Source organism: Balaenoptera ricei, chromosome 17, assembly GCF_028023285.1.
Source record: "Balaenoptera ricei isolate mBalRic1 chromosome 17, mBalRic1.hap2, whole genome shotgun sequence".
Taxonomy (NCBI): domain Eukaryota; kingdom Metazoa; phylum Chordata; class Mammalia; order Artiodactyla; family Balaenopteridae; genus Balaenoptera; species Balaenoptera ricei.
Window position 1 is genome coordinate 17,793,276 of NC_082655.1, and position 72,089 is coordinate 17,865,364.

General features: G+C 39.0%; 1 protein-coding gene and 1 pseudogene across 1 annotated transcript; both read left to right on the forward strand.

Annotated features, from left to right (window-relative positions):
* The first annotated feature begins 14,185 nt into the window (after positions 1-14,185).
* Positions 14,186-42,119, forward strand: HAS2 (hyaluronan synthase 2). Its single transcript, XM_059901354.1, has 4 exons — positions 14,186-14,421; positions 26,764-27,390; positions 38,620-38,721; positions 40,673-42,119. The coding sequence occupies exons 2-4, from the start codon at positions 26,764-26,766 to the stop codon at positions 41,600-41,602; spliced, it is 1,659 nt and encodes a 552-aa protein (XP_059757337.1). The 5' UTR covers positions 14,186-14,421; the 3' UTR covers positions 41,603-42,119.
* Positions 42,120-67,885: 25,766 nt separating this feature from the next.
* Positions 67,886-72,089, forward strand: part of LOC132351621 (hyaluronan synthase 2-like) — a 22,691-nt pseudogene continuing 18,487 nt past the window's right edge.

The window sequence follows — 72,089 nt, forward strand, 5'->3', positions numbered from 1 at the left end:
AGCTTTGTCCCTCTTACTTGTTTAGGCCAATGAACAATGAGCAGAAAGGTGATGTGCCCTTCCTGAGCAGAAGCTTCCTGAATTCAGCCCAGTTTGCCATCTTCTCTTCCTTCTTTAATCTGAGATAAGCCATGTCCCAAACTGTTTTCTCAGCCTGGATTCTGAAGTAGAGTCATGAACCAGAGTCTCAGTCAATCACATGAAACACAGTGAGAAATAAACCTTTGCTTTCATAAGACACTATGATTTGGGCTTGTTTTTTGTGCTGTAGTATAATTTAGCCTCAGCTGACTGATACACGTCAATAACTTTCACTATTGTCCTATCGGAACACATTATTTACATTAGCTGTAGGTATTGACACCACTTTTTTCTCCTAAACTCAAGACTTGCATGAATGGTATGATATATATTAAGTGAATAAGTGTTTATAATATTTGAAATTGGAACTGCCTAGTAAATCCTCGCTATGGGATCAATTTACTTAAAAAAATATGTGTGGATGGGAGGATGAACGTATAATTATTTCAACTTATTAATAAAATCTTTTAACAATAGAAAACATTTTTAAGTTTGTCTCTACAAAGGAAAGGAATATTTGTAAAAGTTAGACTAAGCACAATTTATGTCAATTTGTTTAAACAATTATTTTTAAACCACAATTATTTTCTCACTGACCTTAATGTTGCCATTTCAAAACAAACAAACAAACAAACAAAAAACCTTTTAGCCTTTTAGATTGGGTCTCATATTTGAAAATATGAATAGGACCCTTTGGAGAGAGACAAAAGAACAAAGAACCTTTGAAGGCTGATTTAATCTTAACTGTGTCAGTCACTTGCAGAGGTTTTGGGATGATTAAAATTTCATCTATCGAAACAAAAATAAGCCAAATGACAGTCATCGTTGAAGAATAATATTTGTGCAAGGTATTAGACTCCCTCTCTCCCTTCCTCCTCCTCTCTTTGTATATAAATATATGTATTTTTTGATTCTCCCATGGTCCAGGCAGTATGCTTGGTGCTAAGGATTAATCCAAAAATGCGGTAGACTCTGTCCCTACCTACAGTGAACTACATGTGTTTAAACAGGCAGGACACACATTCCTTCCTCATCTAAACAAGGTGTAAGTGTTTCAGCAATCTTGCCGTCTTCAGCAACTGGAAAAAGGCAAAGCAGCTTTCTTAGTAAAAATGTCTAGTCATGCTCAGGTGTAGCTGGTCAGTTAGAGGTCACTGAAGAAAGAGAGGTTGTTAGTCTTCTCCAGTTTATGTTTTCTGGTAAAGGGAGGATCCTCCTGTACAAACAGCTATTTTAAGAAAACCAGTTCCTGACGCAGAGTTCTTTATTAAGATGAAATGGTGGAAAACTGTTATTTAGCTTCAAGGCAGAGTGGCACGTTTAAGAAAACACTGGACTTGTGGTAAGACAAAGTGGGGCTCCTCCTATAAGTCACCTGGCCGAAGGCAAGTAATTTGTCCTGATGGTAAGATTCTTCATCTGCACAATGGATGCAGTGGTAGCAGTTTTTTTTTTTTTGTGTGTGTGTGGTAGCAGTTTTATCGTCTCAGCATTGCTAGAAAGGAAGAACAAATAAACACACATCATGTTCACTGCAAATGTCTCTTACTCCGTTTATTTCATGCCTTACTATTTCCTTTTTTTTTTTTTTTTTTTTTTTGAAATTTCTGTCTGTGTAAAAAAGTAGCATAGATCTGGATTGGCTCCCCCCAGAACATCCAACCACAGTACTGCATTAGGTCAGTTATATAAAGAGATACAAAGTAAGCAGCCGCGACTTTACTCTTGAATTTATCCATTCAGTCACTATTTATGAAATATCTGTTATTTTCAAGGTTTTGTGTCAGGTGCTCCAAGAGATACAGAAGTGAATGACACAATTCCTTTGATATTACAGAAATCCTAGTTTTAAGACTTTATCTCAAGGGGACAATTGTACATACCTGAAAATATTTTAAATGAAGGTCATGTCTTCAGCACTTTTATAATAGATAAGAAAGAACAAAATGAACTATCAAGCAAGAGAGATTGGTTAGATACATTCTTGAAGTATTACTAGTATAGAATCATATACAGTCATTAAAAGGATTATGTAGCTCTCTAGATCATTAACTGAAAATATACAAAATATTCAGTTAAACAAAGAAAAATTTACAAAAAGTAAATGTTCCTCTTGTAACTTCTGTACATCGATCCATGTGTCTATATGGAAAATCTGGCACCATTTCTGAGTTTTTATTCTTCTTGTACTCTTTTGTGGAGTTGCTTATTTACAATGAATAAAGATTTCTACAGAAACAATAAAGCTATTTTCAAAGAATTGAAAATAAATAAATGGCACAGGACTAGTCTGCAAAGATTCTACAACCAAAACTAGGAGAGATTACGTATATAAACATAACGATAAAATTAGAAAGGGATAAGTATGATGTGAAAGATAGGCATGGAGCATCAAAAGAGATAAGAAGAGGGAGAGATAATAAGAATACTGATGCAGGCAGAGATGGGAAAAGAGTATTTTAGGCAGAAAGGACAAATGGACTAAGGTTTTGAGATGGAAATGTGCTCTAAGTTGTTTAACCTAGTGTGCTTCACATGGAAAGGTTTGCTATCAGACTGGAATGTTTAAGGCAAGATCAAACTAAAGAGTTGGGCCTTTGCTGAGTTAACAGTGGAGAGTGGTGATATTCTAGAATAGAATAACGATACGTTCAGATTACACAGTGGAACGATTTCGCCTTATACGGATGCCCTGGCACGTTGACTGGCAGTACAATCCTTAGACCCAGGCATGAAGGCCCCCAGTTCTGAGCCTATTTTCAGGGCCAGCATAAGATTCTACCCTGGATTTGGAAGTCAGGGGTCCAAAGAATTGTGCAGTGGTTGCCTGATTTGGGGAACTATGGATGTGCTTGGAAGTGTAAGCTGGTATATTCAATGCACGTCTGCAAGGCCCATCACATTATGGCATATAGTCAGGAGTGGGGAAAAAAAACATGGATGGTCTCAGGACCAGGGGCAGGAGACTGGTGCCAGGTGGCTGATGGCTGGTAGTGTGTTTTTTCACTGCTGTTCCGGCACAGAATGCTAAGGTTTTTGAGAACTCTAACTTTGAAGACTTGCAAGTTTATACAAAGGTATATTTTTCAAGGTAGGAAGAGGAACTAATTTCATTGAATACTTTGCCAGCTTGATTTATAAATATCAAGCATTTAGACACATGGCATGTGAGCCGCTATTAATACTCCTGTGCTGAGTTCTGCGCGTGTTAGCGGTAAGCCTGTAGATGGCCCACTGTAGATGCTCAGTCAACTTTTGGTGAATGAATACTTGGCAACAATGAACACAAGGACTCCAAAGGAGGAGAGATGACAGAGAGTAGACCATATTGGCCAGAATTTCTAAGAGGGAAACTTTTCTGCTATACTTCCAATTCCATATCGTCAAACAGCCTAAATTCAGTTATTTGGAAGAGAGTTGGGAAGTCATGTTCAGGTTGTTATATTTAGAAGTATCTTTTATTTTATTTAGGAATTTAAATTAAATAAAGACATGAAAAATAGCAAACATATCCCTTCTTTTTGCTCTAAACACAGAGGTGTGAAGATTTATTTTCAGTTAACCATTTATTTTTGGACACTCCTACCAAAGAAACTTGCCAGAAGCCCTGGCAAAAAAATCCTTGATTCAATCTGGCCTGAATCACTGACTCATTGCGTGTGATGTGGGGCAATTCATTTGACCTCTTTTCACCCCAGAGTTTTTCAGCTGGAAGCATAGGTGTAAAGCAAGAATGTGCTGAAAACCAAATGCTCCATCTAAGTTAGCTTCCTTGGGTAAATACATTATGCAAAAAAAAAAAAAAAAAAGAACATTCAACTCTTTCAAAGAAGTATTTTAACTTTGGCTTTTAATTCTTAAACACGGGACTTTTTATAATTTAGGTAAACTCAGTGAATACTCATATCAAATACCTTCTGAACTATATATTTACTGCTGGTGCTCAGTAAGTATTTTAAAAGGATTTTCTTTAGGAATTGAAAGCCAAATCTGTAGCTTTTACATCTTCAAAAAGATCTGACCAGCTTCTTAAATTTTTGAATTCTGATTATAGTCTAGAAGTACAGTAGCAGGAAGCCTAACCGGAACAGGAGAAATTGAACATCTCCATGACAAGGGAGGAACAAGTTCTTAGGCACTTTCTTTTCAACAACACCAGTAATTATGGTTAACATTTATTGCACACGTATCAGAGCTTTACATGGATAATGTTATTTACTTCCAACATGAACTTCTAAGGGAAAGTTTGACTACTTTCCACATTTTACATAGAAAGAAACTGAGACCTAGAGAGATCAGGTAATTTGCCCAAGACCACACAGGTAGCAACTGTATGGGGACCCAAAACAAGTAGTTTGAGTCCAGAGCCCTCAGGTGTACACTTGATACTGCCTCACTTGTAGTTGACATCAGTAGATTAATATGCCAGCTGATAACCTATTGATGATACAAACCTCATCACGTTCCAGACAATCATACTGTCGTTGAACAGAGAAATTCTTTGGAATTCACAATTCAACTGTATTTTGCAAAAGAAGAGTCTTTGCTCTATTGTTTTCCAAGTAAAGACCAAAAATCTAATTTTAAAGAGTTATGTGTAGAAAGCCCAAGAAACCAATGTCTTCATCTACAATATTCTTAAAGCAGAAGTTCCCAAGCTTCAGGGTGCATAAGAATTACCTGAGGAAGCTTTCCAAGTAGGTGTATTCTCAGGACTCACCACTATAAATTCTGGTGAACTAGGTCTGTGGTTTAGACACAGAATCTGTATTTTTAAAAGCAGCCAGGTGATCGTGAGGCAGGGGATAGATGGGCCCCAGGCTGAAAGTTTCTCCCCTGTGGACAGAAACTCCATAAAAGCAGGATGATGGAGGAGGCTGCGCCCTGCCCAGATAGAAGATAAGAGACCACATATTCCTCATTCTCGAAGTCAGGGAGACCTCCCTAACCACACATGCGCAGAAAGGCTCCCTGGAGGTCAAAAAGGGAGGGGGCGCCACCCCATAGTAACTGATGCCAACTACCCATAAGCCTCTTCACTAGAATCCATCTTGGCTAAGAGATGCGCACGCACACAGGGGAGGACCCTGAGATAAACCAAATACGGACTCAGAACCAGGCAAAGCAAGATGATTGGTCAAAGGAAACCCAGAAGAAACGCCCCATAAAAGTGATTCAAACTACCATGGGGGGCGACTCTCTCTCTGAGCCCCCCCATGTGTCTATCCACACATACTGTACCCTTTTTCCTCCTAATGAACACTTTACTTGCTTCACTACTTTCCATCTCTATGTGGAAATTCATTTCTTCATAGCTGATGGGCCAGGGTCTTGTCACTGGACACTCATCCCTGGTGGTCTGGTGGCTAGGATTCAACGCTCTCACTGCCACTGCCCGACTCTAATATCTGGTTGGGAACCGAAATCCTGCTTCAAGCCACTGCAGGCCGAGGCCACCCGAGATCAATTGCGCTGGAGGCTGCCCTCAGTCCACACTTTGAGACGTCTTTAAGTTTCTTTTCACCTCTGATTCTTGGAGCCACCTGGCTTTTCAAAATAAACAACATGGCAACTTCCCCATTTGCTTAATTAGAAGTCTTGAGAAATTCAGTGTGAACAAACAACAGGTGTTGTCTGCAAGAAGTGAATCGGGAACAAAATCAAAGTACGTTCCAGTTCTTCGCTTAAGCATAGTATATAGATGGCACCACTGCATACTAAGTTCTCAGACCCACACAGATCTGGGTTGAACTTTGAAACTTTAAAATACTGGAAAGCAATGCTATGGCAGAGAACATGAGAATGTCATTCCTTTGACTAGCATGACAATACTTTGCTTTCATCTTCAAATTATCCTGAAGTCTAAGGTAGGCAGGATGTGACTAAGGCAATGCATGCAGTCACACTTCTTAATGGCATTTTTAGGGCTGAGAACAGCAGTACCAGCCCTCGGTGCCTTTGGAATGGTAATTCTGCTAATTGGGTTTTGGAGCTAACACCTCGCTTGGACAAAGGTAGGAAGTCTCACTTTACTGAGTTGGTTCAGGATTTTCCTCTGAGGATTTCAGCCACCTGTATTTGAAGGCAGGCTTCTTACCCCAAAAGCTTGAAGTAGAATTTAGATCTTCTTGTTCTCCTAAAAGTATAAAATCAGGTTTCAATGCCCGAGGAAAGGGAAATGAATGGATTCTTTAAAAATCTTATATTCCCCGATTTCCTATTCCCCTTGGATGGCTTCCTCCCAAATGCCTGATTCCCTTAATTTGAGATTTTACCTCCCCCAAACTGGGGCATGAAAAAAAATTAGTGTGAATCATTAGAGAAAATAAAAGGTTTGCTTAGTTCCCCCTCCGCCCTTGTGTTTTACAAAAACTTTAAAGTATATGATATGGTTTCTAAAGAACTAAAAGATTTAGAGTTTCATAGTATTTCCAAAGACTGAACAATATTTCTCTTGGACAATGAAAATTTTAATTTGTCCATGAACAGATTTGAGGGAAAGCAATCTGTGAACCCCCTGAAATTGTATGGACATTTTTGAGCATATATTCACAGTCATTTTTTTTTTCTTAATTATCAAAAAAAAAAAAAAAAAAAAAAAGGTTCCTCTACCTCTACCTAGAAAACTTTTCAGGAAAAAGGCAAAATGCCACTTAATCTCCAAAGAAGATGATTTAAATTATGTATTTCTATTTCCACAATTACAACTATTAGCAATTGCTTGTGGGCACTTCCATTTCAAAACCTTCTCCTTAGTCATTATAATTAAGACTATTAAAATATCAAAGGACAGTTAGATTTCAGACTTCCCCTCAAGTAGTACTCTCTACTTTTATTGATTTGTCATGTAAAATATAAACTCTTGCTGACAGAAATTGTTGGTATTTAAATCGAGAATAAACAGTTTTGTCCTCTTCTGTAATCTGGATCAGAAAATGCAAGTGATAAAAATGTCATTTAGGCTGTGTGAAATAACTTTATCCCTCTCTAATCTGAAACACATATGACCCAGGGGATAATTCTTAAAATTTAAATAGTCCAATAACATGAAAGGAAAACTCCCACATATTCAATGCTTTAAGGTAAAGTTTTAAAATACAAGGTTTTCTCTTCTTTTCTTTTTTTAAATAATTCATTCAGATGGTTGTATTTGGGTATTTTGATGTCAATCAAATCACAATCATAAGTCTCAGGTACTTTTGAGTGTTCATCTTTTAGGGTTTAGACTAAGTCATATAATATTTTAAAGCTAGCTTCCTCACCCATGGAAAGAGATGTTGAAAGACGATTATAAAGAGTGTATATGATGAGGAAAGGGAGTTTTTGTCCCTTTTCTTTCATTTGGGGAATCTTTAAAGCACAGCTCTAATAATACTCAGAATCTAATTGAAAATAATCAACAATTGACAAATTATTCTATCTGATATAGTGAGATCTTCAAAAACTACGATGAGAAATAAAATCATCCTCTTCTACCTATATAAGTGTATCAATAAGTATTTTGATCTCTTCCAACCTGTTCATTCTAATTTCCTGGGTGTCTGATATATGCTTCAATATCTCCCTCTACCCACAGTGAAAAACACAGCCATAGCTTCTTCAAAATTTGGTCTGAATTAATCCTAGAGCCTCAAGAGTTCAGCCTTGGAATTAACATTAAAAGTAAGCAGTCCAATTTCTATGAACTACTAGGAACTTCTTCACATCATCCAATTTAGAAAACTAAATTCCAGAGCAATCTCTTTCCATCTTTGCACAACTCGGATTCTAACAAAATTCTACCTTTTATGAAGCTGAGATATATTGTGTTTTAATCCCCATTGGCGTACCATCTTAGGCTCATAGAGAATATCTTAAATCTCACATGTATATGCCAGCACTGTAAAAGTTTTCCAGTGTCTGTTAGGTTCTCTGAATCTTTTCTGTCAATCTAGGCATTTCTATTTCCTATAGTCATGTTTCATATGACAGGATTACTATTAAGATTCATCTTCCCACTGCTAGATCTCTACTCAATGTGAAACAGTTTGCCTATGTTCTTAAAGTAAGACACTCAGATTTATACACTACTGCATCTGGTATGCTTAATATAATAGAGCATTTTCCAAAGCATAGTTTGTAGATGCTTGGGAACCCCAAGACCCTTTCAGGGGACCACCAAGATTAACACTATTTTTATAATAATAAGACTAAGAAATTATTTTCATCTTTCAATATGTTGACATTTACACTGATGGTGCAAAAATAATGGTAAATAAAGCTGCTTATACCGTAGCATGAAACAAGGCAGTGCATCAAACTGTACTATCAGTCTTTGTATATTTTACCCCCATACATTTACAGGAAGTAAAAAGCAAATTTCATTTAAGAAAGTTCTTGATAAAGCAGTAAAAAATTATTAATTTCATTAAATGTGAATTCTTGAGTGTATGCTTTTTAACGTTCTGTGTGAAGAAACACCAAGCTATCATGTTTTCTGGAGGAAAATCTTTCATGTGATTGAGTTGTGAGCTGAGCCAGCCGCTTTTATCCTGGAATACAAGAGCAACTCATAGACAAACTACTATTATCCAGACTTAGGTATTTTGGAAGACATTTTATTTTTTAAAAAAATAAGTGAAGTGAACTTGTCATTACAATGAAAACTACAGTTACTGACATTATTTGATGCTAGTGAAAATATCTGAGCGTTCAAGAGAAAATTAGAATTTCAGTAAACTTTATTTGCCACCATGACCATGACAGTTTCCCAATATTGGAAGACTTTTTTGGATGAGATTGGTGGTGATTCAATGATTGTGATTTTTTAAAATATGAAATAATGAAATATACCAACAATTGGAAAATCTACATAACTTAGTGAACTGATATTTTATAAATGATTGATACATGTCACAAATTCATTAATGGTTGTAAAAGATGCAATTAAAGTGTAAGATAAACCAGCAGATTTTAATGTGACAGAGTACACAAAGTTCATTCCTATTGTTTTAGATTCAACATTGCAATTTACCTTTAAAAAATTACTATTTGTCAAGTTTTGACATAGCATCAAAGAACAATAACTAAAAAGGATATTAAAATACTTCTCCATTTCCTAATTACATATCTGTTTGAAGCCAGATTTATTTTTAATATACGTCAATCAAAACGATTGAATGATGAGGCAGATATGAGAATCCTCCTATCATTAAGCCAGATAGTAGAGATTTGAAAACATGGAAAACAGTCACATTTCAAAAAAATATTTTATTAAGTTGACAAGTCATTGTGTGTATTATTTTTAATGAATTAATAAATATTTTTAAATTGAGACACAGATGTAGAGAACAAATGTATGGACACCAAGGGCGGAAAGTGGCGGGGGGTGGTGGTGGTGGTGGGATGAATTGGGCGATTGGGATTGACATGTATAAACTGATGTGTATAAAATGGATGACTAATAAGAACCTGCTGTATAAAAAAATAAATCAAAAAAAAAGAAGGAAAAAAATATTTTTAAACTTTTCTAGTCAGCTTTTAAAAAAATTTATTTGATTCAAGTATAGTTGATTTACAATGTTGCGTCAGCTTTTATTTCTAACGTGCTAAATATTGATGCCTATAACCCATATGCACAAGTTTGTTGAAGTCCTCAATAAGTTTTAAGAGTGTACAGAGGTATTTTACACCAAAATGTTTGAGAACCACTTATGCAGAGAATTATGAAGGTACTAAATCCTTGCTCTGGGGAACTTCCCTGGTGCTGCAGTGATTAGGACTCTGTGCTTTCAGTGCCAGGGGTGCGAGGTCAATCCCTGGTTGGAGAACTAAAATCCTGCAAGCCACGCAACGCGGCCAAAATAAAAAGAAGAAGAAAATAAATCCTTAAATCCTTGTTCTGGAAACCTTGTCTCTCAGACACATAAACACTTGCTCTGTGTTGTGGGAGGGACGAGATCAGTAACAGGTCACATCAACTCCAGCAAATCTCCTACTTCTGCAGTTCCTTGCTACATTGTCTTGTACAGTTGAAAATGTAATAGATACAGGTTGGATACCGTTAGGTCTTAGAATGTCAGAACCTGAAACACCTGTCATCTTCTGATCCAAGCAGCTCATGTTCAAAATGGTAAAATTATTTTTACTATAATAAATAAAATTTATTTATTATTAACTATTTACAATAGTTAAATTGTAAATTAATCATCGAATGTTATTCAATTGGTCGGTGCCATAGCTTGTTTGTGAACTGGATCTCACGTCTCTTAATATGTTGCTTATGAGTCAGTACTAGATGGCTGGTAGCCATAAGTCAGACCAGGACTCAGAAAGGAATTTCAGTTAAATGTGAAGGTTTGGGGTGTATCTGTGGGCACACAGAAGAATTTAACCTATGAGAGTCAGTGAGGGGGCAGAAGAAAGCTGAAGTAGGTCCAATAAGTGAGCATAGGGTAAAACTTTAGTTAATGCTTATCAAGAATAACATAAAGAATAGAAAGCCAGGAGAAGGGTACTATTATTTTTTTGAATACCCGCAGTGGTTATATTAGGAACCATTGGGTTACATTAGGAAGCTCTACCTAAAGGAGAGGCACCACATTAATCTCTTAATATAATTTAACACATTCTATCATCGTAACAACTCTGTAAAGCAGGTATTCTCCATTTATCAACTAGGAAATAGAGTTCTAGAGAGGTGAAATATGATTTCAGGATTTCACAAATGGATCATGCAATCTTGCATCAAAAGTGGGATTTGAAGTTAAGGTCTTTCTTATTCTGGATCCCCTCCCTAAGAAAATCTGGTAGATACAATATTCTGCCTTCAGGGAACTTTCACCTCTGGCTTTAAATTGTGCTATCCTCTTCCCTCTTCTTTTGGGGGTGGAGGAGGCATTGGTGGCCGGAGGGGGAAGAGACTGATAGAAATGCATGAATGTGTAATTAGCTTTTATATTCATCTATAATTAGGGGACATTTTACTTTTGCTTTATGAATCATGAATTACAAGTAGAAGGGGATAAACAACAAGTGTGTTTTTAAGAAAAGAAACCCAATTTTACTGAACGTTCTCATTGCTTGAACTCCTAGCACAGAAACAGTTAAATGCTACCAAGAAATAATGAACAATCTTGCATTACATATAATATTCATGGAAATTTAGAGCTGAGGTTGTGTTCCTTTGTGGGGACCTACAGCTAGACACTTGACATCCCACAATTTCCACCCTACTCCTAAGTCAGTTTAATTCACATTACATGTAAGAGTACATACGTTAGATAATATATTTTAAATTATAACTTAGCGTGTAAAAACCACCATACAACTAAAAATCACAAAGCCAGAGTCTGATTCAGTGAGACGAACTTGGGCTCTGAAATTTAAACCAGTTTCTCAAGAGTTGACCACCTAAGGCAGGGTCCAAACAAAGCCTGAAGGCTTCAAGGTTTGCAGGAGAAAATTAGTAAGTGAGTTTCCCCACAGAGGTGTGAAGTCATCAGGCCAAGGTAATACTTCTCAGAGGTGTAACTGCTGTGTGTGGGGGTAAGGTGGAGGTGAGGGGGTGGAGGTAGGGTGGAGGTAGGGTGGAGGTGAGGGGGTGGAGGCAGGGTGGAGGTGAGGGGGTGGAGGTAGGGTGGAGGTAGGGTGGAGGTAGGGTGGAGGCAGGGTGGAGGTGAGGGGGTGGAGGTAGGGTGGAGGCAGGGTGGAGGTGAGGGGGTGGAGGTAGGGTGGAGGTGGGGTGGAGGTGAGGGGGTGGAGGTAGGGTGGAGGTGAGGGGTTGGGGTGGAGGTAGGGTGGAGGTGAGGGGGTGGAGGCAGGGTGGAGGTAGGGTGGAGGTGAGGGGGTGGAGGCAGGGTGGAGGTGAGGGGGTGGGGTGGAGGTAGGGTGGAGGTGAGGGGGTGGAGGTATGGTGGAGGTGAGGAGGTGGAGTGGAGGTAGAGTGGAGGTGATGTGGTGGAGGTAGGGTGGAGGTGAGGGGGTGGAGGTAGGGTGGAGGTAAAGGGGTGGGGTGGAGGTAGGGTGGAGGTGAGGGGGTGGGGTGGAGGTAGGGTAGAGGTGAGGGGTTGGGGTGGAGGTAGGGTGGAGGTGAGGGGGTGGAGGTAGGGTGGAGGTGGAGTGGAGGTGAGGGGGTGGAGGTAGGGTGGAGGTGAGGGGTTGGGGTGGAGGTAGGGTGGAAGTGAGGGGGTGGAGGCAGGGTGGACTTAGTGTGGAGGTGAAGGGGTGGAGGCAGGATGGAGGTGAGGGGGTGGGGTGGAAGTAGGGTGGAGGTGAGGGGGTGGAGGTAGGGTGGAGGTGAGGAGGTGGGGTGGAGGTAGAGTGGAGGTGATGGGGTGGAGGTAGGGTGGAGGTGAAGGGGTGGGGTGGAGGTAGGGTGGAGGTGAGGGGGTGGAGGTAGGGTGGAGGTGAGGGGGTGGGGTGGAGGTGGGGGGCAGCGGAAACCTTAGTACTTTGCAGCTTGGTCCCTGGGGACGGGCTGACACCTGGTGTTGTAGTAAAATTCTTGACCTCTAATCACAGCCCCCTACACCACATCCTTCGAGACGTGTTGAAAAGCATCGCTCCCAGTTTACTGACTTTTCTGTTTTGACTTGTTCATTATTGTAGAAGATACATGATAAGGAGCAAGAACCCAGTTTTCAAGGCCTAGTCGAGTTCGAAGGAAGTCCACACCTCACAGGAACCTTGGAGGAAAAGAAAAAAGAAAAGAAAAGAAATCTCTTTTATCCTATAGTAACTTCCGCGCGAAATCTCCAAAAACCGAAATAGTTAATTTGTAAGCTCGCTTTCATTTTTTCCTAAACAGTGCCACCTACTGTCCATTTGAAGTCATCAGGAAGCTTGTTGGCGAGGACTAAAGAGAAATAAAGAAAGGGGAAAAAAGGAACAGAGAAAATTAACTCCCAGCCTTGGGTCATTGGAAGAAAGATGAGAAAGGCCATCACGAAGCAAAAATAAGTATTTTGACTCGTTATCTTTTTAAAAGGCTCGCAAGAAGCAAAAGTCACTTAAGACATTCCCTTAAAATAGCTTTTTTAAGGGCGCTATTTTGGAGTCCTCTAGAGGACGGTTTTTATTTTGTTTTATTTTATTCATAATGCTCGCTGTTGGCGTATTTTAATGGTAGGGGACCAGGTTAAGAAAAAATACAATTATTTTTCTACTTTTTCGCCCACCCAAGGCGGAACTTCCATGTAAAAGGGACTTTGGACACTTGACATCAGCTCAGAAAGTTTTGAGCTGGCGGGAAGAAAGGGTTAACAAGTGGCAGAGCAGTCACTGATCTTTTAGAGTTTCAGCCGGCTTTCGGAGGCTCCAGGTGTATACACACACACACACACACACACACACACACCTTCCAGCTCTCTCTCCCCAGGGCAGTTACTTAGCCTAAGGGCACCATTTGGTCTTAAAGCAAATTACTTAAACAGAACTGGCAGTGCATCGCGAAGTGGGAATCCTTGTAGCTCAGAGGAGTCAGTCTACACAGCGTGGCCTCCCGGCTCCACTGCTGGAGGAAAGGAGGGAATCAGGTGGTGGCCAGCATGTGTGCACAACATTTCTCTGCACACGTTTGCAATCAAGTTAATTGAATTCATTGGCGTTTAGAACCGGTCGCTAGCTCAGAGAGAGCTTTGAATGGCCAATTTCTCTCTCCCTCTCCCCCTCCCCGCCTCCCGCCCGCCCGCGCTCCCAGTTCCCTCCCCTCCGGGTTCCCCAGTCCGCACCTCCCTTCTCCACTCCCCTCACCCCCCACTCCCTCCTCCGCCCTATTAAAACACCCACCAGCTCACTTGTTAAGACCCCCTTAAGTTGGAGGAGGCAGAAAGGCAACAACCGCGAGGAAGGAGAAGTCAAGACGTCTGGAAAGAATTACCCAGTCCTGGCTTCCAGCAGCCCATTGAACCAGGGACTTGAACCAGCCCCAGCCAAAGACTTTCTCCCGATTCTACGCTTCCTGGGTTCTGCTGAGTTTTCACCAGGCTTTTTTTTTTTTTTTTTTTTTTAATACGAAGAAGAGACTTTCCGATATTAGGGGAGGGGGAACTAGAGCATAAAATAAAATAAAGTTAATTTATTTTCAAAGCACAGATAACATTTTCTTTAAGACTTAGAAGATTGAAGTGCAACGGAAATATTAAAAAATACTAGTGATTTTTTTTAAAGTGGGGGAGACCTAAGCATTTAAGACTCCCCTATCCTTTTTAAATGTTGTTTTTAAATTTTTTATTTTTTTTGGCCGGTCGTCTCAAATTCATCTGATCTCCTATTACCTCAGTTTTGGAAACTGCCCGCCACCGACCCTCCGGGACCACACAGACAGGCTGAGGACAACTTTATGACCAAGAGCTGAACAAGGTACGTTACACTGGCGCGATTTGGTGAACGCTGAGGGTCCTCGAATAGGCCAGGGAGAGGGAAGACATTATCCACGTTAAGAGTTAAAAACAAATTTAAGTCAGATTTCGACAGAAAAGTTTGAGGTCTGAAAATTTCCAACAGACTGCAAATCAGGGGATATTCCAGATCACTGTCAGGCTTAGCAACATTTTCTCTGTCTTCTCCCATCCCTGCGGCGCTCGCCAGAAATCCGCTGCCTTTCTGGAACACAGGTAACCTCTTTGCCTGGGAAAGGCTGCAAGTCCCGGGATGTACTTTTCCATTCCGCATCTTCCCGAGCTGCAGAGGGGCTCACGAGTTAGGAAACAAGGATTTTCCACTGTGTATGGAAAATACATTCCGCGCAGTCTCCCCCTTCCCCCTTATTCCCATCACTTCTCTTCTTTTTTTTCCCACACACTCTCTGTGGGAAGGAAAGCCCTGGACAGCCTAGCGCGTTTTCCAAGTGGGAAGCCTGTTTCTTACTTGGAATGCAAAGGGTTAAAGCGATCCTGGGTCCCAGCTCTGGCCCCGGAGAAGGAGGGTCCTTCGCCACCTCCTCGCAAGCTACCGGCCTCGTTCGGCCACTCCCCGTCTTCCCCTGGCCTCCCCTCCTTTGCACTCCCTGCACCCCATTAAAGTGTCGCTGTGGGTCTGTCCGGGCTCAGCCCGGCTCCAGAAGCCATACTACGGTCTGGGGTCCCCGACCCAAGCAGTGGCACTCGGAGACCCGAGCGGGAGGAGGGCGCGCATCCCTCCTCTCGGCTGCAGGGCTGCCCGCCGGGCCGCGAGAGCAGGGCGTGCGCGGGGACCGCGTGCCGCGCGCAGGCAGCTGCCGCGTCCCGGGAGCCAATTCCGACGTGGCAACGAGCACGCTGGCGCCTCTTTCCGCAGCTGCAGCGCGGGGCACGGTCGGGTGGGGATTTGGGGGTGCCGTCCCGAGCGCCCAGCCCCGGGTGGGGGGTGGGCTGTGGGAGCCGGGGTGAAGGTGGGAGGCGAGCCAGAGGCTAGGTTGGGATGGATAATCAACACCTTGGGCGGAATTCGTCACGCTGGTTCCCGCCCAGCGCGAGCGAGGGCTACAAAATGGGTCCCTGTGAACCGGAGGGCGGGTCTGAAAGGAGGGTCTGTGTGAGAGCGAGGACTGGGAGGCTAGAGGCTTTTCCTCAGGCTAAGGATACGCAGCCGAGGGGAAGTGGCTCTGAAGGGATAATTAAGTCTGGAAAGAGAGGCTGGGAGCTGAGAGGCGGTGCCTGGGGAGGAGGGTTTTCAAGACCTGGGTCCTATTACACAGCCTTAGGTGCCAGCTTCCCGCGGCCGCTCCCTCCATCCCCCAGACGCCCGCGCTAAGTACTTGGGAGTCACCACCCCCACGCGCCTCTGGGTGGAGTGAGCTGCTACAGCCCTGCTCCCACGAGGTGGGTGTAGGAGCTCTGTTGGCTCCTCCCTGCCCGGTTCCACACCCTTGGGGGCCATTGCTGCCGGGTGTCTCCCGAACAGCTGCCCAGAAAGGCTACACTACTCCAACCCACGTGGCTGGCCTGGGATTGCCTTTGACGTCACACCTAGGGGGGAGGTGTGACGCAATAGGTCGGGAAGTCCTGACTGGCGGCCGAGGGCTTCCCCAACTTGAGGCCTGAGTATATATAGACTTTCAGCTCAGCCTTAGAGTAAAGCCAAGGAAGTCGGTAGTTGAACATTGCTGGAAAAGGGAAGAGACAGATAAGAACAACTTCACTGCCCAGTGTAGATTTCAAGGCTTTTTTCTGGCAGATTTCTTATTGTAGTGAAGGCATATGATAATGTACCTTTGAAGGTTTAAAACAGGATTGTGATTTTTTGAAAAGGTCATTTTAACACAATATTGTAAAGATCAGCACACATTCAAACATGCCAATGATGAAAGGCTAAAAATTAAAACGTGTATTTATATAGAATTGGGTAGAACAAATAGTTATGCCCATCAAACTATTTGTAGATACAATTGAAAATGTGACAGAATAGGTTTGAAAAGAACTCTTAACTTCTAAACTTTTTTTTTCCTTTCATTCCAATTTGTGCAAATTGAATCATTCATTACATTAGTTTTCACTGCATTATTCTGGAAGCTAAATAAGATTACTCAGACAGCTGAAATACTGTTTGTTTTTTTTTTTTTAATACTTATCATATCCCACCAAAGGTTTTCCTAATATTTTGGCTATTTTAACTTTTCAATAAAGTTTAACTCTTTGAAGTACAAATTTTAGTATGTATATTATGTTGTGTATGCATTAAGCAATATTGGGGCTAATAATTCAAAATTCTGAGACATTTCTGGATTAGAGCATTATAATGAGGATATCATTACTCCTGTTTTCTTTTTCTTATTTATATAACATCTGAGTTGGGTGAACAGAAAAGCTTATTGTAGAAGTGTTGACATGTAAATTACCGGAATTACTTGTATTGTACCTAGAACTGAATCCTTTCTTATCAGAGAAAGCTATGGTGTTTATAAGAATTCAAGGTCTTAAATCAGTGACTAGTATCAAATTTGAATGTCACCCTCCACAAAACAAAGATGACGTTTAGTCAGCTACCTTCCTGGAAAACAAGCATTGTGCAACAAATGAGTAACAGACTTACTAGAAAGTAAGTCATATTGAAACTAATCATTAATGCTAAGTCTGTAGAATAGTCCCACGATGTTGAATTTCATAAATATTTTTTTTGCCCATGGTTTCCTTATCAGTTAAGTTTTTTTTTGAAGAAATATTTCTTGAATTGTTAAGTTCATGCCTGTCACTGATTCATTTATTTTCTATCATTGGCACTGTGAGGAAAGGCCTTATCTATGGATTAATGGGGAAATCCCCTTTAGCAAAGCTATATTACACAGTTATATTTTTAATCTAAGAACAAGTAGCATGTTACATTATTAACTTCTTGAGTTTTATACAATGTGGGAGCTATGAGTTAATGTAATTGCAGAATAGAGCATAAACCGCACTGTCCCTTTCTGGGTTCTCTTTTTATCCATGCATACCCAAGCTGTGTTCCACTAAGAGGCTGTAAGGACAGAACCAGTGGCAGTGCTAGGCCAGCTGAATGGGGGGACAGCTCCCTGCAGGAAAATCATTTCCGTCACCCCAACTTGGTTTTAATCCTTTCCTCTGTAGCAGCAATCTGCATAGACTTAGTGTCATCCCGCTGCATATACCTTAAATTCAATAATATTTTGAATGTTATCTATAACATAATGTTAGCTATAACATGTGGAGTTTATATATATACTGCCTTACAATCTAGGAGAATGTCACTGATATATGAGTCAAAATAAATACAAGGTCAAACTCAAATATTTTTCCATTTAAATAATAAAATATTTAGAGATGAATGTCTCTTAAAAGCATAATCTGTACTGCAGTTTATTTAAAAATGAGCAAGATGTAGTGCATCTCTAAATTGAATTCATCATAGGAAAAGCATACTCAAATAAGTTTTTTTTTTTTTTTTTAAGTTATTTTTGGCTGTGTTGGGTCTTTGTTGCTGCACGTGGGCTTTCTCTAGTTGCGGTGAGCGGGGGCTTCTCTTCGTTGTGGTGCGCGGGCTTCTCATTGAGGTGGCTTCTCTTGTTGCGGAGCACGGGCTCTAGGCGCGCGGGCTTCAGTAGTTGTGGCTCGCGGGCTCTAGAGCGCAGGCTCAGTAGTTGTGGTGCACGGGCTTAGTTGCTCCGCGGCATGTGGGATCTTCCCGGACCAGGGCTTGAACCCATGTCCTCTGCATTGGCAGGCGGATTCTTAATCACGGCGCCACCAGGGAAGTCCCTGAAAGAAGTTTTTAAATAACCATAGTATAAGGCAAAATGCAATCTGGCCCATAAAGAAGTAAAATAATAACTACTATTTATCACATGTCTAATACGTATCAGGCACTGAAGTAGGTACTTGACATACATTATATCTAGTATCCCTCCTGCCCACCAAAGAAAACTTTATTTAAAAAAAGAAACCTTGCCTCAGAAAGGTAAAGCAACCCACTGAAAGTCACAGTTAGTAAGGAGAGCGGATGAAATTTAATTCAGGAATTCTTGAATATAACACCGTTGAGCTGGACTATGCTGCAGCTGGGTTAGTCAAGTTTTATGGAGGTTCAAACTGAGGAGAAAACACATTGGATTGAGAGAGATCAGGAGAGATTTCATGAAGAAATTTGGCATTGTGGTACATATGGCTACATAGGGAATGACCTATAGAGACAGGGCCCATGAGCTGGTGGAGGAACACGTAGAGCTAGGATTCCATGCCAAGTCTTTCTGTAATTTCCCCCTTTGCCACAGCGAACTTTAGTATGAAGTTTAGGACGGCAAAGTTCAGGAACCAATAGGGCAGTTGGAAGAATGGACATCTTAGCAAGTCTTTGATCAATACAGCTGGTGCAAATGAAGAGAAATCTGAAACGTAAAGTTCTGGATCCAGAGACAGCCCAGGTGACAAGGTCTTTGAAAGGTGTATTGCCTAACCCTGCAAGCTCTGGTCCAGGTCTCTGCTAGAATAAGTGCGGTGGGACTGGAAAGACAAAGGCCAGCTTCAAAGCCAGAGAGGGAGAGGAGGTCAGAAAGGGAGAAGGGGAGGGTCCTGTGCTCTAACGTGTAGACTGCTGGGAGACTTCATCTGGGTACTTCTCTTAGGATTTCTAGTTGAGGACGGTAGCAGAGGCAATACACCTGAGGGATGTATAACAATGCAAATGAGATCATGAAAGTTTTCATAGACTTTAACCCAGTGATTGCCAAACTTTGTTGCAATTAGAATTACTTAAGGAGATTTTAAAACTCCTGATGCCCTTGTAGCACCCCATGCCAATTAACTCAGAATGTTTCAGGAGCCACACATCAGTAATATTTACAGATTCCCTGGTGATTTGGTTGTACATCAACATTTGGGAACCACTGCTTTTTAATCTTTTGCTCACCATACGTTCTAATCCACTGTTAGCAGGCAAATGGCCACAAGCAGAGTATGTCTTGTTACAAAGAAGTACATTTCCATATGCCTTGCTAGTGTCACCTGCCTAAGTAAATATTCCTAATTCTAATCATTCTACATGACTTGAGGCCTATTTCCCCCTCCTCCCACACGACACCAGTTTAAGAGTAAAGAAAACCTGTGTTCTAAAACCATTTCTGCTCTTTATTTATATTAGATGTGATCTTGAGCCGTGCATTCACTAACCAAACATCTTAAAAAATATCTCCTGTCGTCCTTTGTGCTTTTGTCTGTTTAAATATTGGCTACAAGTAAAAGGACATTGATCTTGTCTTTTTTAGATTGTGTGTGTCAGTCCCTGAGATCAATCTATTCCCTCAGTAAAGCTTACTCTAAATGTGCCTTTTATCCCTTTGTAGTGTGATACTAGGCAACAACGAGATACCTCGCAGAAATAGGAAGTGCAAGTGTTGCAATAGAAAGTGCACTTGTGCAAGAGTAACTGTTCCTTTATGTTAAGACATTGTGGGAAGCAACCGCATAGCACAGGGAGATCAGCTCGGTGCTTTGTGACCACCTAGAGGGGTGGGATAGGGAGGGTGGGAGGGAGGGAGATGCAAGAGGGAAGATATATGGGAACATATGTATATGTATAACTGATTCACTTTGTTATAAAGCAGAAACTAACACACCATTGTAATGCAATTATACTCCAATAAAGATGTTTAAAAAAAAAAGACATTGAAGCCATTAATTTCCCATTAAAGCTGCAATAAATATATGTATTCCTTACCTGGTTACAGTAAGCCTGCAAAAGTTATCATTCCCATTTTGCAGATGCGGAAATGAGGCTCAGAGAGTAGATGCCAATATCAATTTGCTCTTTGTATCCCTCCTTGTTCAGGTGACTATGAGGAGACTGCCCACAGTGCAGCCTCCATCCATCCTTCTTCTAGACACTCAGCCCTGGTTAAAATCGTTAAAATGAACAAAGTGAATTATACCCCAAAATATTTGATGTTCAGAGATATTAATTGTCCAAGGACACATGGCTCATTCATAGACCCCTCAAGTGGTTTGTCTAAAATCGGACAGCTAATATGAGGTGGAGCTTGGGCTTGAATCCTTTTCTTCCCTGTCCTGCTCCTCTTTCCATTATGCCAGAGTTATCCCTTGTTAACTAACAAACAACAGCTTAAAGGGAAGGAGAGTCAGGCTGATTAGATAGTTACTGCCAGGGTATTAACCCGCAGAGAGCTGACATCACTGAGCTCTGTTGATGATTTCTTTTGAGGTATTTAAATGAGCTCCATCTTTTAGTCTCATAATTAGGTGAAGTCAATATGACTAGTTCCATTTTATAGATGAAGAAACTGAAGATGACAAGTATTACGTAGCTTGTTTGAGGTTACCCAGTCTTTAAAAGAAACCATTATAAGATAGTCAGGAGTCTATTCCAACTCAGTCTGGTTCCAGAGGCCAATATATGTGGGTGTGTACACCCAAACACACACATAAACACACACACTCACAAGTCATTAGCACTAAACACAAAGCAGAGTGTAGATTAATGGACAATAAATATTGTAAGACAACTAGAGTTTAAACGGAAAAAAAGATGATCTCATTATCCCTCATGCTCCAAACTTGACCCCTGAACTCATAAGATTGCTCAGACTACAACTTATAATTTCAGGAAATGCTGTTAGGGAGCATTTGCCTTTTTAAAGTTTGTTATCCAAAGGTCTTGTAGAGCCTGTCTGGTACCCCCTACAATCATGACCTTTAAATAGCTGGGCAAGAAATCATAGAACTGGTTTTAAAAGGAAGAAAAAAGCTGCTGGATGAAGGATACCCTTAAGGGCTCAGCATATTCATTACCCCTGCAGCGAAGACAGAGGAGGGCCCTGTGCTCTGTCAGCCTGCATTGGCAACGTGAGTCCACATGATTTATTCGCTTATTTAAAATGTGTTTATTGAGTACCTACTATGTGCCACACCTTGTTTTATGATACAGGAATACACAGTTAATTGAGATACGCAAATCCCTATGGCCAAAGAGTGTTCTTAGTGTAACTTAGAAAATCAAACAGGGTCAGGGGAGAGAGTGACAGGGAGTGAAGAGAGGGCAGGGTGGAGGAGTCTATTTTTTAATGTTTCCTTTTATTAACAAAAATTTTTTTGGAGTACAGTTGATTTACTGGAGGAGGTACTTTGGAAGGAGTGGGAAGCTAGGGCCTCTCAGAAGAGCTATCACTTGGCCTAATGTCTGCAGCCTTTCCTAGATGCTGACTTGACTCATCTGAATTCACTTTAGCTTCTCCCTGATCCAAAACGGAAGGCCCCCTTAATGAAAGCTGAGGGAACTCAGTTCTCACCACTGCACTAGGGCAGTGAGAGCAGCTGGTATTCTCTCTCATCCGCCATTTGCTGTCTGGTTAATACAAGGAAGGTCAAGGGCGAGGGAAAGGCTCTGATGCCCAATGACCTATAGAGTCCCACTTGGGGTACACGAGCAAACAGCGAGACTTATATCTGCTCTGCAGGCGGAACCAGTGGAAACCGAAGCGCCTCTCTTACGGTTAAACAGGATTTTGACTGTTGGCATTAAGAGCAGCGTCGCTGCCGTGTAGGTGGAACCACCAGCCAGCTCCCTTTCGGACAACATCATTCCAGGTCCCTTTTGACTGTACACACATAGGAAGGTATAGGAGCCCAGAAATCTTCCCTGAGTATTGGCTGGTGTTGTATCTGTACCTGAGTACATGATATCCATTTTTCCATTACAGCAGGAAAACAGTTTTCAACGTTCTTTTCTAATCTTTCCTTACACAACATGTTTATTAATGAGAAACAAAAGGACGTGGCCTATTTTGTCATGAAGGTTCAAATCTGTTCAGCCAATATTTACTGAGAATAGTCTAGTCACCTGGCATTATGCCACCGTGTGAACCCTCTTCCTAGTTGTGTGATGTGGGGTAAGTTACCTAAATACTCAGTCTTGGTTGCCCCGTCATATGCATATGTGATTTGTAACATGAGATTAACAGTATATTTACCACCTAAAGTTATTAAAGTTAAATAGGATTTTGCTATTCAAGTAAACAAAACTTGCTTAAATGCCTGTTGCCTAGCAAATGATGAAAAAAAGTTAGCTGACATAATAATGATGCCAATGATGATATTTAGGAGTAAAGTCACATCTATCATTCAGCGAATATTTCCTGAATACCAACCATAACCCAGGCAATGTTCTATGTCCTTGGAGCACATTAGTGAAAAAATATATATATAAAATCTGTTGATTTTGTGGCGTTTACATTAAGGTGCACCAAGCTATTCTTTAACACTTGGTTTGGCCTAGAATTCTGTGAAGACTAGTCCTTGGTGAATAATTGGTATCAAGTCCAAGAGCAACTTAGAAATCAATTAATAGACTAAAGTCTAATCCTGGGCAAAAAAAATCCAAGTTTTATATTTTCACTCTTTATGGGAGGTAGATTTCTAAGTCTTCTATCAGCAAATGATCTAGGGTGAAACTAACCATATTTTCCAATTTAGCAATAAACCATATGTCTGAGAAGGAGAGTTTGCTTATGAAACAGAGTATTTGAATTGGGGATTGTCTCAGAAAGTCTCACACATATGGCGCCCATATCTCTGAAATTATAAAGAAACATCTTGTGTGTCAGTCCCTGAGATCAATGTATTCCCTCCATGTAGCTGGCTCTTTAACCCTTTGGCCTGTACTGAGATGCTTCATGTGTCTTGCTAGGCAACAACGCGATACCTTGCAGAAATAGAAAGGTTCTATTGCTGCAGTTTACTAGCAACTTTTCCCAGGCTGAAAAAGGACATTCTGTAGACTCCTATGATGTAAGAGGGTGTTCCCACTTCAGCAGTGGCCAGCAGATGCTATGCGAACACTCTCTGTGTCCACACGTGCTGATAAAAGCAAGGAAAATGTGAATAATGGAAAAGAATAGCAGGCGGTTCTTTTGCTGGCTATGCTGATTTGAAACACAAGCAGAACACACTTTTAAGCTTCGCCCAGGCAGAGAGTTTTAGTCGCCTTGAAATTTTTCACTCTTGTGAGAATGACTCATGTCTTGGAAAAGACAAGTTCCTAGTCTGGTGCTCCCAGCACTTTTAGGCATTGGTTAATGTACACTTTGGGAGTTTTCAGCATCCAGTCAGCAGTTTTAATTAACAAGGGATGCTGTGCTCTCTTGCCTTGCACTGAAAACTCAGCATTTCACCGTTGCCCAGCAGTTTGAACTTCCCATTTTTGTCGTGATTACCTTTATCAGGGTACTTGTTGCATTCTATGAAATCCTATATAAGTACTAAAAGTGGAACGCACATTTGGTTTTTGTTTTGCTTTGTTTTTTTAGCTTCCATGTTAGCTGATACTTTGTATTGTGTTTCTGATTTTTTTAAAAACAGTTTCACAAACACTTTGATTTTGCTCCTCGCTGTAGCCCTGTGAATGTTGTTGACAAGTACCATCATCTCCGTTTCACAAAGAAAAATAATGTCCACAAGCTCAAACCCTGGTCTCCAGCCTGCTTTGCATTACTTAGATTGTAATGAGTTTGGGAAACTAAACCCAAAATAAGTAATGGGCACACAAACAAACGCAAACTCAAAAATTATTTCTTGTTAACATAAGAGTCCAAGGCAGGTATTCCTGATTGGTGGCATTGGTGGCTGGCTTCCTTCCATGTGGCAGTTCAAGGACCAAGCTCCCTCTATCTTTGGGCTCTGCAATCCCTTAGGACCTGTTGATATGTACATCAAGACTGTGGAGGGAAAAGAGATATTGCAGGAGGCCCATTCTCCCCCTTAAAAGTCCTATTGGAAGTGGCACATCTCAGATTAACAAAAGCTGGAACGCCATGGCCGCATCAAGCAGTCTACTCAGAAGGAGTGGAAACACAATTGGTGAGCAGTCACAGTAAGCTACCCTAAAGTGTAATGCGTATCCACTCAGGACCACCTCAATGATGACCACAGGGACTACAATGTAAATAATGTCACTTGGAGCTGAGTGATGTGATGGCCACACAACTAGTAAACCAAGATGTTAATAGGTTTTATGTCAACATTCAATTTTAAGTCTTAATGTGGAATAGGAAAATATAAATAGCATACCCAATAAGAGATTTTGCAGAGGTAATTGCTTAGCCCAAAGTAACTTTGAAAATAAATTTACTTAGCTTTCAAAAACTAGTTGAATTAAGGGAAAAGATTAAGTTGGAGTTACCTGCAAATTTAGAGATGTCTTTTGTTATGCTCATGAGGTGACTTTTGGAATGCACCTTGTTGAGGCTGGTTGCCAGTAGAGCCAAACATGTGATTAGAGGGTTGGAACTTCCATTTCCCTGCCCAGACCATTGAGGAGGGAAGACAGGCTGGAGATTGAGTTCAGTTGCCAATGGTCAATGATATAATCAATCATGCCTATGTAATGGAGCCTCTAAAAACCCCAAAGGAGAGGGTTCAGAGAGCTTATGGATCGATGAACATGTGGAGATTTGGGGAGAGTGGTGCATGGAACTCCATGCCCTTTCCCCATACCTTGCCCTGTGCATCTCTTCCGTCTGGCTGTTCCTGAGTTACATCCTTTTATAATAAACCAGTAATCTAATGAGTAAACAGATTCCCTGGTTCTGTGAGTTCCTTCTAGCAAATTAATTGAACACAGGAGGGGATCTTGTGAACCTCTGATTTTTACCCAGTTTATCGTAATTACAGGTAACAACCTGGGCTTGCAACTGGCAACTGAAGTGTGGGTGTTTGTGGGGGGCAGTCTTGTAGGACTGAACTCTTAACCTGTGGAATCTGATTCTGTCAGGCATATGATATCAACATTGATTTAATTGTCAGGCACCCAGCAGGTGTCCAAGGAATTGTTTGTGACATGTGTAGGAAACCCCCTCTCCTCCACATATTGGAACTGGGTCTAGGAAACCAAAAAGAAACTAATTTTAAAGGTCTACCAAGCACCTCTTCTATGCTCATAATTGGAGATGCTTTGAGAAATACGAAATAGATGATCCTCCTCTACTCTAGTTCAAAATATTTCAGGAGATTCACAAACGGTAGGGAGGTGTACAAAATTGTATATTATTAAGAACTGGAATGTGTTTTTAGGTCTAATGTGTTAAAGCTCTTAAGACAAAAGAAAATTTACCTGTTGAAATTAAGCATGATGCTATTTCTTCTCTAATTGTATGATTTATTTCTGCAAACATTTATTGTGTTCTTACTATATTCCAGTAAAGTTCCTCGTCACCAGGTTCGAACCAGCTGGTATTAATGGTGGATGAGGGAGACAGCCATTTGAACAAAGGAATGTAATACAGAATTTCAGGGGCTTTGATAAATGTCTGTGTAGGATATCTGTGCATAAAGAAATTTTAATGGCAACAGAGACTTGGGAAATAATTGAGTCTAAATGCCCTCATTTAACAGATTTTTAAAGACTAAGGCCCAGAGAGGAAAAGCAACTGGCTGGAAGTCACACAGCTAGTTGATGGAAGACCTAGAAGGATAGAATCCACGTATCCTTACGTTCAACCTTGGCTAGCTGCATGGGAAAAGTGTGAGCTGAGGGATTTGCACTGGAGATGAGATAAAACTACACATTAGAGGGACTTCCCTGCTGGCGCAGTGGTTAAGAATCCGCCTGCCAGTGCAGGGCACACGGGTTCGAGCCCTAGTCTGGGAAGATCCCACATGCCGCGGAGCAGCTAAGCCCGTGCGCCACAACTATTGAGCCGGCACTCTAGAGCCCGCGAGCCACAACTAGAGAAAGCCCGTGCGCAGCAACGAAGACCCAACACAGCCAAAAATACATAAATAAAATAAATAAATTTATTGAAAACAAAAAACTACACATAAGAAATTTAGCAAAACCTGTAGATTTTTCACTGGTCAGTATTGGGGTGAGGGAACACGATGGCGCAAGAATAAAGAGTGCCTTGCTCACTAAAATATTTAGATTTTATGCTTAGCTGTGACCACATACATAGAGTGCATCCTTAGACAAATGATCTAACGTACTAAAAATAATGCATATGTGCATTACGGTTTTCAATGGTACACTGCATCATCATCTCATTTGATGTTTGAAAGAGTCCTCTGAGGTATGCAGAAAGGGCATCCTTATCCCTGTTTTGCAGATGAGCAAACTGAGATGCAGAAAGTCATACAACTAGTTAAGTGAGAAACTCAAGGTTAGAACACCTGGAAGGCTTCCAGTCCAATGCGCTCCCTGTGATACCATGTATATAACAAGCATGGGACAAGAGTGGCTAACCAAGTATATCATGTGATTATTTTACAGATGCATTGTGAGAGGTTTCTATGTATCCTGAGAATAATTGGAACCACACTTTTTGGAGTTTCTCTACTCCTTGGAATCACAGCTGCTTATATTGTTGGCTACCAATTTATCCAAACAGATAATTACTATTTCTCTTTTGGACTATATGGTGCCTTTTTAGCATCACACCTCATCATCCAAAGCCTGTTTGCCTTTTTGGAGCACCGAAAAATGAAAAAATCTCTAGAAACCCCCATTAAGTTGAACAAAACTGTTGCTCTTTGCATTGCTGCGTATCAAGAAGACCCAGACTACTTACGGAAATGTTTGCAATCTGTGAAAAGGCTAACCTACCCTGGAATTAAAGTTGTCATGGTCATAGATGGAAACTCAGAAGATGACCTTTACATGATGGACATCTTCAGCGAAGTCATGGGCAGGGATAAATCAGCCACTTATATCTGGAAGAACAACTTTCACGTGAAGGGTCCTGGTGAGACGGATGAGTCACATAAAGAAAGCTCACAACATGTCACTCAGTTGGTCTTGTCCAACAAGAGTATTTGCATCATGCAAAAATGGGGTGGAAAAAGAGAAGTCATGTACACGGCTTTCAGAGCACTGGGACGAAGTGTGGATTATGTACAGGTAGGTTTCCACATCTGCCAGGACAAACACATTTAAATAAAGCATCCTTTGTATCTCTCCAGTCATATGCTATAGTCCATCCTTGTCCCTTCTGGACACAGTGCTTCTTTCAGTTCATCTGAAAACAGCATGACTGTTGAAAGCACATTCTGAAAGAGAGAGAAAAAAAAATCTTGTAAAACGGTTAAAACTATCTATGAAAATGCTTAACTTGTGCAGTGTTATTGGTTGGAAATCAAGATTATTTTGAACATGAGACCCTTCCTTCCTTCTTTTCCCCTCCCTTACCTTCTCTGCCCCCTTGGTTCTGCCAAATCAATTCCAACGTCATTTTCCACACTCTTAAAATCTCCAGCGTTGTAAGAAAATAGTGTCTGCTCCAGCAGAAGGAGCTTGAGAAAGTCTGCAGGACCAAGGGAAAGCTATAAAATATTTTTCACAGAGACTAGGCAAAATGGGGGCGATGAAAACAATTTTGATTTAAAAGTGTAGGAATTCAAAACTGAAACACATAGAAAAAGAAAAGAAAAAGGGAAAAGGAAAACAAAAACAAAAAAGCAACCTTCCCAGAACAAAATCTAAGTCATGTTTATTTCACTCCCCAAACAGCATTACCTCACTCCCTGCAACTTGACCTTTGAAAGCCTTTGTGATGGTGTTTGCTTGCATGAAAATTAGATAGGCTGTGTCTCTCTTTAGTTCCCTGACTGCTAATTGTATGGTTTCTCCTCTTCTAGTTCTAACTGAAAGTTTCTTCTTTAGAACATTAATAGGGTTCCTGTGAGTTTTCTAGTTGTACTTTTGTGCAGATATTTTAGTTAGATTTTATTCATGATGATATCGAGAAAGGAGAACTGTCTCTGGCTTCAAATATGCATCCGGACACTTTTCCTCTTTTCTTAAATGTGAAATCCTTGTTTTTGGAAGACCCATCATATGTTTTAGGGGATTTATCAACACAAAGTGATGCCCAGTGTGTCTCTCTGTGTAATGGGATGGCAGTGGCCACTGGCTTCAATGTCAATTGACTGAGGTTCTAATTAACAATTTGTAGCTGGTTGACCTTGAGCAAGACCACCTCCCAAACCTCAGTTACCTGGTTAGAAGGAACCAATCTCACAAGGGATTTGAGAAAATTATTTCAAATTATGTATCCAAAGCGGCTTAGCAAAAGTTGTTGATAATGGCATTGTTAATATTATTAAAGCGTTTGCTGTTAAAGTATTATTTCTTATATGATTATCTAGTCTTTACTTGAAAACTATAGTACATGTCAATTGCTAATTAACATGTTGTTAATTTAGCTAATATCTGAAGAATTTTGAGGTATTTCTTCAGTTCATACCATCTGCATAAATCTCCCTTCTGGGGAATTGATTAGAGTTTCAACCCCAAGTGTCTCCTAATTTCTAGAACTTTCACAAATAAGGCTGTTTTAGTTAAATCAAGACATTTTTACATATTTACCTATTGCAACTTCAGGCCCAGATGAGAGGATAAACTGAAACTTTTTTTTTTTTTTTTAAACATCTTTATTGAAGTATAATTGCCTTACAATAGTGTGTTAGCTTCTGCTTTATAACAAAGTGAATCAGTTATACATATACAATATGTTCCCATTTCTCTTCCCTCTTGCATCTCCCTCCCTCCCACCCTCCCCATCCCACCCCTCTAGGTGGTCACAAAGCACCGAGCTGATCTCCCTGTGCTATGCGGCTGCTTCCCACTAGCTATCTATTTTACATTTGATAGTGTATATATGTCCATGACACTCTCTTACCCTGTCACATCTCACCCCACCCCCTCCCCATATCCTCAAGTCCATTCTCTAGTAGGTCTGTGTCTTTATTCCCGTCTTGCCACTAGGTTCTTCATGCCTTTTTTTTTTTTTTTTTCCTTAGATTCCGTATATATGTGTTAGCATACTGTATTTGTTTTTCTCTTTCTGACTTACTTCACTCTGTATGACAGACTCTAACTCCATCCACCTCATTACAAATACCTCCATTTCATTTCTTTTTATGGCTGAGTAATATTCCATTGTATATATGTGCCACATCTTCTTTATCCATTCGTCTGTCGATGGACATTTAGGTTGCTTCCAGGTCCTGGCTATTGTAAATAGAGCTGCAATGAACATTGTGGTACATGATACTTTTTGACCTATGGTTTTCTCAGGGTATATGCCCAGTAGTGGGATTGCTGGGTCGTATGGTAGTTCTATTTGTAGTTTTTTAAGGAACCTCCATACTGTTCTCCATAGTGGCTGTATCAATTTACATTCCCACCAACAGTGCAAGAGGGTTCCCTTTCCTCCACACCCTCTCCAGCATTTATTGTTTCTAGATTTTTTGATGATGGCCATTCTGACCGGTGTGAGATGATATCTCATTGTAGTTTTGATTTGCATTTCTCTAATGATTAATGATGTTGAGCATTCTTTCATGTGTCTGTAGGCCATCTGTATATCTTCTTTGGAGAAATGTCTATTTAGGTCTTCTGCCCATTTTTGGATTGGGTTGTTCGTTTTTTTGTTATTGAGCTGCATGAGCTGCTTGTAAATCTTGGAGATTAATCCTTTGTCAGTTGCTTCATTTGCAAATATTTTCTCCCATTCTAAGGGTTGTCTTTTGGTCTTGTTTATGGTTTCCTTTGCTGTGCAAAAGCTTTTAAGTTTCATTAGGTCCCATTTGTTTATTTGTGTTCTTATTTCCATTTCTCTGGGAGCTGGGTCAAAAAGAATCTTGCTGTGATGTATGTCATAGAGTGTTCTGCCTATGTTTTCCTCTAAGAGTTTGATAGTGTCTGGCCTTACACTTAGGTCTTTAATCCATTTGGAGTTTATTTTTGTGCATGGTGTCAGGGAGTGTTCTAATTTCATACTTTTACATGTACCTGTCCAATTTTCCCAGCACCACTTATTGAAGAGGCTGTCTTTTCTCCACTGTATATGCTTGCCTCCTTTATCAAAGATAAGGTGACCATATGTGTGTGGGTTTATCTCTGGGCTTTCTATCCTGTTCCATTGATCTATATTTCTGTTTTTGTGCCAGTACCAAACTGTCTTGATTACTGAAGCTTTGTAGTATAGTCTGAAGTCAGGGAGCCTGATTCCCCCAGCTCCATTTTTCGTTCTCAAGATTGCTTTGGCTATTCGGGGTCTTTTGTGTTTCCATACAAATTGTGAAATTTTTTGTTCTAGTTCTGTGAAAAATGCCAGTGGTAGTTTGATAGGGATTGCATTGAATCTGTAGATTGCTTTGGGTAGTAGAGTCATTTTCACAATGTTGATTCTTCCAATCCAGGAACATGGTATATCTCTCCATCTATTTGTATCATCTTTAATTTCTTTCATCAGTGTCTTATAATTTTCTGCATACAGGTCTTTTGTCTCCTTAGGTAGGTTTATTCCTAGATATTTTATTCTTTTTGTTGCAATGGTAAACGGGAGTGTTTTCTTAATTTCACTTTCAGATTTTTTGTCATTAGTGTATAGAAATGCAAGCGATTTCTGTGCATTAATTTTGTATCCTGCTACTTTACCAAATTCATTGATTAGCTCTAGGAGTTTTCTGGTAGCCTCTTTAGGATTCTCTATGTATAGTATCATGTCATCTGCAAATAGTGACAGCTTTACTTCTTCTTTTCAAACTGAAACTTTTAAAGTAAGGAATGGCTAGGGAACTTACAGAGGATTTGAAGAATGAAGCTCTGGGCCTAAAATGAGAAAACATCTGTTTTGATGTTTTGCCTTTAATTCTAGTTAAAACAATTTACGTTTGTCGTTTCTAATCATGACATGATTGTGAGATTTTTCTTCTTGTTTTTTTTTTTTAACCTGCTTCTCCCAATGCCCCCTCTCCCATCATCTTGTTTGGAATTTTGTTTGTATCCTTGACAACTTGACTTGTGCCTGTCCAGGAAAAATTAATACAAAATATGAAATTTTAGAGTAGGCTTTTTGCTAGTGCCCTAATCAGGCTTGAGAACTTTCCTTCCTTCGGGCTGAAGCCTCCAGATAGACTGACCCTAGCAACAGCTGTTCACTGGGCCCCAAATCCGCTTGAGACTTCCAGATCATTCAGAGCACTCAAACAGGGGTAAAAACTCTTTTGGCATTCTGAAACTAGTAAATACTATCCCGCCATGCCTCATCTATGCCCTATAAAAACAGAAATTGCATAAAGTTCAATCTAATATAGTACTCTCATCCTTCCTTCTGACTGACCCAGGGTCCAAGACTTACAGAGCAGAGGCCACAGAAAGACAAAGAGGGAGGGGTTTGAGGATATTGGCTCCTGAGCATTACAAGTGATTGAATGTGGAGTTCAAGTTGGTTAGGGATGGAAGGAAGCAAAGTTCAGGTGCTAATACACAAGAGAGAATGGGGGCTGGGGAAGAAACTGACCATCTATCTGCTCCTACTTGCTAACCTGGCTAGAGAACACTGTTTAGCTGTGCAGAGAGATGGCCAGAATGATTGGTTTCCAGTTGCAGCTGGATCCCCAGCACTGGTCAGCACTCTTTTCACTTGATCTTGAATAGACGTCTCGCTTATTCCTCTCGTGTCTGTTATTTCAGATCCTCATCACTCTCCTAGGGCCTTACCCAAACTCCTCCCTGCTTAACTACAAACAGATGATCTTGCCTTCTACAAAAGAGAACAGCAAAAGTACAGGCTGTGAAGGCTGTCAAGATCTGACTCTCTTCTGCTTACAGTTTCAAGGGTACCCCACCTCCCCTCCTATCTCAAGGTTAACCTTTCTACCTGCACTTCTGAGCTTTCTGGGTTGGCTCCCTCTGGTCTCTTTCCGAACAAGCCTTTATCGATCACTACCTCTTATATCTCTCCCCTCTCATCTCTAGTCTTCTATAGTAATTACTCTTTCAGTCTTGTAGCCTGTCAAATAATAAATGCTGACATAGAACATGGAGGGAAGCTTTAGTTTAAGATGAAGCCAGCATGGTAGGAAATTCATCTGTGATGCTAGTGGCGGCTTCCAGAGATAGAGAAGATAGAAAAGCAGAAGAAGAAAAATAAAGTGAGAAAATCAAATACAGGGAATGAGAAATAAGGAGGTGGATGAGGAAGATTTTCTTAATTTTGAATCAAAGTATTTTCTGGAGAAACGTTTTCAAAGTTGTAGAAAAGTGCAATGAGCAAAATTAAAATAATCTGCAGCAGAGAGGGGAGAGATAAATTAGGAATTTGGGATTAACGGATACACACTACTATATATAAAATAGATAATAAAGAGCTACTGTATAGCGTAGGGAACTATATTCAATATCTTGTAATAATCTATAATGGAAAAGAACCTGAAAAAGAATAGATCTGTATGTATGTATAACTGAATCACTTTGCTGTACACCTGAAACATTGTAAATCAACTATACTTCAATTAAAAAAAATCATCTGAAGCGAATACATGACCCATACATAGATTATCAAATTTAATACTTTCCAGCATATACTTTTCTATTTTTCCTTATTTTAAAAACAATTTTGAGATTACATCATGTTTACTTTTTTGTATTTTTTACTTAACAATATCAGAAGACTTTTAAAGTATCTTTTGATATCTAGATTAGATAATTGCTTTATTCATATCTCTTTTCACTGAACATTGATATTACCACATAAGTGGCCTCCAGTCTATATAACAAAGGAAAAAGACAGTATCGTCCGATGTGTGTGTTAAGAATTTCCCAGGTAAAAGTTATACAATAAGTATGAACATTTTCTAAAAGGGAAGATTATAGGAAGCAATTTTATTATTACTTTAATCTGGCAGTACCATAGCTATCCAAGATTCTTTGAGCAGGAGGAAAGTAAGACTAAATCATTCATAATAGGAGAGTTGACCCTTATTATTCATGGATTCTGTATTTACAAGTTAACCTACAGACTAAAATGTATTTATTACCCGAAAATCAATAGTTGCAGTGCTTTTGTGATCATCTGCAGACATGTGCAGAATGGCAAAAAAAAAGTGAGTCATCCGACGTGCATGTTCCCAGCTGAGGTCACACAAGATTATGCTTTGCCTTTTTGTTTTACCTTTTATACTGTCAACGAGTAACTTCTTTAGCCTATTTAATATCATGTTTTTCATATTTTTGTGCTTTTGGTTGCTGATGTAGCTGTTTAAAATGGTCCCCAAGTGTAGTGTTGAAATGTTGTCTAGTGTTCGTAACACAAGAAGGCTATAATTGCCTTATGGAGAAAATAGGTTTGTTAGATGAACTTTGTTCAGGCATGAGTTACAGTGCTATTGGACATGAGTTCAATGTTAATGAATCAACAATACATATTCAATAAGGTGACACAAATAAACAAGTAAGCACAAATACAACAAGGTTAGGTATTGATCACTAGACAAAAATGCCGTGACCAGAAACTTTGAGGAACCTAACTCTATATGTCCGCTAGAAGCAATTTTTTAGTATTTGCTAACTCACTGTTCATGGGAGCTTTGTAGAACATAACTACCGTGCATAATGAGGATTGACTGTGTATAACATTTGATTGGTTCCTATTTTCTGAAAATTTCTGAAGGGTCATGTTGAGAATGTTAATGTGACTTTGTATCCTTCATTTTAGAGGATGAAATTGAGCACATTGAAATAAGAATGGGGAAATCTGAATTCTTGATTTAACTGTTTACTTGCTACGGGCCTCAACTGGTAGAAGAGATGATTTCTGAGCTCACTTTCAGCTGAAGACTCTAACTTAGGACTGTCTTAATTTCTTTCTAGCAACATACCTATGCTTTTCAAGATTGGGATCAAACAAACAAACAAAAACAACAAACAGCAACACAAAAGGGAGTATAGCATTAGAATTTTCTTTTCATTTTTTATCTACACTTTCCCTCAAAGTTGGGTTCTTGAATGTAAACCCTGATTTAAGGCAACCATTATGGGATTTCCTGATTCCTTTCTTTAGAATGAGGATTCCAACCATTTGGAATAAGGGTGTTTCCTGGCTTAAGCCTAGAGGTGACAACATTTGGTTTCTCATTTTTCCAGCTGGCTTGTTGCCTTTGCTTTACACCTACAACTATTACTCGTGTATAAACCTTCCTGAAAAAGGAAAAAGAATAACCAAATGACTCCTTTTTCACCTTAATGTCTTAAAAAGATTCTAGGTTGCCTGAAGGCAAGTGTTACTTTATAACAATTTGGGTAACATTCTAACAAGAAAGTTATATATCTTCTCAATTCCTTTTAAAAAGAGCAACAAATAAGGGCCAAATTGTTTAGGTTTCTATGATTTAGAGGCTTTTTATTGGCTAGATTTGGGGTCTTATACCATAAACAAAATTACTATGAGAGAATTATCCTCCCCATCCCTCATCTCTCTCCCCCAAAAAAGTTTCTGTATTTTTCTTTGAGGGCATTTATTTTTTCCTGGAATGGTTTCACTGATTAATTTCAAAAGGTCTTTTTAGTCCTATATCTTATGATTTTGTTTTTGCCACTCATAGTCTGCCATAAACTGCTCTCTGATCTTTTTCCCTAGTAGACAGCCCAATCTCAGGATTTTTACATTGCCTGCTCAATACTCCAACTCGTTTAACTTAAATTTGTTGGGCATTGGACAGGGCATTAGTTTTTGCTCTCTGAGCAAGTCATGGTTTATTTACAGTACAGATAAGAAGGACCCCTTCCCTCATTGGACTAGTGTTCTTAGTTTGTGCCTCTGGTTTTGATGATCACTTCTTAGTATATATGCCTTCCTTTTATTGAGCATTTACTATGAGCTAGCCGTTATAAGTGCTATACATACATTATCTAGTTAATTCTCCATTACCGCAAACTTATGAGGTGGATGTGCTTATCCATATTTTTCACCTGAGAGATGGAGACTTAGAAAGGTGAGGTAAGGAGTTTAAGGTTACAAAGCTAGTCCAAGGGAATATAACTGGTCAATTGTAGCTTGGGAGGCAGATCTGTCTGATTCCAAGGGTTTGCACAGTGCTTTCTTTTCCTTTCAGTAGTGTGTTTACTCTGGCATTGTACTGTTAGGAGTTCTGGGGGCTAGCACCATCTTGTGTTTGCCAGTAAATAACTATTGGTGAATTTTAAAATTCTGGCTGACTTCTTTTCATTAGGGAGAATGTCCTGGGGGAAAGAGGGGGTAGGGGGTACTTTCCATTTACTCTGTGGTTAAGTTTTGGAAGGGAAACTGGGCAGTGGGATCATGACCAAAAGTAAATTTCAAACATGGTTGAAATAAATCATCTCCCTGGGTCCAGGTTAAGAGGAAGGGTCAAGATTAAGAAAAAAAAAAAAAAAAGGTCATGAAGAACTTAGTGGTAAGACGGGAGTAAAGACACAGACCTACTAGAGAATGGACTTGAGGATATGGGGAGGGGGAAGGGTAAGCTATGACAAAGTGAGAGGGTGGCATGGACATATATACACTACCAAACGTAAAATAGATAGCTAGTGGGAAGCAGCCGCATAGCACAGGGAGATCAGCTCGGTGCTTTGTGACCACCTAGAGGGGTGGGATAGGGAGGATGGGAGGGAGGGAGATGCAAGAGGGAAGAGATATGGGAACATATGTATATGTATAACTGATTCACTTCATTATAAAGCAGAAACTAACACACCATTGTAAAGCAATTGTACTCCAATAAAGATGTTAAAAAAAAAAAAGATTAACAAAGGATTGAGGTTTACAAGCAAGCAAAGGGTGAAAGCAGTAGTAACAGAATGAGTCTTGATTTATCTTCAGCCTGTTTCCTCATTGAAGGCAGCCAGAATAATTAAGTTTTCCTCTTGCTGTGTAGCTCTCAGTGCCCTTTGAAGTGGTTCGGGGCAGGCAGAGGTGGAGAACCCACCAGTCAATCTGAAAGGAAATATGTTTAAAAAAAGGTGAAACACGGATACTCAGCATTTTAGACTTGGGTCTTAGAAGTTGAAAACCATATGGTAGAATAAATAACAATATTTCTACAGGATATTTTTATTTAAATTGTTGTGAGGTAGATTAACTTTAAGATCAGTGAGATAAACTGGAATGGACTTACAGTCTAACAGCTTATTTAACAGATTTATAGCAATTTCTATATCTAACTGCTATGGGTGTTTTGGATACATTTGAACTTGTTCATTGTGATAAGATATTCTTGACACGTAATCCATGCTCATGTTCCGTTCAGTGATTCCCTTTACTGAGTCACCTTTCATGGTAATGAGTGGGTTTACTTAGCAAGTACAAACAATGAAAGATTAGCACCCTATACTAATGGCATATATGACTTTTCTGTGAGCCTTTGTAATTTACCAAGTACTTTTACATACAGTGTGTCACTGTGGTATCATGATGATGGTAACAGTTTGTTCAAGGTCATAAAAGTAGTAAGGTACAGAACTCAAGATTTCATTGCGGCCTCTTGATTTGTTATAATAGTCAAATCTTGGCCTATTATAAGAATAGGAGATAGAGGCAATCCTAAAAACCTCTAGTAGAGTTAAACTGGGACTTAGAACATACTTTATCTCAACTTGTTCTTTTAGTTTGTTCTTTGTTTTTTTATGAAAGAGACCCACCCCCGGCCCGGCCCCCCAACCAATTCCTTTAGGCTCAGGGTTGGCATACTTGCTTGTAAAAGGCCTGATAGAAACCATTAAGCTTTGCGGGCTATATGGTCTGTGTTGCAGCTATTCAACTTTGCTGTTTTAGTGTGAAAGCAGCCATAGATAATATGAAACTGAATGCACATGACTGAATTCCAATAAAACTTTATTTATGGCCACTGAAATTTGAATTTCACATAATTTCCATGTGTCACAAAAAATTCTTTTTCGATTTTTTTTCAGCTATTTAAAAAGGTAAAAGCTATTTTTAACCCCCAGACCATATAGAAATTGGTGCAAAGGCAGACTTGTCCGTAGACCTTAGTTTGCCAACTCCTGTTTTAGATTCGGAGAAAGGGGCGTCACTGTCTCTTGGCTAGAACAGTGAAGGAGGGGGAGCCATGGTCTTAAGCAATTTAGCTGATGATTCTGTGGTTAAGACTGAGGTGGCTGGTTCCTCCCAATAATGTCTTGTCTTGACATTTTCCACTCATTTTAGTCAAAATTTGGTGACTTTGCCTCATTTCCATATGTCCTAGTGAGAAATCTTACGACTGGCGATCATGTAGTTTCAACAAATTACAGTGATACATTCAGTGTGGACAGAAAGACATTTTGATTTGTTCTCCAATTGTTTCCTGTGTGCAAATCAGTCCTGTGGTTTCTCCCAGTGTGAGGTTAAGCTCCTTGTGAACTGGTGTATTTCTCCCACAGTTTCTAGCCCAGAGCTAAACAGCCAACAGTTTTGAAATTGCACACTTCTCATTAATTGGTGAGGAGACAGCTAGAAATCCTGTTTCTACTAGACTGATTTTAAGAAGGGCTAGAGTTACACCCTTTACACACAAACAAATTAATACTGTTATATCCATGAACATACATGCTTTCACAGACTGTCATAGACGGTGGTTTTCTAGTTGGCATTCTATCACTAAAGAACATCCAGAAATTGAACTTCTTTAGAAAACTCTTTGATCCCACTATAACAAACCCCTCCCAGGAGATTTCTGAGAGCATTCCCTTCTGACAGTTAAACTCACCATGTGAACAATCTCTCTCAGAGAACTTCTGGCACTTTGCTGTTGGAAACTGGGAGGGGCAGGACCAATTTAAATATGCAGAACCTCAGAAGTTTGGTTCAAGTTTAGTCATTTCAGAGAGGCAGTTCCCTTGGCTTGCTTATCTTACAAGCAGGCGGAGTTACTTGAACATTAATTCTAGGTTGCCCCCTTCCTGTTGTTTTTAGTCTTATTTTAGCTTTCTGGTTTTACCTTTCCCAGCTTGAGTCAATAGAGGTGGGTGTGGCCATAAACTCTGGATGCTGAGAGGTTGAAAGGTGGATTTGAAATTATGCCTTCTTTTTCTACTACCCTAGTTACTGGCCTGCCAGGCTTATAGCCGTATACAAAACAGTGACAGACAAGGCAAGAGAGAGGCAAAACATCTATAGCTTAAATATTGAGTTTGCAGGTTCTTTGTATTGGCCATCATATAACAAACTCTCATCCCTGTGTTACTCGCTTATTGAGGCCTTGTGACAATAGGCTGAAGGCATAATACATATGCCCGCTTTTGACTACATGGAGCATATTCATCATCTTCTTTTCTTTAACTTATTTCTTACTTTCTTCTTTGCAGGTTTGTGATTCAGACACCATGCTTGACCCTGCCTCATCTGTGGAGATGGTAAAAGTTTTGGAAGAAGATCCCATGGTTGGAGGTGTCGGGGGAGATGTCCAGGTGCGTATGAGTTCACTTTTTGCATGAGTCACTTTTAGTAGCGCCCTCACTCGTTGATTCTTTGAACATACATTTATTATACGCCCAAATCTGTGCCAGCTATTGTTTCTGGTGCCAGAGACATACTAGAATGTGCCTTGGACCCACTTTATACCTCTTCTGCTGTCTAAATTGAAGTAACTTATGATTTCTTTGCTTAATCCTGGGTTATAACACAAGTATGTAGTGGCTGATAAGTTATATAAAATATAATGTAAATGTGTAATAATTTCTGCCATATCTTCTTGAGCCACAACTTAATGTTCTGGTAAAATGATGTTGGAACTCATTTAGTACAAGGGTTAAAAAATGGAGGTATGGCAGGAGATGGAATCTATGTCATATGACTATGTATTTAAAAGTTGAACAATATATGGTTGGTCAAAAATCCAAATTGGAATACAAAGGAAAAAAAAGAGAAACAGCAACTCAAATTTACACTAGAGAGAAAGTCAAAGGAACAATTAAGTGAGTTTTCCAATTATTATTTATTTCCCATTATTTGTTATCAATGGAGAAACAATAAGCGAAACAAATATTAATGAAGGTGATTTGAAATTTATGGAATGGGAAAACAAATATGTGAAAATATATGAAGATTAAAGTGAGCCCTTTGCAAAAGTGCACTAGATTTTAGCAAAAGATGTGAGAAGCACATGGAATTTTGACTTTAAATGTAGGTATTGTGTTGCTGTATAACCCATATTTATATGCATGGTAATAGTGAAGGCAAAGAAAGTACACTAGATGGACAAAGAGATACCCTGGTGATAAAAAGGAAGCATGTAAAATCCAGATGAAAACTGAACAAAATTGAGACAGAGGAGAGAATTAAGAAATATTGCCCCCCAAAACTAATAATTTTAATAGCCTTTGTGTAGAGCATTATTTCAGGATTCCAGTTTTGGGGTGAAGCCAGAGCAAACCCTTTTATCCCTGGCATTGCTAAAACTGAGGAGGAAGGAGAATAATAGAGTTGGATGAGTTGAAAAGAGAAGAGGATAGGACTTAAAAACTTTCAAATATTAGATAGTAAGAAAGTGGGAGAATATTTTTTTTTTTAAGATTTTTTGATGTGGATCATGTTTTTAAAGTCTTTATTGAATTTGCTGCAATATTGCTTCTGTTTCATGTCTTTGGTTTTTTGGCCGTGAGGCATGTGGGTGGGATCCCAGCTCCCCGACCAGGGATGGACCCCACACCCCCCCGCATTGGAAGGCGAAGTCTTCAACCACTGGACTGCCAGTGGGAGAATAATTTAAGGGCTGAGAACTAAAGCCTACAAAAATCTCAATTTTATAACATAACAAGAAAAAGAAACAAAACACATAACAAAAGAGTACAGAGAGTGATGGAGTAGAAAAAAATTATTGTCAAGACGTCCTGGGCTTCCCCGGTGGTGCAGTGGTTGAGAATCTGCCTGCTAATGCAGGGGACACGGGTTCGAGCCCTGGTCTGGGAAGATCCCACATGCCGCGGAGCAACTGGGCCCGTGAGCCACAACTACTGAGCCTGCGCGTCTGGAGCCTGTGCTCCACAACAAGAGAGGCCGAGACAGTGAGAGGCCCGCGCCCCTCGTTGAAGAGGGGCCCCCCCGCTTGCCGCAACTAGAGAAAGCCCTCGCACAGAAACGAAGACCCAACACAGCCAAAAATAAAGAAAGAAAGAAAGAAGCTTTCATTTAAAAAAAAAAAGAAGTCCCAACACATACACCCAGCTTATCAAATTAATATAGTATATAGAATGAAAGAAAATAATGTAAAATCGTGTTAAAAAAGGAAAGAGGCTAAATAGAAAGATAAAAAAACAAACATTACTCTAGGTAGTAACCTTACAATGGTGCAGATTTTGCTGGAATTTTTATCTGGGGCTTACCTTTATTTAATTATTTTTACTTATATTTTTCTTGCAGATTTTAAACAAGTATGATTCCTGGATCTCCTTCCTCAGCAGTGTGAGATACTGGATGGCTTTTAACATAGAAAGGGCCTGTCAGTCTTATTTTGGATGTGTCCAGTGCATTAGTGGACCTCTGGGAATGTACAGAAACTCCTTATTGCATGAATTTGTGGAAGACTGGTACAATCAAGAATTTATGGGCAGCCAATGTAGTTTTGGAGATGACAGGCATCTAACGAACCGAGTGCTGAGTCTGGGTTATGCAACAAAATACACAGCTCGATCCAAGTGCCTTACTGAAACACCTATAGAATATCTCAGATGGTTAAACCAGCAGACCCGTTGGAGCAAGTCCTACTTCCGCGAGTGGCTGTACAATGCCATGTGGTTTCATAAACATCACTTGTGGATGACCTATGAAGCAGTCATCACTGGGTTCTTCCCTTTCTTTCTCATTGCCACAGTAATCCAGCTGTTCTACAGGGGTAAAATTTGGAACATCCTTCTTTTCTTGTTAACTGTCCAGTTAGTGGGTCTCATAAAATCATCCTTTGCCAGCTGCCTTAGAGGAAATATCGTCATGGTCTTCATGTCCCTCTACTCAGTGTTATACATGTCAAGTTTACTTCCCGCCAAGATGTTTGCAATTGCAACGATCAACAAAGCTGGGTGGGGCACATCTGGAAGGAAAACCATTGTTGTTAATTTCATAGGACTCATTCCAGTATCAGTTTGGTTTACAATCCTCCTGGGTGGTGTGATTTTCACCATTTATAAGGAATCTAAAAAGCCATTCTCAGAATCCAAACAGACAGTTTTAATTGTTGGAACGTTGCTGTATGCATGCTATTGGGTCATGCTTTTGACACTGTATGTGGTTCTCATCAATAAATGTGGCAGGCGGAAGAAGGGACAACAGTATGACATGGTGCTTGATGTATGATCTTACGTTTGATGTTTGCAGTTACAGATGCAGACACACACAAAACCTTAGTTCCTCTAGGGACTGTGCGGTATTGTGGCATCAGATAATGCCACCAAAGGAGACATATCACTGCTGCTGGGACTTGAACAAAGACATTTGTATGGGTTTATTTTAATTCTGCCAAAGTAAAATGATACATCAAGAAGAACTCAGATTTAACCTGATATTTCTATGAAAATGGGAAGAATTCTTTGTTTATGCACTTTTTCCTTATTGTACATCCGCCTAACAGTGTTTTGCCCTATATACCTCACTAGTCATGCTTTATGTGGGTTATCATGTAAGAAAAGGATTTTGGAAACTCAAGGAAAAGTTCTTTCAACATATACAACCTAACTTATGTACTGTGTTGATAGCTAATTTTTTTTTAGAAAGGTTTTTCTGTTTAACTCTACCAAATGAAATGCCAAAGGAAATTTACAGGCCGTTGGCTGTGCTGTATTTTTATATAATTGTACTGTGTTTTAAAATTTTGTATGCCAATTTTAAAAGAAATTTTGCATATTTTATATTTTACTTCTCTGCCAAAATACACCTGTTCTTCCTTTTTTTTTTTTAATAAAATAGGTTCTGAAAAAATTCATACTTAAAAAATTTTTACCCAAAATGTGAAGCTTGGTTGACTGATGTTGTTCATGATAGAAAGAATAAAATGCTTCTCTCTCTCTCTACCTTTAAAATTGAATAGTTTATTTCTGTGAAAAAGTATTTAAACTCTCAGTATTTTAACTTTTTTTCATTTCTTTTAGAAAAGGCCAATATACCTGTCACACTTCGGGAGTAGAAATTCATACTTGTGTGCACAAAAAAGAAATCATTGAAAATCAAGGCCAAAGGGGTAGAAAAGTGCAATTTTTTGAAAAAAAGATTGAAAAAAAGGGAATGCCAGTTCTCAAAAGAAAACACTAGGCATCCAGCAGTGGATAAAATCTGGGTATCAAAGGTTGTTTTTGGAGATTCTCACAGTGTTTTCCCAGGCCAAGTAAAAAGGAAATTGGGAAAAATTGTCTGTATAATTTGGACAAATACACTGCAGTTCATCATTTTGTTCTGTGACCTATATTCACTGGATCCTGTCTATATGTTGAACATACTTTACCTACCTTTTTTTTCCCAGCTTGTCAGTTCACTTTACATGTTAGTATGAGGTTTATACGGGTGAGTGGGATAAATTATAATAAGGATAAAGCATATAGATTCAAAATTGTCAAAATTAAGCTCCATGTGTACTCTTTAACTTTCTAGGGAAGATTTTTTCTGAATTATACAGATAATTGCTTCATCTCTTCTGTTCTTGACCTAAATAAATGTGTTTACATAGTAGACATGATATCAAGGTTTAATAGTTGTATCAAGAATTGGCACATAAAAAAAAAATTGATGGACCCTCGGCCTGGTTAATTTAGCTACTCTGGGGCCTCAGTTATCCAGTTTGACTTTTGACATGACCCATCTTGCCTTGTAGCCAGTGCTGTGTAGACCTGTGTTAAAAACAATTGAACACATGAAGAGTTGCAGAAAAAAAGTATTGTGATGAAGCAGAAATGTGAAGTGTTCAACCATGTGCTTCCTGCCTTTCTGCTTCCTTTTTATGTAGACGTCTATATTTCATCCATCCTGTCTAAGAAAAAACCTGCACATTCTACCTTCAGAGCACAAAAAAGTATATAACGTTCTACAACTTAGACTCTCACTGATTGGAGAGCTTGTGGAAAACAAACAGACCATGCCATTAAATGAAACTAAAACTTGAGTTTGCCTTTTTAACTATTTATGTTCTAAGTTAAGCTTTGATAACATTCAAATGTCAAATTCTCTCATTCTTATAAAAGATTGAATTAATTGCCTGTATTTATTTTAGCAATTATTCAATGTATTTCCAGTATAGGATGTATAGTATAATTGAATTTTTTTGTAAATAAAATATTTTTGATAAGATTATTGCCTTTTTTTCTAAGGGAAGGGGGAATTCAAACAAAACGAAACAAAATGTTTTATTTTGATTGTAAGGGTATGGATTTAAGAATGGGGTATATAGAAAAATAAACATTGTTGGTCAAAGATAATGGAAGTCGTTTAATGTTACTAATCAGAAGGTAGAAATCTCCGAAGTTGGTATAGTTGGAAATCTGGAAAAATGAGAGAGAGAGAGAGAGAGAGTGTCCTAATTAACACAACCTTGTCTTTCTTTAATCTTCTCTTTCTTCTCCTTCCCTGAAAACAGCCCAAATTTAGGCAAAAGTTGCTTTACTATAGTAATCTGTCATAGTGGGAAAAAATTCACCAATTTTTCAGAGACGTCATAGGCAAGTTTGTTATAGCATTATTTACAAATAATAACAAAAACTTAAAATAAGATTTAATGATGAGGGAAATAAATAAATGAATTATGGCATTTCCAAACAATGGAATCTTATTACCCATTAAACATAATGTTCTCAGAATATGAAGTTGTTGGAGAAATGTTACATTAAAAATATATAACCATTTTGTACAGTTAACATTCCAATTTTGTAAAAACAAAAATGTTTAAACGTGGTTATCTCTACTCTTGGGAATATGACCGATTTATATTGTGTATACATTTTTGTATTTTCCCAGTACCGTAATCATGTATTGCTTTTATAATCAGAAAAGGACAATAAATATTGCTTTCTTTAAAAAGTGGGTTGGGGCATCTAATAGCATTTCCTGGTTTGAGGAGCTTTAGTGGTAATTAATTCATTTTACTACTTATCCCTCAAATTCATCTTATTTCCCAATCCTTTTTATTGTTCGGTTCCTAAGAATCCTTTATTACCTCGGTACAGTTACGTTAAGAACAGAACACTATAGCCACTGAACATTATTGCCACTCTAGACACCAAAATAGTGATGCTTCTAGTCCCAGTAATTTACTGATAAAAGTCACTTGGTGCTGTATTAGAGGTTGTCAACCTTTTAAGGTAAAGAGCCAGATAGTATACAATGCAGGCTTTCCTGGCCATATGGTCTGTCATGTGACTACTGAACTCTGCATCCATTGGCAATATGTATACAAATCTGTGTGGCTGTATTCCAATAACATTATTTAATGGACACTAAAATTGAATCTTGTATAATTTCCACATGTTAGAAAATATTTTTCTTTTGGTACTTTTCAATCATTTAAAAATTTTAAAACTATTCTTAGTTTACTAGCATTACCAAAATAGGTGGTGAGCCAGATCTGGACTGCAGGCCATAGTTTAACCACTCTGGTCTTTAGGAATCTGTTGACTTCTTTGTACCATTGAATTCTCACACCGACACCTAATTTTTGAGCACATGCCATGTGTCAGGTACTGCCAGAAACACATTTTATGGGTCAACTATTTTATCAATAGTTCTCACTGATAAAATTAAATGAGAGACGTAAAATCGTAAAGCTAGTGAATTGGAATTTAAGTCCAGGCATTCTGATGTCAGACTGACCCTTTAAACTAGCGCTATTCAAAACGTCTTCCTCTTTCGAAATCATCAGCATAACCTGGGAATTTGTTAGAAATGTAAATTCGTGACCCCACCCCAGACCCATTGAATCAAAATTTCAAGCTAGGCCCTGGAATCTGTCTTTAAGAAGATCCCCAAAACTTACTCATATTCAAGTTTGAGAAGTGCTGCTTTAATCTAGTATTTTATATAGTTTCCCTTAGACTAAGTATAATTTCTATGATAACTCAATTCAAAAATTTGTATTTTCCTATTGAACTTTTCTACTTTTATTATCATATATGTATGTTGGTAGATATCTGGTTTTAATTAAGTTTACTGAACACCTGTCATAATCAAGAAATCAAGAGGTGTACATTTTCTCTATACCCCAAAAGCTTATAATTGTGCAAGAGTGATATAATTATATGAGCTTTTGACACAAAATGAAATAATAGGAGTGTAAATAGTGGGTATAAAAAAAGAAGGAATGAAATGTACAATTAGTTCTGTAAAGGTAGGCTTCGAGATAGCATGGTATTGAGGTGATTCTTAAAGATGTGCAAATTTGGGTGGGAACTAGGGACTTTTAGATGAAAAGAATCATATGGGAATTAATATGGGCAATAGAGGTGTGATTCTGATATGCGATTTTAAAACAGAATTGACAAGTTTAATTAAGGTATAGGCTGTGTTTTAAGTAAGAGTTGAGATTTAACTACAGAAAGTAAATTTCAGGGTGGGTCATGGAAGACAATAATCCAACTGGGAGGAACACTAGAATGTGATGTTTAAATTTGAAAGATCGTAGTACATGCAGATATTTTTGAATAGGGTGCTACCATTGTTGTAAACTGAACTACTTTATGGTGTTTTGGATTTGAATATCCCACATAAACAATTATGGTTATAACATGATTTGGTTCAAGTGCGCTTATAATAAACTGGTATTGTTCTTCCAGTCACTTGCTTGGCTACTCTCATCATATTTCCTCCAAATCTGCCTCTCGTTTCACATCCTCAGTTAATGAATAGCGTCACATCCTGCCAGTTGCCCACATACTATCTTTGCCTTCTTTTATACCCCCTGTAACCAGCAGGTCACTACGACCATTTGATTCCACCTCTGCCTTGTCCTTCAAATTCATCTCTCACATTGGTTAAGATGTTCTGTATTTCTTACCTGAACTGTTAAAAACACTTCCTAAATCCTTCATTTTCCCCCACTTCAGTTTCATCCAATGGATTCTCTACATTTCTGTCAAAATTATCCTTCTAAGGTCTAACTCTGAATACAAAGGTTTAACTTAATCTCAGTGTCAACAAGATAAAAGCATTAAATGTTTAAGAAAGACTCGGGGACTTTCCTGGTGGCTCAGTGGTTAGGAGTCCGCCTGGCAATGCAGGGGACACAGGTTCGAGCCCTGGTCCGGGAAGATCCCACATGCCACAGAGCAACTAAGCCCGTGCACCACAACTACTGAGCCTGTGCTCTAGAGCCCGCTAGCCACAACTACTGAGCCCATGTGCCACAACTACTGAGCCTGTGCTCTAGAGCCCGTGAGCCACAGCTACTGAGCACGTGTGCCACAACTACTGAAGCCTGCGTGCCTAGAGCCCGTGCTCCACAACAAGAGAAGCCACCGCAGTGAGAAGCCTGTGCATCGCAATGATGAGTAGCCCCCACTCTCCACAACTAGAGAAAGCCCACACGCAGCAACGAAGACCCAACGCAGCCAAAGATAAATTAAAAAATTAAAAAAGAAAAAGATTCAGGGTTGATGATTATCTACTTATATCCTCTCTTGCAAGCCTTCATCTTCCTATTTTTGCAGTCTAACTAAACTAGATTTTTTGCTCCCTCTTGCACACACTTTGTCCTTCATCTTTGTTTGCATTTTGCTCTCAACCTGAAATGGCTTTTTCCCTCCCCATATCTATTTGTCAAAATTCTTCTATATTCTTCATTCAAGGCATAATTTTACTACCATCTTCTTCCCCAAATACCTCAACTTAAAGGGATTTCTTGCTCCCCTTCACTCTCATATTTCATTTTATCTCTGTCATGTAGTCCAGGCTTTTTCTTCTGCCTTATGCTATGAATATCGGTGCACATCCTAATATCCTGGTAGACCAAAAAGTTTTTGAAGGTGATGCTACATTTTCATCATTTTTGAATCCTCCTTAGTGACTAGCAATTTGGTGAATAAGCAAATGAATACATAAAAGAACAAGGAATAAAGGATGGACTCAAGTAATGAATTTTCTTTAAAGAAAATCTGTGGCATTCTTTGCACTTTGCTTACAGGAAAAGCTTTGTGATGTGAGGACTCCACTTTCTTTTTGATTTGGGCAGTGAGCTGGTACCTCTATCACCAGAAAGAGAGTTACTTTGGCATTGTCTACTAACTTAAGGCATTCATTCAACAAACAGATTTTGAGTGTGATTATGTGCCAGACTTTGCTGGGATTTCAAAAATAATAAATTTTGCTTGCCTTCAAGGAATTCTTTGAGTTTCTCCAGCAAACCATGCTCTTACCCTCCTGTGGGCATTTCCAAAAGCTTTTCCCAACCTAACTTCCTTCCCACCATCATCTTTGTTTAATTATCTTCTATACTACGCTTCAGCCCCAGTTCAATCATTACTTCCTCGGGGATGCCTTCCACAACTACCGTAATGAGGTCCATTCCCCTATTCTATCTAATAGAACATTTTTAGTACTTATTTTTTCTCATCTCTATGATTCCTTATTTAATATCTGTCTCTCTTATTAGTGGATAAACTCAATGCAAGAAGGAACTGTGTGAAACTGTATCTGCATCCCATCTTCCGATCTTAGTATATATTTTGTCACATGGTAGGAACTCAGTAAAAGCTTGTGAACTAAATAAGTGGGTGAGGGAGTGAAACTCCCAGTACAGCTTGAGAAACAGCCAGAGGGTTGAAATTCTATTAAAAAAAATCAAGCTCCCAGCTTTCCATTTATAAAGAACTGTCCAGGAGTTATAAAGAACTCCTTTATCCCTGGACAGACTTATAACTTAAGGCAGAAAGAGAAGATAGAGATTGTGAGGCTTTCATAATTAAGAGAAAGGAACATCTATGGGTAGGAGGCTCTTTTTCAGTTATGAGAAAGGTGAAGCAGTGATTCACTAGAATTCCTGTAATGAGGATGCACAATCCTGAAAAAACTCACATTTTTAACTTAATAACTTAATGTTAAACGCTGCATTTCCTATTTTGGTTTGTGGTTCATGTTTTCCTTGATATATTTTGGGTATTTTTGACATGTGTTCCTGTGTTATCTGGTTTCCTGGAATATAAAGTCAGTCCTCTTACCCAACAAAAGCATTTCTGATAGTAAGTTTTGTCTTCAAAACATAAAATATATGGGTAATAATAAATGATTAACAATTGTTTAAATACAGCACATGTGAGGACTTTCCTATACATGCACATTGGATATATTCGTGGAGTCACCTCTTTGCACGGCTAACTCTCATTTGTCATTTAAGACTCAACTCAGATATCACTTTCTTCAGAAATCTACCCTGTACCACTGCCACATATGTTCCATAGCACCGTATACTTACTATCTCTCTTCCTCATATGATATTGTGTTACCATCATCTTGTTCTAGATTCTGCAGTCCTCAACTCCTAGCATAGAGCCTCTTAACTAGCAGGAACTCAATAAACATGGGTTGGGTGATGTTAAATGTATTTCTGTCAGAAAAAAATTATTGACAGTACAAGTCTGTGCAGATAGATATATATCCTTACTTTATAGAATTTCACTCATTCATGTACTTATTTGACTTTCTACAAATATTTATTAGGATTTTACTATATATCAGGCTCCGTGCTTGGAAGGAAAATGCTTAATGTAGTAAGTGCTTCCTTTTCCAGTGCCCTGAGATGATGAAAGATCTTCCATGAGATAAAAAGGTGTTATCCTTAGGCGTGTTTAGGAAACACTGAGGATATCAAGTTTCTTCACTGAAGAAATTCTCACAAACCTTCAGCGTGCTGATGAACTTTATGAATCAGCAAGACAGGCCCATTACGTACAGAAATCTTTACACTTTGATAACTATGGTATCTTTTCCACAAGGATGTTGGTTAATATCTGGATTAACACTATCATCCTGCAGTACATAGCTTAGACAATGCTGGTATACAATGCCTGACACCACAAGTTGGATTTGTTTGCACTCAAGATTGAGAAACAATACTCATAGCTTAACCTGCTTATGACTTGAGTAATCAGCTCCAGATGTGAAGACCACGGGGAAAGAGGGAGGAGCTTGCAGGATCTTTTGTCTCCCCCCTGAGCTATAGAAACAGGGTCTTCTCAGAAGAGTTTGGTTTACCCATTTGCTGTCAGAAAGCTCTCCACACTGTAGCTAAGACAAGCCTAAGTGACTTATTTTAGCTCTGCTCTTCAGGGCAGCAAGGAGTTTAATCCTGATATGTTGGGGAAAAGTACAATGAGTGGGTGAGCCTGATCTCTGAAACAACTTTGGCAGTGTATGACAGCAATGACTCAAAAGAGGAACAGTTGCTTTATAAAATTGGGGAAAGGTTGCATTTTATTCTCTGCCTCGGATTGAGTTGAGTCACAAGATCAAATGCAATCATTTTTTGACCAGATCAGGATAAAATTACACTACATGTGTTCAGTCTTAGAAAGAACAGAGGCATGAGTATGTCATGTAAGTACACATCCCATCTCTCCAGACATGTGAAGTATCTCTTTAACTAAAAAAAAAAAAAAAAAAAAAAAAAACAGCAAAAAAAACCAGATGAAAGCTTTCAGGAAATAAAAGAACTGGAAGAAGGACCTTTTGGAATCAAAGTTGACTGGCCAGTTTTATGAAACTATTAGCAGAATCAGTGTAGAAAGAAAACTTCAAGTTATTCAGTGCAACTCAGCTGCCTCAGATCTTTGTTAGAATGGGGAAAGGTGCAAAGAAAGAAAGGGAGAGGGTAGAAAGTCCAGGATCTTTATCTCAAAATATAAACTGCAATTCAGTTAACTTTAGCACCTTGTTCTCAAGGCTTCACAGCTGGCTATAAACCCTGAGGCTAGCATCTGGGTCTCTTTTACCCAGATGTTTTGGACCTGATTTGTAATGCAGAAAACCTCAAATCTGCAATTTCTGGGCAGTTACTCTACTCTTAAATTTAACATTGAGACTATGCTTGAATCCATTTCCGCCAAAAGGAATTGTAAATTATAAGCTCTAAGGCTTATGAGTCTTTGATATTTAGATTTTAAATAAAAAGCCACCCTGGGTAGTCTACCACAGTACCTGAAATTTTCAGTACCATTAAGAAATATCATAACATGTCAAAAATGGAGATTCTAAAGTTCTCACCCCAAAATGAAGTTTTACCTTATTACTCACTTTGGAAGTGCACAAGGCCAGAACGAGTTTAGAGCTCTGCTTCATGGTGTATTCGGGCTTTGCTTACAGATGTACTTGTATTCAAATGATTACACTGCTACTTATCAGCTGTAGAAACTTGAGAAAATTATTTCACTTTTTTGGAGCATCATTTCCTCATCTAAATGATAATGGGAATGACACTCACCTCTTAGAGTTATTGTGTAATTAAGATAGCATATGAAAAGTACCTAGAAGTAATACTTTCCACATAATAGAGGTTTAATACAGTTTTCTTTTCTCTCCCCTTTCCTAAGCAACTAACTGCATTAATGTTCCTTTCCTCTTTTTTTTCTTCATTCATTCCTTACTGTTTTCTAAAATTTCTTCATTCAGCAAACCACTAGACCAAGGACTGGGCCATTTAACTCAAATATAAAGGACTTTTACTCCTCAAAAATGAATTTTAATTCACCCAATTTGTGGCTTCGCTACAGCCTTAAGATTTTCTCTAGAAATAGGTGGCCTTCTTCTCCTTTAGACACAGAGCAGGACAACTGCTATAACTGTCTGTTCTGACCTCCAGAAGAACTCAGTACAGACAATTCTGCATCAGACAAAACAAATGCTTCGGAACATCTAAAGTGTGGTCGGTGGGCCAGTAGGAACAGCATGGCATTGTCATCCGATGGATTTGAGTCCTAGAGCCACTCTCCATGTTCTGGTTGACTGTGAGTGGACACCCCAATTTCTCTACCTGTAAAACTACAAGGACTCCCCTTTACAAACCTCATAGGATGTCAGAAATTCAGAAAACTCTTCCGATTTGAGTTCTCATTGTTAGCTCTGAGCATTGGAAGGAGACATTAAGATTTTCCCATGGCACAGGTCAGATTAGGGCCTGGTCATTGTGGACACTTGTCTTCATCCTCACTGCTACCACCCTAGCCACGTTGCCATCATCCTGTATCTATTGTCAGAGACACCTATTTATCTATCTTCCGCACTTGCTCGTCTGTATTTCTCCAGGGAACAGCCAGTGTGAGATCATGTCACTCGTGTGCTTAGAAGCTTTCAGATGTCTTCTGTCTATCTCTCAGAGCTTCTAGAAAGGCCCCAGTCTATCTCTCAGAGCTTCTAGAAATGGAATGGCCCTCCAGAGTTTTCCTAAATTTAGGCAAGGGGCCCATGTTTTTGTTAATACCCCTCCATATCAATCAGTAATTGGGTGAAGGATATTCTGGGGTAGAGACAGGGGAAAAGAATTCAGAGTTGGGAAACTCCCAGGGAGTAACTCAACTATCATTTAACAACAGATAGTACTATTAGTAGCTGGGGGCATAAGTACCTCTGTTCTAAAGCATGGAAATAGGAATTGCCTTTACTATAGTATGCTCATTAAGAATGCAGATTTGAGGTGATTAGAGCTTTTTTGGTTAATAGACCCTTGGTGGGCCATAGGAGTCTGTACCTCTCAACAACAGCCCAGAAAATTCTCATATAATTTGTACTTCTGACTATGTTTTAGTAAAAATTACTTCAATAAATGTTGAAATCCATGTCTCAACTGAAAGAACACTTCTCTTAATACTCTTCCTCTCTCTCCATTCTCAGTCAGAATTTTCCTGTTTATCAGAAGACCTTCTCCTTGCCAGATTACCCAGGATAGATCTTTATAAGTACAAGGCCCATTTCATTTTTCCCTCAATTGCTTCTCACTTTTTTTTTCCTGAAGAGGTTGTAAATTGATGCCAATCTCTCCAAAAGGCAGCAAGCCCAGTTCTAACCAACTTGTGATAAAAATATTACATTTTATTACCAAAACTTGGGACAAAATTTCAGGGCCTCCTGGAGGGATGTCATTGACACTCTTGGCTATTCTTTAATGAAAATCGAGTGAGAGGTTGTCCCCAAATCTGCTCTGTAAAAATGTGCTTTATTACACAAAAGTAAGAATGGTGCCTTCAGCTGCTTTCTTCAAAGTCCAAATGTGGAGGGTTATTTGTGCCTATAAAGAACATTTGTGCTAGGACTGGAAGTCCAGAGTCACAACCTTTTAGATGTAGCTGAAACTAGAGAGATTGTCTAGTCATTGTCATTCTTTATCTCCACATCCTCTTGTATTTCAGAAGAGTAAACTAAGAACGCTGAGAACCCTGAATCTGAAAAGAGAAGCAAAGCAAAATTTTTGGTGCCATGGCCTAGACCTAAATTCAGGTTTTCTGAAAATACAAATTCAAGAATCCTTTCTACCAAGCTAGGCAGGCATAGCCAAGGATAACTCACAAGTGCAACAAAGAAAATCTGTGCATGTTCTCTTATTATACGGCAGGAGAATCCTTTGTGGAGAAAGACAGCTTAATCAATTCCAATCCCTCTTACTTAAGAAATAAGTCAAGATAATCCTTTCTCATATAAGATAAATCCTTTCTAAGAGTTGTTGATACTACAGTCAATAAGAGCTTGACTAGAATGACCTGTACCTGTTAACCACAAAACATTTCTTTTTGGAGCTAACATTTTTTTTGAATTAAAATGTTCATTTTAAGAAAATTGTAATTTTAATACCATTGTTAGAAATAATACAGAGAGGAGTGGCCAAGATGGCAGAGTAGGAAGACCCTGAGCTCACCTCCTCCCAAGACACAGCAAAGTTACAACTATTTACAGAGCAACTATCATTGAGAACAATGATAGTTCTAGTCTTCTAGTCTGAAGACTAGAAGAAAAGATATTCCACAACTAAAGATATACAGAAGGAACCATGAAGATACAGGTAAGAAGACAGTTAATATACCCACACCCCTGGGTAGGTAACCCACAAATGGGAGGATAATTACAATTGCAGAGGTTATCCCCAATGAGGGAGAGGTCTGAGCCCCACATTGGGCTCCACAGCCCCAGGGTCCTGCACCTGGAATATGAGCCTCTAGAACTTCTGGTTTTGAAGGCAAGTGGGGTTTAGGTACAAGAGAGCCAGAAGGTTGTAGGAAACAGAGACTCTGCTCTCAAAGGGCACAGGTAAAAGTTCATAATCTCTGAGACCTAGTGCAGAAGCAGTAATTTGAATAGACCCTGGGTCAAACTCACTTGCTGAACTTAGAGAACTTTTCAGAGAGGCAGGAGGCAGCTAGGACTTCCCTAATGGGTGGTAGCCATTTTTGGGAGATTGTTCTGCCACGAGGACACTGATGATGGCAAGTGCCATTTTGGAGTCCTCCCTCTAGCCTATTAGCAGTGTGGACTTACTTAGCCACAGTGCACTAGCACCAGCTCTGAGATATCCCAGAACTCAAAACAAGGTATATGGGAATTGGACTGACTCACCAGCAAGCCTGCATCAGCCCTGTTACCCCCCGGGCACTGCAGCCAGCCATGCTGGTATCCAGCCTCACCCCCCAGCAAACCCCCACCAGCCCCAGAACTCCCAAGGTCCTGGTGAGCTCCAAATACTGTACCACCAGGCCATGTATATAAATCCCATGGTAACCACAAAACAAAAGTCTAGAATAATACACACACACAAAAGAAAAAAGAATCCAAATATAACACTAAAGATAATCATCAAATCATAAGGGAGGAGTGCAAACAAGAAGAAAGGAACAAAAAAGAACAACAAAAACAACCCCCAAATGATTAACACAATGGCAATAAGTACATTCCTACCAATTACTTTACATGTAAATGGACTAAATGCTGCAATCAAAAGACATAGAGTGGCTAAATGAATACAAAAACAAGAGCCATATATATGCTGCTTACTAGAGATCCACTTCAGATGTAAAGACATATACAGACTGAAAGTGAGGGGTGGGAAAAAGGCACTCCATGCAAATGAAAACTAAAAGAAAGCTGGAGTGGCTATATTTGTATCAGACAAAATAAACTGTAAAACAAAGACTGTAACAAGAGATGAAGAACATTATATAAAGATAAAGGGATTGATCCAACAAGAAGATATAACAACTGTAAATATATATGGACCCAACTTAAGAGCACCAAATACATAAAGCAAATATTAGCAAACATAAAGGGAGATATTGACAGTATCACAACAATATAGTAGGAAAATGTAATGCCCCACTTACATCAATAGACAAATCATTCACACAGAAAATCAACAAGGAAACACTGGCTTTAAATGACATATTAGATCAGATGAACTTAATAGATATATATGAAACATGCCATTCCAAAACAAACAAAAATGTTCATTCTTCTCAATTGTACATGGAATATTATCCAGGATAGATAAGATGCTAGGCCACAAAACAAGTCTCACTAGATTTAAGAAGATTGAAATCATATCAACCATCTTTTCTGAGCACAGGGCTATGACCTATAAATCAACTATAAGAAAAAACAGTAAAACACACAAACACATGGAAGCTAAACATATGCGACTAAACAACCAATGGGTCACTGAAGAAAAACAAGAGGAAATCAAAAAAATTCCAGGAGACAAAAGAAAACAAACCACAATGATCCAAAGTCTTTAGGACATGGTAAAAGCAGTTCTAAGAGGGAAGCCTATAAGCTTACCTCAGGAAACAAGAAAAATCTCAAATAAACAACCTAACTTTACACTTAACAAAACAGAAAAAGAAGAACAAACAAAACCCAAAGCTAGTAGAAGGAAAGAAATAATAAAGATCAGAGCAGAAATAAATGAAATAGAGGCTAAAAAAGTAGAAACGATCAATGAAACTAAGAGCTACTTCTTTGAAAAGCTAAACGAAATTGATAAAATTTTAGCCAGACACATCAAGACAAAAATAGAGAGGGTCCAAATTAAAAAATCAGAAATAAAATAGGAGAAGTTATAATCAACACCACAGAAATACAAAGGATCATAAAAGATTACTACAAACAATTATATGCCAATAAAAGGGAAAACTTAGGAGAAATGGATAAATTCTTGAAATGTACAATCTTCCAAGACTGAATCAGGAAGAAAAACAAAATATTAACAGACCAGTCACCAGTAATGAAATTGAATCAGCAATTAAAAAAAGAAACCCAACAAACAAAAGTCCATGGCCAGACAGCTTCACATATTAATCCTACAGAATACTTCAAGAAGAATTAAAGACAATCTTTCTCAAAATATTTTTAAAAATTGAGGAGGAAGGGAAGCTTCAGAACTCATTTCATGAAGCCAGCATCACCCTGATACCAAAACCAGACAAGGACACCACAAAAAAGAAAATTGTAGGACAATTATCACTGATGAACATAGATGCAAAAATCCTCAACAAAATATCAGCAAACTAAGTTCAACAGTAGAGTAAAAGGATCATATACCATGATCAAATGGAATTTATCCCAGGGATACAAGTGATATACCCAAATCTGTCAGTGTGATATATTACATTAAATAATTAGAGAATAGAAATCATATGGTAATCTCATTGGATGCAGAAAAAGATTTTGACTAAATTCAACATCCACTTATGATAAAATAAAAAACTCTCAACAAAGTGTGTATAGAGGGAACATATCTCACATAATAAAGACCAGGTATGACAAACCTACCGTCAATATCCTCACGATGAAAAGCTGAAAGCATTTCCTCTAAGATCAGAAACAAGACAAAGATGTCCACTCTCGCCACTTTTATTTAACATAGCATTGGAAGTCCTAGCCACAGCAATCACAAAATTAAAAGAAATAAAAGGAATCCACATTGGAAAGGAAGAAGTAAAGCTGTCACTGTTTGTAGATGACATGATTCTATACAGAGAAAATCCTAAAGATGCCACCAAAAAACTATTAGAACTATCAATAATAAATGAATTCAGGGATGTTGTAGGATACAAAATTAATATACAGAAATCAATTGCATTTCTATACACTAACAATGAACTATCAAAAATAGAAATTAAGAACACAATCCCATTGACAACTGCATCAAAAAGAATAAAATATCTATGAATAAATCCAACTAGAGAGGTAAAAGACTTGTACTCAGATAACTGTAAGACACTGATGAAAGATTGAGATGGCAAATGGAAAGATATACCATGCGCATGGATTGGAGGAGCTAATATTGTTAAAATGACCATACTACCCAAGGAAATCTACAGATTCAATGCAGTCTCTATCAAAATACCAATGGTGCTTTTCACAGAACTAGAATAAATAATTCTAAAATTTGTAGGGAAACACAAAAGACCTCAAACAGCTAAAACAATCTTGAGACAGAACAAAGCTGTAGGTATCGCACTCCCTGATTTCAAACTATACTACAAAGCTAGGGAATCAAAACAGTATGGCACTGGCACAAAAAAGACACATATCAATAGAACAGAATAGAGAGTCCAGAAATGAACCCACACTTATATGGTCAATTAATCTATGACAAAGGAGACAAGAATATACAATGGGGGAAAGACGGTCTCTTCAATAAATGGTTATAGAAAAACTACACATCTACATGCAAAAGAATCAAAGGAGGCTACTTTCTCACACTACATACAAAAACTCAAAAAGTATTAAAGACTTAAATGTAAGACCTGAAACAATAAAACTACAAGAAAAAAACACAGGCAGTGTTATCTTTGACATTGGTCTTAGTGATTTTTTTTTTTGGCTACTCAGGCTAGGGAATCAAAAGCAAAAGTAAATGAATGGAACTACATCAAACTAAAAAGCTTTAAACAGTGAAGTAAACTATTAACAGAATTAAAAAGCTGCCTACTCAATGGAAGAAGATATTTGCAAATGATATATCTGATAAGAGGTTAATATCCAAAATATATAAAGAACACATAGAACTCTATGTCAAAAAAAAAAAAAAAATTAAAAATGGGCAGAAAATCTGAATAGACATTTTTCCAAAGAAGACACACAGATGGTCAATAGACACATGAAAAGATGCTCAGCATCACTAATCATCAGGGAAATGGAAATCAAAATCACAATGAGATATCACCTCACACCTGTCAGAATGGCTATTATCAAAAAGACAACAAATAACTAGTGTTAATGAGGATGTGAAGAAAAGGGAACCCTTGTCCACTCTTGATGGGTGTATAAATTGGTGGAGCCACTATGGAAAACCATATGGGGATTCCTCAAAAAATTAACAAAAGAACTACCATATGATCCAGCAATTCCACTCCTGGGCATTTTCCCAAGGAAAACAAAAACAATAATTCATAAAGATAGATTCACTCCTATGTTCAACATAGCATTATTGACAGCAGTCAAAAAATGGAAGCTACCTAAGTGCTCATTGGTAGACAAATGGATAAAGAATATGTGGTATTTATATACAATGGAATATTACTCAGCCATAATAAAGAGTGAAATCATGCCATTTGTGACAATGAGGAGTAAACTGGAGGGTATTATGCTAAATGAAATAAGTCAGACAGAGCAAGACATATACCGTGATTTCACTTATACGTGGAATCTAAAAAACAAAACAAATAAACAAACATAACAAAACAGAAACAGAGTCATAGTTACAAACAACAAACAGGTGGTTGCCAGAGGGGAGAGGTTGGGGGATGAGTCAAATAGATGAGGGAGATTAAGAGGTACAGACATCTAGTTACAAAATAAATGAGTCATGGGGATGAATTGTACAGCATGTGGAATAGAGTAGATAATAAAGTAATATCTTTGTATGGTGACAGAATCTAACTAGACTAATCATGGTGATCATTTTTTAACATATAGAAATATCAGATCACTATGTTGTTAACCAAGAATTAACATAGTGTTGTAGGTCAATTATACTTCAACAAACAAACAAACAAACAAGAACTCATAGAAAAAGAGATTGTATTTGTGGTTCCGGAGTCAGGGAGTGGGCAGAGGAAGAATTGGATGAAGGTGGTCAAAAGGTACAAACTTCCTGTTATGAGATAAATAAGTACAAGAGAATGTTATGTAGAACATGGTTAATCTAATGAACACTGCTGTATGTTATATACGAAAATTGTTAAGAGAGTGAATCTTAAGAGTTCCCTTCACAAGGAAAAAAAATTTTTTCATTTTCTTCTATTTTGCATCTGCAGGAAATGATGGATATTCACTAAACTTAATGTGTTAATTATTTCATTATGTATGTAATTCTAATTGTTATGCTGTACACCTTAACCTTATATAGTGCTGTATGTCAAATAATCTCAATAAAACTGCAAGAGAAAAAAACTCGATTGGCTAGTTTGTTTTTACCCAATTAAAAAAGGGAAAAGAAAAAAGAGTAGAGAGAGATCTTATTCTTTTTACCCAGTATTCCTCATTCCCCAGTGGTAACAACTTGCAAAACTATAGTACAGGGGACTTCCCTGGTGGTCCAGTGGTTAAGACTCCCCCTTACAATACAGGGGGTGCGGGTTCGATCCCTTGGTTGGGGAGCTAAGATCCCACATGCCAAAAACCCAAAACATAAAACAGAAGCAATATTGTAACAAATTCAATAAAAGACTTGGGAGAAAAAAAATAAGGAAATTGACATTGATACAACCCATTTATCTTATTCAGATTTCCACAGGTTTTTTTTATACTCATGTATATGTGTTTTATGTGTATTTAGTTCTTAGATGAGAAAAGGTGATTGCAAAGAATATTTTACAATCATAGGTCTTTATCAATTTTATGAAGATCTTGGGAATAAAAAATCAAATGAATGAAGTAAAGTATGAAATCCTTTATTCGTACATGGGATTCGGAAAGTGAAAGTGTGCCGGGATGTTTTTTGAACCCAGGTCACGGCTTGCTCACCTTGAAGATGAGTTGTATATCAAAGGTCAGAACTCAAGAAGCAGTGAACAAACCTCAGCACAAGCCCATGCTCTAAATAAAGAGCCACAGCCAGTCTGGTCTCAGCCTAGGAGCTGTGGAAAGGGAGCCAGTGAAACAATGAGACGTGCTCTGAGCGAGGGACTGACACTGCTGACTTAACTCCTACAGGCAGGACTTTCATGTGTTCCAAGATTACTGCTTAGGTGAAAGGGTTTCTTAATGATGCCTAACTCTCTGTCTTCATTTTTGGAAAAAAATCAAAGTCCCAAATTAAAAAATAAATCAAGGAGCTATGTGCCGTGTACTATGCTTTTTAGAGGCTCAGAAGAGAACACGGCATTCTGGAATACCTAATTGAGTATCCTGAGCTCTTTATAACAAAGAAGAGGGTCTCTGGCAACCTGCCCCCATTACAAATCTTGTGTTCCAACTTTAGGCTCCCCCAGTGCTGGCCCTGATGGTTTTCATTTAGGGCTGGTTGGACCCCCAAGTAGAAGGCTTGGAGATTGCTTCTGAATCAACTCTGCCATGCAATACTTGGGGTGCCAGATTTGAGCAAAAATAAATAAATAAAAGGGAAAAAAACAACCACAAGAAATACTCTTGAAGTTCAGAAAAGCTTGGCTCAAAGGACATAATAAAAAAACAACAAAGAGGAAAAAAGTGTGTGTTTGTTCTTATAAAATATGGGGTTAGCACTTTGTAGTCAAACTTCTCTATCACAGCTGTTGTTAAATGCATCCTAGGAAGAGCTGCCAGGTGAGTACTTAGTTTGGGATTATGAGAAACTCTGCTTGACAAAGCTGTTGATTTCATCACCCAGGCTAATTACCCAGGCAGGGCAACCAGACCATTGGCTATCTCCAACAGAGAGACTAGATTCCACATTCAGTTTAGTAACTTAAGCCTCCCTGGGTGTCCAACCTCTGCTCTCTACACACACTCAGAACAGGCTGTTCTGAGTCTTTGTCTACTGAACCCAAGAGGAGAGGGAAGGCAAGGAGGGATTTTTGTCTGTCCTTTCAATCTCCATCTGAGCTGAGGCTTCAAAAGGCAAATGACAGATTCCCATATCCCTGCTCTTGACCTTGTCTGCAATTCAATCTCCAGGATTTGAAGAGTTTTAAATCAATGTGTCTCTACCCTGTTTAGAGAGTATCATGGGAATCTCCAAACCAAGTTGTATTTCACTTCCACTCCAGCCTGTGGGGATGTGCCAGTCCCAGGCCCTTAGGTTTAGATGACATTTTGCCAGTTCTCCAGTGGTTGAGGGGTTTAGTGATTAAACTCTGTTTAGATGAGGAGTACAGAAGTTTTGAATGGAAGCTGCAGAATCAGATTGCCTATGGCCAAATCTTGGCACCAGTGTTTAAAAATTGCATAAACCTAGTCTAGTCAGTTAAACCCCGAGTCTGTTTCTGCATCTAAAATCTGTAAACATTTGTGTAATTCTTATTCTCTGAAATATGTTCAAAGCATTATATATGATTTCAACTCTTGTAATCTTTATAATATTCTTACGAAGTGGGTACACATCATATTCATCATCCCATTTTGTTAAGAATAATAGAGCACAGAGTGATTAATAACATGTCCCAGATCACAGCCTAGCACTCAGTGGACAAGGATGAAACCCAGCAAGTTTAACTCTAGTGACTAATGGCCCAGTTACTATGCTGTACTGCTTCTCCGACTTTGATAGAAACGAGTAGTGCCTAACGGAAAGGGGTATGGTGATGCTTAAATGAGTTCTACATAAACAGGTTAGGACAGGGCCTGGACCACAGTAAACACTTGATTAAGTTCTAGCTATAATTATTATTGATGAGGGTGATGACAATATGGTGGTTATGAGAACGTGACGATGGCGATAATGATGCAGTTTGAGAGAATATACATCTATCCTTCCCAAGCCTAGGTCAGCTTCTCGAGCACAGGTATCCAGGACAGTGGAGTTTCTCATCACCTTGAACTGATGGAAATGGAATGAAGCTCTCAGCTCTTTAAAAATATAACCCTACTTAGGGATCCACAGTCAGCGGGTGACGGTGAAAGAGAAGGGATAGAGAAAAAGGAAAGAGTCAAAGCAAGAACTGCTTCCCCAAATTTGACTTAGTATAGCTAGTCCCTGTACTAGCTGATTCCCACAGCAAATTTGCTGGCTGGGTATCATTTTACGATTTTTACCAATGAAGACACTTGAGTATTAAAGACGCTAAGAAACCTTTTGAGTACCACAAGCAGAGAATCCCTGAGCCAGAGTTTAATCCAGGCCCGTAGTGCAACGCAGCTGTGGCGGTAATCAGTAACTGTGTGTGAAAAATAATTGAAATAAACTGCAGAGAGTCTCCAAGGTAAGAAGCATCCCTGTCTCTTCGTAGCATTGCTCACTGATAAACATATAATGAGCATCTTGTAGATACGAGGCCTGAGTTGCCTGATGACTTCCACAGACCCTGCACAGCAGGCTTCAGAAAGGGTCTGGTCAGTCAAAAGCAGGGTTCCAGAGCTGTTAGAACAGAGGCAGCTGTCCAGGAAGATATTACACAAGGACACAGACTCATATTTCCGAACAGTTGGGAGTGTGTTGTTTTAAATACCCTCCAGCTCCTCTTTAGTTCTCTGCAGGTAAAAATAGCTCAGTTGCCAAGAAACCTCGGAGCGGTGATAAGTTCTTGTGAAACAGATGCACAAATTTGTTGTTAAATGAAGCTCTAGAGGACTGCTCTTTAAAGCTTCAACTCATGTTGCCCAATATAAGATGGGTCCATCACATCACCCTAAAATGTGTTCTTATATTTAAATAATATAAATTGAGAGAAGACCACACTGACCAGGTAAAGTTAGGGTGTAGGTAACGGTTCCTCTCCACCTCATCTCAGAGTCACGGCCTCCCTTCCCCCACCATGGTAGGCGAGCCAGAGTCTGGGTTGGAACGAACTGAACCAACACCTTGGGTGGAATTTGTCTGCTGCTTCCCGCTCAGCGCGAGCGAGGGCTCCAGAATGGGTCCGTGTGCACGGGTCGGGGGGGTGGGCGTGTCCAAAAGGAGGGTCTGTGTGAGGGCGAGGATGGAGAGGTGAGAGAAGCTTTTCCTCTGGCTGTAGAAGGGCAACGAGGGGAAAATGGCTTTGAAAGGATAATTAAGGCTGGAAAGAGGGGCTGGGAGCTGAGACGTGGTGTCTGGGGAGGAGGGTTTACAAGACCCGGGTCCTATTGCACAGACTTAAGTGTGCTTGGACTCACCGATCGAGAGCTGCTACAGCCCTGCTCCCAGAAGGTGCACGTAGGAGCCCTTTGGGCCTCTCTTTGCCCAATTAATTGCCCACCCTTGAAGACCTTTGCCGCCGGGTGTCTCCGGCACAGCTGCTCAGAAAGGCTACACTCCTCCAGTCCTCTGGGCTGGACCGGGATTGCCTTTGATGTCACACCCAGGGAGGAAGTGTGATGCAAAAGATCTGGAAATCCTGATGGGCCACAGAGGGCTGCCCCCGAAATGGACGCCTGACTATATGTTGACTTTCAGCTCAGCTTTAGAGTAAAGCAAAGGGGTTGGTAGTCGAAGAAGGGAGGTGACTGAAAAGAGGCAGAACAACTTCACTGCCCTTTGTAGATTTCAAGGTTGTTTTTGTTGTTGTTGTTATTTGTTCGGCTTTTTTTGTTTGTTTTCCCTGTCGATTTCTCATTGCAGCGAAGGCATATGATAATGTACCTTTGGAGATTTTAAACAGGATGATGATATTTTTTAAAGGTCATTTTAACTAAATTTTTAAGGGTCAGCACACATTCAAACATGCCAGTGATGAAAGAATTAAAATTAAAATGTGTATTTATATAGAACTGGCTAGAACACATAGTTATACCCATCAAACGATTTGTAGATACAATTTAAAATTTTACAGAATAGCGTTGAAAAGAACTCTTAAATTATAAACTTTTCCCTTTCATTCCAGTGTGCAAATTCACTCATTCTTTACATTAGTTTTTACTACATTTTTCTAGAGGCTAAATAAGGTTACTCAAACAGTTGAGATACTGTTTTATTTTCTTTTTAAAATAACTATCACACTAAATCAAGAGTTTTCCTAGTATTTGCCTATTCTTTTATATTTTTAATAAAAGTTTAACTCTTTAAATTACCTATTTTAGTACGTATATTATGTAGTGTATGCATGAGAATTTGGGACAAATTCAGAATTCTAGGTAGATATTTCTGAATCATAGCATTGTAATTCTGGTATCATTCTCTTTTTCTTATTTATACAATATCTGAATTGGGTGATTAGAAAAATGTATTGTAGATGTATTGACAAATGTTTATTACCAGAGTTGCTTGTATTGTACCTAGATCTGAATCCTTACACTATCAGAGAAAATTATGGTGCTTATAAAAATTCAAGGTCTTAAATCGGTGACTAGCATCAAATTTGAATGTCACTCTCCCTAAAGCAAAGACGGTATTTATCTTTGGAAAACAGGAATTGCTCAACAAATGAATATGAGACTTACTAGAAAGTAAGTCATTTTGAAACATCATTTTTTAAAATCTATAGAATAGCCCCACAAAATTAAGTTTCATAAATACTTTTTCATACTTGGTTTCCTTACCAGGTAAATTTTCTTTTAAAGCAATATTTCTTGAATTTTTAAACACATATTTTCCACTGATTTATTTATTTTCTATTATTAGCACTTTGGGAAAGCCTTACCTCTGAATCAATGTGGAGATCCCCTTTGGCAAAGCTATATTACAGTTACATTTTTAATCCTAAGAACAAGCAACATGTTACATTATGAACTGCTTGACTTTTATATAATGTGGGAGCTATCAGTTAATATAATTGGAGAGTAGAATATAAACCCCACTGTCCCTTTCTGGGTTCTTTTTTTGATCCATGCACATCCAGGCTGTTTCACTGAGGGGCTGTAAGGACAGAACCAGTGGCAGGTGGTATGACAGCTGAATGGGGGGACAGCTCCCTGCAGGAAAATCATTTCCATCACCCCAGCTTGGTTTTAATCCTTTCCTCTCTGTAGCAGCAATCTGCATAGACTAAGTAACATCCCACTGCATATACCTTAAATTATTCAATAATATTTTGAGGGTCATCTATGTGGAGCTCATATATATACTGCCTTACCCACAATCTAGAAAAATGTCACTGATATATGAGTCAAAATAAATACAACAAAGTCACATTCTTAAATATTTCTTCAATTTAAGTAAGAAAATATTTAGAAAAGAATGTTTCTTAAATGCATATGTCTATACCGCAGATTATTTAAAAAGGAATAAGATGCAACTCACATATTGGTGGAATCCATAATACAAAAAGCATTCTCAAAGAAGTTCTTAAATAACCATAGTATAAGGAAAAATATGATCTGGCCCATAAAAAGTAAAATAATAGCTATTATTTATTACACGTCTAATTTGTATCAGGCATTGAGTTAGATACTTGACATACATTATATCTAACTGCACCCCACACACAAAGAAAACTTTATTAAATAAAAAAAAAAGAATCTTGCCTCAGAAAGGTTAAGTAACCCACTCAAAGTCACAGTGTTAGTAAGGAGAGTGGATGAAATTTAATACAGGAATTCTTGAATATAACACTCTTGAGCTGGACTATGCCGCAGCTGGGTTGGTCAAGTTTTATGGGGCCTCAAATTGAGGAGAAATCACATCTGATTGAGAGAGATCAGGGAAGGTTCCATGTAGAGACTTGGCACTGTGGTACATATGGCTACATAGGAAATGGTGTGTAGAGATCGTGTCCAAGAGCAGACGGAGGATCATGTAGAGCTAGGATTCCGTGCCAAGTCTTCCTGTAATTTCCCCTTTGCCACAGTGAACTTTAGGATGAAGTTTAGGATGGCAAAATTCAGGAGCCAATAGGGCACTTGGGAGAATGGGCATTTTAGGAAGTCTTTGATCAATACAGCTGGTGCAAATGAAGAGAAATCTGAAACGTAAAGTTCTGGATCCAGAGACAGCTCAGGTGACAAGGTCTTTGAAAGGTGTATTGCCTAACCCTGCAAGCTGTGGTCCAGGTCTCTGCTAGAATAAGTGCGGTGGGACTGGAAAGACAAAGGCCAGCTTCAAAGCCAGAGAGGGAGAGGAGGTCAGAAAGGGAGAAGGGGGGGGTCATATGCTCTAATGTGAAGACTGCTGGGAGACTTCATTTGGGTACTTCTCTTAGGATTTCTAGTTAAGGACGGTAGCAGAGGCAATACACCTGAGGGATGTATAACAATGCGAATGAGATCATGAAAGTTTTCATAGACTTTAACCCAGTGATTGCCAAACTTTTTTGCAATTAGAATTACTTAAGGAGATTTAAAAACTCCTGAAGCCTTTGTAGCACCCCATGCCAATTAACTCAGAATATTTCAGGAGCCACACATCAGTAATATTTACAGATTCCCTGGTGATTTTGATGCACATCAACATTTGGGAATCACTACTTTTTAACCTTTTGTTTACCACACTTTCTAATCCACCATTAGCAGGCAAATGGCCACAAGCAGTATATGTCTTGTTACAAAGAAGTACATTTCCGTATGCCTTGCTAGTGTCACCTGCCTAAGTTAATATTCTCAATTCTAATCATTCCATTCTACATATGATCTGAGGCCTCGTCCCCCCTCCTCCCATCCAACACGAGTTTAGGTTAGGTATAAAGAAAACCTGTGTTCCGGAGCCAGTTCTGCTATTTATTAGACGTGATCTTGAGCAATGTATTCACTAAACAAGCATTCTTTCAACATCCTTTATTGTTCTTTGTTCTTTTGTGTGTTTAAATATTGTCTACAAGTAAAAAAGACACTGATCCAGTCTTCATTGGATTTTAGAACATAATGAGGACAAGTACACTTTATAACTCAAGTTACTCTTCCTTTATGTTAAGACATTGAACCCATTAATAGCCCATTGAAACTTACATGTATCAGTTTCAATGGGCTATCACTTGTGTGTGTGTGTGTGTGTGTGTGTGTATATATACACACACACACACACACACAAGTACCTGGTTACAGTAAGCCTGCAAAAATGTATCATTCCCATTTTGCAGATGCGGAAATGAGGCTGAGAGAGTAGATGCCAATATCAATTTGCTCTTTGTATCCCTCCTTGTTCAGGTGACTGTGATGAGGAGACCGTCCACAGTGCAGCCTCCATCCATCCTTCTTCTAGACACTCAGCCCTGGTTAAAATCATTAAAATGAACAAAGTGAATTATACCCCCAAATATTTGATGTTCAGGGATATTAATTGTCCAAGGACACATGGCTCATTCATAGACCCCCTCAAGTGGTTTGGGGGATACAGCCATCAAACAAAGAAATGCAATTCAGAATCGCAGGGGTTTGATAGAAGTCTGTGCAGGATATCTAGGCTTAAAGTATTTTTAATGTCAACAGAGCCTCTGGGAATAATCAAGGCTAAACTCCCTCATTTAACAAATTAAAAACAAAACAAAACAAAACTGAGGCCGAGAGAGATAAAGTGACTGGCTTAAGGTCATATAGGTAGTTGATGGAAGAGCTAGTCCTAGAATCCAATTATGCTGATCTTTAACCTCAGCTGGGTGCATGGAAAAAGTGTGAGCTGAGGGATTTGGATAAGAGGTGAGATGGAATTACACATGGGAAATTTAGCAAAACCTGTGGATTTTTCACTGGTCAGTATTGGGGGTGAGGCAACACCATGGTACAGGAAGAAGGTGTCTTGCTTGTTAGGAAGTTCAGGTTATACACTTATCTATGACCCCATACATAGAGTGCATCCTTAGAAAGATAATCTAATACACTAAAAATACTGCATCCATATATTTGTTTAACACATTATGATTTTCAGTGGTATGTTGCACCATCATCTCATCTGATGTTTGAAAGAGTCCTCTGAGGTGTGTGGAAAGGGCATCTTTATACCTGTTTTGCAGATGAGTAAATTGAGGTGCAGAAAGTCACACAGCTACGTAGGTGAGAAACTCAGGGTTATAAATGTCCATCGACAGAGGATAAAGAAGATAAGGTACACATATACAATGGAATTTACTCGGCCTTTTAAAAGAAAGAAATAATGCCATTTACAGCAACATAGATGCATCTAGAGATTGTCATACTGAGTGAAGTAAGTCAGACAAAGAGAAATATCATATGATATCCCTTACACACAGAATCTAAAAAGAAATGAACTTATTTACAAAACGGAAACAGACTCACAGGCTTAGAGAAAAAACTTATGGTTACCAGGGGGGAAGGATGGGTGGAAGGGATAATTAGGGAGTTTGGGATCGACATGTACATGCTGCCATATTTAAAACTGATAACCAACAAGAACCTACTGTATAGCACAGGGAACTCTGCTTAATGTTACGTGGCAGCCTGGATGGCAGGAGAGTTTGGGGGAGAATGGATACACGTATATGTATGGCTGAGTCAGTTTGCTATGCACCTGAAACTATCACAACATTGGCTATACTCCAACATAAAATAGAAAGTTTAAAAAAAAAAAAAGGAAAGAAACTCAGGGTTAGAACTCCTGGAGTGCCAATGCTCTCCCTGTGATACCATGTATGTAACAAGCCTGGGACAAGAGTGGTTAACCAAGTGCATCATGTGATTATTTTACAGATGCATTGTGAGAAGTTTCTAAGTTTCCTGAGAATATCTGGAACCACACTCTTTGGAGCCTCTCTCCTCACTGGAATCATAGTTTCTTATATTGTTGGCTACCAACTTATCCATACGGATGATTACTATTTATCTTTTGGACCATATGGTGCCTTTTTAGCTTTACATGTCCTTATTCAAAACCTGTTTGCCTTTTTTGAGCACTGAAAAAATACTGAAATATCCCCGTTAACTTGAACAAAACTGTTGCTCTTTGCATTGCTGCGTATCAAGAAGATCCAGACTACTTATGGAAATGTTTGCAATCTGTGAAAAGGCTAACCTACCCTGGAATTAAAGTTGTCATGGTCATAGATGGAAACTCGGAAGATAAACTTTACATGATGGACATCTTCAGTAAAGTCATGGGCAGGGACAAACCAGCCACTTATATCTGGAAGAACAACTTCCACGTGAAGGGTCCTGGTGAGACGGGTGAGTCACATAAAGAAAGCTCACAACTTGTCACACAGTTGGCTTTGTCCAACAGACATTTTTGCATCATGCAAAAATGGGGTGGAAAAAGAGAAGTCATGTACAGGGCCTTCAGGGCACTGGGACGAAGTGTGGATTACGTACAGGTAGGTTTCCACATCTGCCAGGACAAACATACATTTAAATAAGGCATCTTTTGTAGCTCTCCAGTCATATGCTATGACTTGTCCTTTGACACAGTACTTCTTTCAGTTCATCTGAAAACAGCATGACTGTTGAAAGCACATTCCAAAAGAGAGAAAAAAAATCTTATGAAATGGTTAAGACAATGAAAATGCTTAACTTGTACAGTGTTATTGGTTGGAAATCAAGATTATTTTGAACAGGAGACTCGTCCTTCCTTCTCTTCCCCTATCTTACCTTTTCTTCCACCTTGGATGTGCCAAGTCAAGTCCAACATTATTTTCCACAATCTTAAAATCACCAGCCTTGCAAAAAAATAGTGTCTGTCCCAGCAGAAGTGTCTTGAGAAAATCTGCAGGCCCAAGGAAGTGTTTCACAGAGACTAGGCAAAATGAGAATGGAGAAAACAATTTTGATTTAACAGGATAAGGAATTCAAAATTTAGACACAGAGAAAAAGAATAGGAAAATGAAAAAGGGTGGGGGAGATCAACTTTCCAGAGCAAAACCTAAGTCATGTTTATTTCACTTTCCAAACAGCATTACCTCATTCACTGCAACTTGAACTTTGAAAACATTTGTGATGTCGTTTGCTTGCATGAAAATCAGACAGGCTGTGTCTCTCACTAATTCCCTGCCTGCACACTCTTCGGTTTCTCCTCTCCTAGCTGTCATTGAGGCTTTCTTTTTTAGAATGTTAGTAGGGTTCCTGTGAGTTTTCTTCCTTTTTTTTTTTTGAATTTTATTTTATTTTATTTTTTTACACAGCAGGTTCTTACTAGTTATCTATTTTATACATATTAGTGTATATATGTCAATCCCAATCTCCCAATTCATTCCACCACCCCCTCCCTGCTTTCCTCCCTTGGTTTCCATACATTTGTTCTCTACATCTGTGTCTCTATTTCTGCCTTGCCAACCGGTTCATCTGTACCATTTTTCTTTTCTTTTTTTTTTAACATCTTTATTGGAGTATAATTTCTTTACAATGGTGTATTAGTTTCTGCTTTGTAAAAAAGTGAATCAGTTATACATATACATATGTTCCCATACCTCTTCCCTCTTGTACCATTTTTCTAGATTCCACATATATGCGTTAATATATGACATTTGTTTTTCCCTTTCTGACATACTTCACTCGGTATGACAGTCTCTAGGTCCACCCACATCTCTACAAATGACCCAATTTTGCTCCTTTTTATAGCCTAGTAATATTCCATTGTATATATGTGCCACATCTTCTTTATCCATTTATCTGTCGATGGGCATTTAGGTTGCTTCCATGACCTGGCTACTGTAAATAGTGCTGCAATGAACATTGGGGTGCATGTGTCTTTTTGAACTATGGTTTCCTCGGGGTATATGCCCAGTAGTGGGATTGCTGGGTCATATGGTAGTTCTATTTTTAGTTTTTTATGGAACCTCCATACTCTTCTCCATAGTGGCTGTATCAATTTACATTCCCACCAACAGTGCAAGAGGGTTCCTTTTTCTACACACCCTCTCCAGCATTTGTTGTTTGTAGATTTTCTGATGATGCCCATTCTAACCAGTGTGAGGTAATACCTCATTGTAGTTTTGATTTGCATTTCTCTAATAATTAGTGATGTAGAGCATATTTTCATGTGCCTCTTGGCCATCTGTATGTCTTCTTTGGAGAAATGTCTATTTAGGCCTTCTGCCCATTTTCTGATTGGGTTGTTTGATTTTTTAATATTGAGCTGCATGAGCTGTTTATATATTTTGGAGATTAATCCTTTGTCCATTGATTGTTTGCAAATATTTTCTCCCACTCTGGGGGTTGTCTTTTTTGTCTTGTATATGGTTTCCTTTACTGTGCAAGAGCTTTTAAGTTTCATTAAGTCCCATTTGTTTATTTTTGCTTTTATTTCCATTTCTCTAGAAAGTGAGTCAAAAAGGATCTTGCTGTGATTTATGTCATAGAGTGTTCTTCCTATGTTTTCCTCTAAGAGTTTTATAGAGTCTGGCCTTACATTTTGGTCTTTAATCCATTTTGAGTTTATTTTTGTGCATGGTGTTTGGGAGTGCTCTAACTTCATTCTTGTACATGTAGCTGTCCAGTTTTCCCAGCACCACTTATTGAATAGACTGTCTTTTCCCCATTGTATATCCTTGCCTCCTTTGTCATGGATTAGTTGACCATGGGTGCGTGGGTTTCTCTGGGCTTTCTATCCTGTTCCATTGATCTATATTTCTGTTTTTGTGCCAGTACCATATTGTCTTGATTACTGTAGCTTTGTAATATAGTCTGGAGTCTGGGAGCCTGATTCCTCCAGCTCCATTTTTTTCCTTCAAGATTGCTTTGGCTATTCAGGGTCTTTTTTGTCTCCATACAAATTTTAAGATTTTTTGTTCTAGTTCTGTAAAAAATACCATTGGTAATTTGATAGGGATTGCATTGAATCTGTAGATTGCTTTGGGTAGTATAGTCATTTTCACAATATTGACTCTTTCAATCCAAGAACATGGTATATCTCCCCATCTGTTTGTGTCATCTTTGATTTCTTTCATCAGTGTCTTATAGTTTTCTGCTTACAGGTCTTTTGTCTTCTTACGTAGGTTTATTCCTAGGTATTTTATTCTTTTTGTTGCAATGGTGAATGGGATTGTTTCCTTAATTTCTCTTTCTGATCTTTTGTTGTTAGTGTATAGGAATGCAAGAGATTTCTGTGCATTAATTTTGTATCCTGCAATTTTACCAAATTCTTTGATTAGCTCTAGTAGTTTTCTGGTGGCATCTTTAGGATTTTCTATGTATAGTATCATTTCATCTGCAAATAGTGACAATTTTACTTCTTCTTTTCCAATCTGTATTACTTTTATTTCTTTTTCTTCTCTGATTGCCATGGCTAGGACTTCCAAAACTTTGTTGAATAATAGTGGCGAGAGTGGACATCCTTGTCTTGCTACTGATCTTAGAGGAAATGCTTTCAGTTTTTCACCATTGAGAACGATGTTTGCTGTGTGTTTGTCATATATGGCCTTTATTATGTTGAGGTAAGATCTCTCTATGCCCACTTTCTAGAGAGTTTTTTGTTTTTTGTTTTTTGTTTTATTTTTATTTTTTTTTATTTTTATTTATGGCTGTGTTGGGTCTTCGTTTCTGTGCAAGGGCTTTCTCTAGTTGTGGCAAGCGGGGGCCACTCTTCATCATGGTGTGCAGGTCTCTCACTGTCGCGGCCTCTCTTGTCGCGGAGCACAGGCTCCAGATGCTCAGGCTCAGCAATTGTGGCTCACGGGCCTAGTTGCTCCGCAGCATGTGGGATCCTCCCAGACCAGGGCTTGAACCCGTGTCCCCTGCATTGGCAGGCAGACTCTCAACCACTGCACCACCAGGGAAGCCCTCTAGAGAGTTTTTATCACAAATGGGTGTTGAATTTTGTCAAAAGCTTTTTCTGCATCTATTGAGGTTATCATATGGTTTTTATCCTTCCGTTTGTTAATATGGTGTATCACATTGATTGATTTGCATATATTGACGAATCCTTGCATCCCTGGCATAAATCCCACTTGATCATGGTGTATGA

Coding starts and splice junctions, on each gene's coding strand:
- HAS2 (XM_059901354.1), top strand. CDS start 26,764: ATGCATTGTGAGAGGTTTCTATGTATCCTGAGAATAATTGGAACCACA. Junction 27,391..38,619: donor GAAGTGTGGATTATGTACAG/GTAGGTTTCCAC, acceptor TCTTCTTTGCAG/GTTTGTGATTCAGACACCAT. Junction 38,722..40,672: donor GTGTCGGGGGAGATGTCCAG/GTGCGTATGAGT, acceptor TTTTTCTTGCAG/ATTTTAAACAAGTATGATTC.